General features: G+C 45.5%; 6 protein-coding genes and 1 pseudogene across 7 annotated transcripts; 2 read left to right on the plus strand and 5 right to left on the minus strand.

Moving 5' to 3' along the window:
* Positions 1–6,497: 6,497 nt before the first annotated feature.
* Positions 6,498–9,551, plus strand: LOC136470967 (uncharacterized). The gene is made up of 5 exons (XM_066468698.1): positions 6,498–6,864; positions 6,957–7,044; positions 7,780–7,981; positions 8,520–8,591; positions 9,134–9,551. Exons 1-5 carry the CDS (start codon positions 6,581–6,583, stop codon positions 9,331–9,333), a joined length of 846 nt encoding a protein of 281 aa, XP_066324795.1. The 5' UTR covers positions 6,498–6,580; the 3' UTR covers positions 9,334–9,551.
* A 613-nt stretch (positions 9,552–10,164) lies between these two features.
* Positions 10,165–11,500, minus strand: LOC136470968 (uncharacterized). The gene has a single exon (XM_066468699.1). The coding sequence runs from the start codon at positions 11,393–11,395 to the stop codon at positions 10,559–10,561; it is 837 nt and encodes a 278-aa protein (XP_066324796.1). The 5' UTR covers positions 11,396–11,500; the 3' UTR covers positions 10,165–10,558.
* Positions 11,501–17,458: 5,958 nt separating this feature from the next.
* LOC136470969 (calcium-binding protein KIC-like) lies at positions 17,459–18,511 on the minus strand. Its single transcript, XM_066468700.1, has one exon. It carries the CDS (start codon positions 18,199–18,201, stop codon positions 17,686–17,688), a length of 516 nt encoding a protein of 171 aa, XP_066324797.1. The 5' UTR covers positions 18,202–18,511; the 3' UTR covers positions 17,459–17,685.
* A 7,039-nt stretch (positions 18,512–25,550) lies between these two features.
* On the plus strand, positions 25,551–27,194 carry LOC136470971 (histone-lysine N-methyltransferase ATXR6-like). The gene is made up of 2 exons (XM_066468701.1): positions 25,551–25,920; positions 26,012–27,194. Exons 1-2 carry the CDS (start codon positions 25,611–25,613, stop codon positions 26,797–26,799), a joined length of 1,098 nt encoding a protein of 365 aa, XP_066324798.1. The 5' UTR covers positions 25,551–25,610; the 3' UTR covers positions 26,800–27,194.
* Positions 27,195–28,312: 1,118 nt separating this feature from the next.
* LOC136470972 (serine/arginine-rich splicing factor RS41-like) lies at positions 28,313–32,058 on the minus strand. Its single transcript, XM_066468702.1, has 6 exons — positions 31,902–32,058; positions 30,839–30,945; positions 29,631–29,743; positions 29,307–29,542; positions 28,767–29,168; positions 28,313–28,679 (listed from the first exon to the last, which is right to left on the minus strand). The coding sequence occupies exons 2-6, from the start codon at positions 30,942–30,944 to the stop codon at positions 28,649–28,651; spliced, it is 888 nt and encodes a 295-aa protein (XP_066324799.1). The 5' UTR covers position 30,945; positions 31,902–32,058; the 3' UTR covers positions 28,313–28,648.
* Positions 32,059–35,815: 3,757 nt separating this feature from the next.
* Positions 35,816–40,967, minus strand: LOC136470973 (ribosomal RNA small subunit methyltransferase, chloroplastic-like; annotated as a pseudogene).
* Positions 40,968–41,873: 906 nt separating this feature from the next.
* On the minus strand, positions 41,874–52,107 carry LOC136470974 (probable ubiquitin-like-specific protease 2A). Of its 2 annotated transcripts, none has more exons than XM_066468704.1 (14): positions 51,732–52,107; positions 51,446–51,503; positions 48,941–49,023; positions 48,650–48,843; positions 48,299–48,344; positions 47,607–47,683; positions 47,489–47,518; positions 47,308–47,403; positions 46,898–47,000; positions 44,394–44,476; positions 43,910–44,032; positions 43,655–43,745; positions 43,395–43,502; positions 41,874–43,283 (listed from the first exon to the last, which is right to left on the minus strand). In XM_066468704.1, the coding sequence occupies exons 1-14, from the start codon at positions 52,038–52,040 to the stop codon at positions 42,081–42,083; spliced, it is 2,604 nt and encodes an 867-aa protein (XP_066324801.1). In that variant the 5' UTR covers positions 52,041–52,107; the 3' UTR covers positions 41,874–42,080. The 2 variants fall into 2 exon arrangements, with proteins under 2 accessions (XP_066324801.1, XP_066324802.1); XM_066468705.1 differs by having other exon boundaries at positions 48,650–48,887; positions 48,975–49,023; positions 51,732–51,869.
* Positions 52,108–70,232: the final 18,125 nt, after the last annotated feature.

Consider the following 70,232-nt stretch of genomic DNA (forward strand, 5'->3'; position numbering starts at 1 on the left):
CATAATAGGTCTAATACATCACTATATATATCAAGCGGGCACAGTAGTGAACTTCTTAACGTATATCCTTTGGTTATGATCGCGCCGTAACCATAGAGTGTCCTCATCATTTAGCTGGATGCTTGGGTCTTTGTTCACTGTGAAGGGTGGAATTCGGTCATCCTTTTCATAATCTTCTGATATGTCTGACTTGTCTTCAATTCCGACGATGTTTCTTTTCCCTGAAAGAACTATGTGGCGCTTTGGCTCATTGATTGGGTCGTTGTTGTTTTTCCCTCTCTTCGGTTTTGTCGACATGTCCTTGATATAGAACACCTGATTCACATCCTTAGCAAGGACGAACGGTTCGTCTTTGTACCCAATATTGTCGAGGTCCACGGTTGTCATTCCATACTGGTTGTTGACTGCTACCCTGCCTCCAGTCACCTTTACCCATTGGCACTTGAACAAAGGTACCTTAAAAGTAGGTGCATAGTTTAGTTCTCATATCTCTTCTATGCGGCCATAATATGTTTGCTTATTTCCATTAGGGTCGGTGGCATCTATGCGGACACCACTGTTTTGGTTGGCTCTCCTTTTATCTTGGGCTACTGTGTAAAATGTATTCCCATTTATCTCGTACCCTTTGTATGTGAGGATATGCCATGATGGCTGCCTAGCCAACAAATACAGTTGCTCATCAATACTCTCATCACCCTGACATTCTTTTTGCAACCAGTCGCTGAAAGTTTCCATGTGCTGACGCGTAATCCAAGATTCAGACTTCCCTGGAAACTTGGATCGGAGCAACTCTTTATGTGTCTCGATATACGGATCCACCAAGGAGGAGTTTTGCAGAACTGTGTAGTATGCTTTATTAAAATAATTGTCCTGCGTACCAATATATGTTTTCTTCCCTAGTGTCCCCTTTCCACTTAGTCTCCCCTCGTGTCGCGATTCAGGAACACCAATCGGGTCAATGTCGGGAATAAAGTCAACACAAAACTCAATGACCTCCTCTGTTCCATAGCCCTTGGCGATGCTTCCTTCTGGTCGAGCACGGTTGTGAACATATTTCTTTAGGACTCCCATGAACCTCTCAAAGGGGAACATGTTGTGCAGGAACACAGGACCGAGAATGCTAATCTCCTTGACCAGGTGAACTAGGAGGTGTGTCATGATATTAAAGAAGGAAGGAGGGAACACCAACTCAAAGCTGACAAGACATTGAACCACATCATTCTGTAGTTTAGCTAGATCCATTGGATCGATTGCCTTCTGAGAAATTGCAGTGAGGAATGCACATAGCTTCACGGTGGCTAGACGTACATTTGGAGGTAGAATTCCTCTTAATGCAACTGGAAGTAATTGCGTCATGAGCACGTGGCAGTCATGGGACTTTAAGTTTAGGAATTTCTTCTCTGGCACATTTATTATACCCTTTATATTCAAGGAGAATCCAGATGGTACCTTGATGCTTGCTAGGCATTCAAACATGCTTTCCTTCTCTTCTTTGCTAAGAGTGTAGCTAGCAGGACTTAAGTAATGGCGTCCATCATCTGTCTTCTCTGGATGTAGGTTTTCTCGTTCTTTCAAACATCGCAGGTCCTGTCGTGCTTCAAGTGTGTCCTTAGGCTTCCCATACACACCTATGAAGCCTAGCAGGTTCACACAAAGATTCTTCATTAGGCGCATCACGTCGATCGCCCTACGGACCTCTAGGACTTGCCAATAGGGTAGCTCCCAAAATATGGACTTCTTCTTACACATGGGTGTGTGACCGTCGGCGTCGTTCGGAACAGGTTCGCTGCCATGTGTCTTTCCAAATACTACTTTCACATCCTTGACCATATTGAGTACATCCTCACCAGTTCGGTTGCCCGGCTTGGACTGGTGGTCTGCCTTATCTTTAAAATGCTTGCCTTTCTTTCTTAGAGGGTGATTCGTAGGAAGAAATCGACGATGGCCAAGGTACATGACCTTTCGACATTTTTCAAGAATATACCTTTAATGTCATCAAAATAGTGCGTGCATGCATTATATCCCTTGTTTGATTGTCCTGAAAGATTACTTAGAGCAGGTCAATCATTGATTGTTACGAACAACAATGCTCGCAGGTCAAAGTGCTCCTGTTTGTGCTCATTCCACACATGTACACCTGGTCTATTCCACAAAAGTAGAAGTTCTTCAACTAGTGGCCTCAGGTACACATCGATGTCATTGCCAGGTTGCCTTGGGCCTTGGATGAGCACTGGCATCATAATAAACTTACGTTTCATGCATAACCAAGGAGGTAGGTTGTAGATACATAGAGTAACAGGCCAAGTGCTATGACTACTGCTCTGCTCCCCGAAAGGATTCATACCATCCGTACTTAAAGCAAACCTTAAGTTTCTTGCGTCATTTGCAAACTCCGGGAATTCTCTATCGATTGCTCTCCACTGGGACCCATTAGTAGGGTGTCTCAACATATTGTCTACCTTACGGTCTTCTTTGTGCCATCACAATAACTTTGCATGGTCTTTGTTTCTAAACAGACGTTTCAAGCATGGTATTATAGGAGCATACCACATAATCTTGGCAGGGATTTTCTTCATGGGGCGTTCGCCCTCAACATCACGAGGGTCATCTCGCCTGATCTTATACCGTGATGCATGACATACTGATACCGGGCATGCATCTAACTTCTCATACTCCTCGCCACGGTAGAGGATGCAGTCATTAGGACATGCATGTATCTTCTGGATTTCTAATCCCAAAGGGTAGACTACATGTTTTGCTTCGTACGTAGTGACAGGCAATTCGTTATCCTTCGGAAGCATCTTCTTTTGGATTTTCAGTAACTCCCCAAATCCCTTGTCAGATACACCATTCTTTGCCTTTCATTGCAGCAATTCCAGTGTGGTACCCAACTTTTTCTGTCCTGCATCACAAGTTGGGTATAGCAATGTCTTGTGATCCTCTAGCATACGCTCGAACTTGATCTTCTCCTTTTCACTTTCGCATTCTCTTTGTGCGTCACGAATGGCTTGACCAAGATCATCAGCGGGCTCATCTTCTGCACTACCTCTTCTTCAGCTTCCCCCATTGCAATATCATTGAAGGCACCATATTCAGCAATAATGTCATCATCGTCCTATTGTTCTTCTTCACCTTCTTCCATTACAATCCCGGTTTCTCCGTGCTTTGTCTAACAAATATAGTTTGGCATGAAACCCGACTTCAACAAGTGTGAATGAAGACTCCTTGAGCTAGCATATTCCACAAAAGTCTTACATATGGCACATGAGCAGCACATGAAACCATCGCGTTTGTTTGCCTCGGCCACACGTAAGAAAGAATGTACGCTCTCAATGAACTCTTGGGAGCGGCGATCGGCATTGTATATTCAATGCCGGCTCATCTGCATTATATGACATACATACCATATTAAAACCTAGAACATAATTAGTTAATTATACGACAAGCATGCCACCACACAAGGTATTAATTTATGAAAGTCTCGCTACAATGTAGACAATCCCAACTACCACTAAAAAAACTAAAGCTAAAATGCACTTCAGCAGCATAAGGATTTCGCGACCAATCCCAACTAAAACAGACAGATTATGCGTTTGTTCAACATCTATGGGCTTCTTCCACAGGATCACTGTCTCATCAGCCGCCGTAGCCGCCTGTGCAAGAGAGTTTTGCACGTGTTCAATGTACTCTTCCTCCCAGTACCAGCCTGAACATCCAGTGCCATCCCACTGAAATTAAAAGTAAAAATTAGAACTTTAATCACAATCATCATGAAAATAAGTATAAATTAACCATAATCATCAAATGCGATAAAATAACTCACATTACGATCCGGACACTTGTAGAAGATACGGCCCTTGTTGGGACACTCCTTTCTCACCCGGTACTCCATCACAATCTTCTCCTCACACTTGCCGCATGCAATGAGAGGAAGGTCCGGCCTCAGTCGCTTTGTAACCCGATGAGAGGCCGAGGATCCAGAAGTAGTTGCCATCTACTCTCTATATTCATTTTTAATATAATATAAATTTCTCATTTTATAAACAAATAAAATTAAAAAAACTCTAAAATCCTCTATATCTCTAAAGCATTAAGTGTGCTATGCATGCTAGAAATGAAAGCTCAATACTAGTTTTGAATAACTACTTTAACCTTCCTTCATCCAAATACGCAAACTTTAAAGTGATTTTGAGCTTAAATGGCTTACAAGTAAACAAAATCTACCGTAAAAAAACCCACATATATCTAGTCCATAAAATGAAATAAGCTACTGATAAAACATAAGAGTATAAAGTTGGTAACCTTTGAACCGAAGAATCGATGGAGGAATGGAAGAAATCTTGTGATACACCGGTGATGAGGAAGAAGAGAGGCCGACGATGAAGCAAGAACACTGAGCTCGAAGTGGCTCGGGCTCGTGGAGGAACAAGTGGTATATAGGAGAAGACCTTTAGTCCCGGTTGTAGACAGAAATCGGGACTAAAGGTCCCTTCCTAGTCCCGGACGGAGCCTCCAGCCGGGAGTAGACTTTTACTCCCGGTTGGAGGGACCAACCGGGAGTAAAAGTTAACATTTAGTCCCGGTTGGTAGCTCCAACCGGGACTAAAGGTCCCCTGCAGCAAAAGCCTGCCGCAGTAGCCGTTGGGCAGGGACCTTTAGTCCCGGTTGGATCTACAAACCGGGACTAAAGGTCTCTCTAGTCCTGAGCGCGAAAAATACCGGGACTAAATTCAAATTTCGAGCTGGATCAAAGGTCGTTTCTCTACTAGTGATATGCATAAGTAGCAGCGTAGGGGGTTTAAATAACTTACCCCACCCCGCTGGAAGAACCTCAGCGAGCTGTTGCGAGGGAGGCGGCATGAACTCCTCCCAAGTTCGGGTATCGTAGCGCCTCCATTGACGCTGGGCCCCGTTCGTGTGCGCCTTTAAACCCCGCTTTATCCGTTTCTTTTTTCATCCGGAACAGTATTTTCCTCTCACAAATTCCTCCAAATTCATCCAGATTCCTCCAAAATTCCTCCAAGCGAACGAGGCTTGAGCCAGGAGCTCGTCCCAGTCAACATCCTCCATGCTTGTAGGCACTAGGCAAACATAAACAAAATTGACATAAATGCAAGTTGAGAAGGACAAGTCTTGGCCCATCCCCAAAAGAAAAAAAAAATACACATAACCTACCATAAAAGCATCTCCAACATATTACTTATATCTCATCACTAGCTAAATATACATACATATAGGTGATCTCCTGTTTTTGGTAGTGTGGTATTTTTGTGCTATCTTCAAACAGCTACATTTCAATTTCTTCCATCACTCTTCCCTCTTGTGCATATGCACTCTACGTTAACTACAATCTGAGCCCACATTAATTTAAACTTTTACAAATAGACCCCATACAATTCAATAAAACTTCAAATCCATAAATTTGAAATTCAAGCCCTCTTGTGCGTATGCACTCTATACGTTAACTACAATTTCAGACCACATTAATTTAAACTTTAACAAACAGACCCCACAGTTCAATAAAACTTCAAATCCATAAATTTGAAATGCAAATTGAAGCACATAGTTCATGGCAAAGTGAAGATCATCAGCTGTTCACATAGGAAGTTACTGGGTTCACAGCATGCCAAAGTGAAGATCAGCTGCAATCTGGACCAGAGGAATGTGGCAAAGAAAAAATCACATATGGTCGTCTAATTCACAGCATGCCAAAGTCAGAGTACGTACGTACTGATGGATTCACGGACAGCATGCCAAAGTGATCGAAGATCAGCACTGCAATCAAGTTCTGAACCAGAGGAATGTGGCAAGGAAAAATTCACATATGGTCTAATTCATAGCATGACAAATGAATGTGTTTCTTAAAAACACAGCATGAGGCCTCTGAAACTAACAAACAGCTGAAAATACGGTTGAGCAATTTGCTCCTACCCCCTCCCCCGCCGATTCTCCGCCACTGCGCGCTGGTCGCACTCGTACGTACCGTCGCCCACAACAAGTTTTTCCCGATGACATGCGCATGCATATCTCAGCGAGCCCGGGGAGGAGCACCGCCTCTTGTCGCAACGAGAGAGAGAGAGAGAGAGAGAGAGAGAGAGAGGGGTTTTGCCGCGGCGTATAATTATACCTCTGGATGGTACGCGGAGGCGATGGAGTCGTCGACCTTCCCGCCTTCTTCCTCCGCTCCGCACCTTCCCACCCTCTTCCTCCGCCCCGCTTCGCTGGGAATGGCGAGATCCCGCGCTTCCTGGGAGTAGAGAGGCACAGGAAGGTTCTAGAAAAGAGAGAAGGGAGGGTCAGGAAGGGGAAGAGGGTTTAGCGTCCGGGCCGACCGATCCGTCTTGTTCACCGACTTCCCCGTCGTCTTGGTCTGACCAGCATAGACTCCCGTCTATCTCCGGTGGGCTGTCTGGGCCGCGTGTCCCGTGTCCGGGCCGGTCGCCTTTCTTTTTTCGGTTCGGAGAATATATTATTATTTATTAATAAAAAGGGTCTTTTCCTCCCCCCCTGGGTCGCACCAGGCCAAGTTCCTTCTAACGCTAACCCTAGCAGCAACCGACCGGCTCGGATCGGAGCAGCCATGGTCGCGGAGACGGAGACTAGTCCCCTCGTCGGAGTCGTGCCAGCGCCGGATGCCAAGGCCCCCCGCGCCGCCGCATCCTTGGATGTGGAGGCCCGCATCCGCGCCATGCGCGCCGCCGCAGCCGAGGAGAGGGAGAAGATGTTGCTTCCCCGGCCACGGCCAGCACCCGGGCCGTTCTCTCGCCTCGCGCGGCTGTGGCGCCGGTTCTTCGTCCGATTTGATCCCGACTCCATCCCCGTCTGTCATCCGCTGGATGACGAACAGCTCGAAATGCTTGAACGGTAACTCCTCGCTCCATCCCCATCCATCCGATTCTGGTTTTCGCTTTCGCTTGAGTATGTTATAATTCAACCGTGTTCTATTTCTGTTGAAGACACAAAACGCCGGGGTACTTCAAGCGATTAGCTATGGATCGCCAGCTTGTCACGGAATGCCTGCAGCACTACAACTCTATGCATTCGGTTCGTGATCTATCCTACATTACGCTTTGCATAGACCCTATTTGCATTGCACGCACTGATTAAATGGATGAATGCATGGCAAACTGCCCTGTCACCGTTCTGAATTGGGTTAACCATAGGCAGCAATAGAATATGAATGAATCACCAATACATGTGAAATATTCTATTGTTTCTGTTTGACACATGAAAACCAGTTAGTAGATCTTTCTGTTTGACACAACTTTGGCAAAAAATTTTTTTAAAAAAGGCTCAAAGTTGGGTTGGGTACTGTCGATGGCCTAGTGGCTACCGACAAGAATAGAAGAACTGACTTAGTAAGGGAATGGACCAATATGCATACTGTGTCAGCCAATGTTTGGGTGGGGGGGGGGGGGGGGGGGGGGGGGGGGGGGGGGGGTGTGTGTCAGAAGTCGGAGTGCTGCTAAGTTTTAACAGTTGTAGCTGGTAGTATCCTTACGTGCTGTGGCTTGGGCTGCCTCTCTTCCTGGACCCTGGGTGCCTAGGAGAGATGGATTTAACACTACGTTTGCATGGTTTGTCATACGTTTCGCAAAACTCTGTAATTTCGTTGTGTTCAGTAATGAAATTTGGTTTCGACCGTGGTGGAAAAAAAGTAAGGGAATGGACCAATGAACTCAAATCATTCGTGCTTCTTTATTTATTTGTTTGTTTTTCTGTTTACCTTGCTGCACTTACCAATTTCCTTACCGTGTGAATGATGATTGGTTGAGTCAGGGCGATGAGTATGAGCCTGCTCCTGGCAAGGTGTCTCGGCATCCCCATTTTCACAATGGCATTTGCTGGACTCATGGAAACTTCGTGGCTCGTAAGAAGCGCTCTGGTTGCTTCTCATTCCTGCCTGCTCCACGGACTCTCTTCTTCTTCGAGCTTGCTTATAGAAATGGTTTCCATGGAGTCGTCACTTGCACCACCTTAGGTATCATCTACTTCTTTCCAGCTTGATGCATTCTCTCTCTTGTTTTTCTTACAGCACACCTATTTCATATGTATTCATTGGAAGATCATTCTCGTTTGCTAGTGTCAAATGTAGAAAAAAAGGGAAACACCATAAGATCCTCATTAGAAGGCATGCACGCCATATCCTTACCGCTGAATACCCAAGATTCACCTTTGTGCATATTTTAGGACCCATGTTATCGTAGATCATGAATGATGCATTTGATGACTATGATTTGGAAAGTAACAGTGGCGCAAAGGCATACTCTAAATTTTTAGCCACTTCCATGTGGCCACCACCTCACACATTGCTGCTGCCCACCTTTCCCTTCCTGCACTTGCGTAGTTTTATCGAGAACAAGAGGAAGTGATACAATTGGGGGCCGTCTTTATAGTTTGTATACGGTGTATTTGCAATTAGAATTGTTGAACAATTATGCTCTGTTTGCACCTTTTTATATAATAAACAAACCTGATTACTGCCTCTGCAGAAATTAATTTCTGTCTCCTGTTTTCAGATGAACCAGTTACTGAAGCCTACAGTGTCTTGGGCTTCCCTCTTTGGTGGTCTGCACGTCGGACTGGCATATGTATGAACACCCCCCCCCCCCCAACGCACCCACCCACCCACACACTTCACGATTGGATTTCTGGACTTATTTTTATGTAGGAAAATTATATGGCTCCTTTAGGTAAAATATTGTGTTGCAATGTTTCAGAAAAATCATGCATGTACCAAAACCGAAGTTAATTGTAGACGCAACAATTCAGGTTGAAATTCATCTTTGATGTTGAGATTCAAAAAACACAAGTGTCACTGTCATCACAAGATGAACAGTGCCAGCCTGACTGCTTGTCTGTTTATTTCCTGACACCTGATTTATTGCAACCATATTTAACTTTATGTGTAGTACATACATGATTTTTGTGATGATTTTTTTGAAACATTGTAACATGATGGTGCTCGGCTGCACTTCTGCAGCCGCAGCTGTGGCTGTGGCTGCTTGATTTGCACAGTGGTTACTGAGTGATGCTGCACTGCAGAATAATAACTACCGATCAGAGCAGATATTTTACCCAACAGTGGGTGCCAAATCTGCAATTTTTTAATATATTGCCTGGCTTTCTGCAGTTGATTCCATTTGCAAGACATGCTACTGTCGCTTTGATGTTCCACGTCCTGGCATGCAGAAGATGTTTGCGTGTGGACATAACAATGTGGGGAAAGTCTGTGAAATGTGCTATCGTCGCTCCCATGTGCTGCATCCATACCCAGGAGAATTTGCGTTTGGCTATCATGATCCTTACCACCCCTACTCTGCTGAGTGCTGAGCACTGATACTATCGATCGTTGTGGATGGGAAACTAACGTCGTAGCTTACTAAATACTCGTTTTATTTGGCTTGCTGGTTGGAATGACTATGTAAGAAACTTAACGTGATGATCTTTTTCCATGTATTGAGTAACTTGAAGCTACAAATTAACCAAGTTTCTATGTAACTTGGAAAACTGTTTGCATATATGCTTCTGCCGGAAACGTGTGAAAAATGTTAACCTTTTCCACTGCTGCATTTTTTTATTTTTTTATTAATCTAGAAGACTTTGTTGATGTGATTTCGGGTCATCTACTGATGATGTAGGCTGCTTGTAAAAGTTGACTTCTTGGAATGCTAAATAGTCTGTTTTGTAATGTCCTACATAATCGAGCAAAGAGTGGTCTAAGTGTGCCTTTAGCTTCTAAATCAGATATATAGCTTTTGGCTTTTGAAATCAAACTGTTTATTCCAACTTCTGACTGCACCAGCCAAAAGGGGATGAAACAAATGGATAATTATCACATCTTCACATGTTCTTGCCAGCGTTTATTCCAACTTCTGAATGGTTTTTGCCAAATTCAGAGCTCAATACCAGTTAGTTTGATAGAGTTGGTAGTATATAATTTTTGCCAAATTCAGAGTCCAGAGTTCTCTTTAGTTTTTTTTCTGTTTTGAGTACAAACCACAATGGCATTGCCATGAATTAGTTTCCTGCATAGCAGGTCAGCAGCAGTGTTGTATTCCCTGATCCAAATTAAAATTCTGTCTGTAGCTTTTGTTACACACTTTAATATACATTGTAGCCAGATATATAGTAAAAATTCATAATTCGAAATGCTAAAACGACTTACAATTCGAAACAGAGCCCTTCAATTCATAACATGGAACTCAATATATTACTGCATAGATTTTGATGATTCAACTAAACTAAAGAACTGTGTGCTGCAAAACGAGCTCTTAGTACTCGTGTAGTGTATAAAGAACGAACATGGATCGACTTCGACAGGCCAAGGAAACAACCTAATACATGGAGACTGAACTGATTTGAAGAACTCAACACACGGCGCGGCTATCAAAAAGTCATCAAGAACCTATACGAGTAGTAATTAGCAATGGGACGGAAGAGATGAGAAGAGACGTGCAGAGCGAGGGGTGAGCACGAAGGATGCGCATGGCAAGCAAGCATATGGTGGTCGCTGGAGACACGCACGCACGCACGGCGAGGCACGGTGACGATTCACTCATGGCCAGGTGGTGAACTCGAAGACCTTGCCGACGATCTCGAGTCCGGTGGGGATCTGCCAGACGAAGAGCAGCACGTTGACGGCGTTGAGCGCGATGTGGAGGCTGCGTGCGGTCTCGTCCCCCTTCTGCATCGCCGGGACGAGCGCGGCCGCGGCCGCCCACAGGACGGTGATGGCAGCGCCCGCGAAGAGGTGCGGGCCCGGGAACAGCTTGCCGGTGCGGAACCAGGTGTTGAGCGCGCCGCCGACGGACTCGAGCACGCCGAGGCCGAGCAGGATGGACCCCGCGTTGAAATGCCGGTCCCGGAACGACCCCTTGATCAGCGCCTTCCGCTCCTCGGTGAGCTCCTCGATCTTGATCTCCACCGGCGATTTGGGAGCGGGAGGCGGGGAGGAGTCCGCGCCGGCTCCGACCGCGGCGGGAGTGGCGGCGGGCTTGAGCTGCTTCTTGAGCTCGTTGACCTCGTCCTGGATGGTTCGCACCCGGCGCCACTGCCAGCCGAGGTACCCCGCCCAGAGCGTGTATGCGAAGAGCCCGCCCATGACGAGCGGGTGCAGCAGCGCGAAGCTCCGGCCCTCCAGGATCCCGAACTCGCCGCCCACCGCCAGCGCCTCGTCCGGCGGCAGCGCCAGCAGCGCCGTGACCGCCGCGGCGACGGACGCCGGCGCCACCGCCTCCAGGCGCAGCAGGGGAGGAGCGGTGACGGTGGTTGGTGCTGGTAGTAGATGCGGCCTGTTGCTGTTCTTGGACGTTGGTGGGGGCCCGCCGGTACCGGAGGAGGTGCAGGTCACCGGGAGGAGCCGGGCCCGGACGGCCGTGAGCGGCGCGGCCATGGCGCTGCTGCTGCTTCTTCAATTCGCGTAGCGGCCTAGCGGGCAATGGTCAAGGCCGAGGCGTGGCTGGCCGGTGAGGCGGTGACTGGTTGGTGGGGGGGGGGATGGAGGGCGGGGGAGGAGATAAGGCGATCGACCGAGTGGACGAGACGACAAGTGTGCTCTGTGCTGTGCAGTGCGCCAGTGCAGGCACAGGAGGCAGCGTGTGCTCTGCTCGCTCTCGTTCTCTCTGGAGGACCGGAGAAGAGCGTGGCGTGGGGCACGCGAGGCGACGTGGCGTTCGCTTTTTGGTTGCCGCCGTTTTCCTCGTGCGGTGCGGAGGAAGCCGACGACGTGGCCGATCCATCTCCATCTCCCGCGCGTGGCGGCGCCAGGCGTGAGAGGGAAACGAGACCCGGCCCGGCCCAACTGTAGGTCCACCAGCCGGGCCAGCCGGCAGTCAGAAAAAGCTGCTGCTTGGTGGACCCATCTGTAGCAGCGCCACGATTTACGTGATCAACGGCCCATTCCTCGATTCTGCCCATGTTCAATTACAACCCAAAATCCCAAAAAGTGCCACAGTAGCCATCACATTGAATGTTTGCGGCCCGTACATGAAGCATTAAATGTAGATAAAAAAAAACTAATTGCATAGTTTGGTGGGAAATTGCGAGACGAAGTTTTGAGCCTAATTAGTCCATGTTTGAACACTAATTGCCAAATAAAAACGAACGTGCTACAGTAACCCAAAATTTCAACTTCGTGAAACTAAACGAGGCCCTTTCTTTCGATTTGCTACGTCCATGTGTCTTTCCTGCTTTTTATAATATAATATAATATAATATAATATAATATAACATAATATAACATAATATAACATAATATAATATAATATAATATAATATAATATAATAATATTGATATATATATATAACCCCTAGAATACCGTGGAGCTTTCGTCCAGAACAACCGTCATCTCAATTTTTCTCCTCTTTCTCCTCCGTCAGATCTTCTATCCAATGGCCCAGATCACTTGGAGCGGATTTTGCCGGGAGCAGCTTCTCGCACTTCTCCTTGACTTCTTCTGCTTCTCCTCTGTTTTCCCCGCTTCTCTTTTGAATCCAAAACCAAATATACAGAGGCTTTTTCCTGTGTGTCATTAAAAAAGTTAATAATTACGTATAAGTTATTAAAAAAGTTAAGTTTCCATGAGTGCCACCGTTCTGAATTTTTTTTCTTTCCAAATTATTCTGTCCATTTTCCTTTTTAATGGTGTCAAACAAACAGATGAAATGATGATTTTATCCTGTAATACAGCCCGTCGAACTAGTCCACGGTGGGCGGCTCCTTGTTGCTAAGCGACCGGGCGTCCTTCTCCAGCTTGTCGTCGTTCGACAGCTCTAACTCCTCGTTCTGGACGCTCCAGCCATGGCAGTACTCGGGCCTGTTGGACAGCTATGACGGCGGTGGCAGTATCGCGTCGCCATCGACGTCGACCGGCGGGGAAGCGAAAGACCGTAACCGCGACGGATCAGCCAGGGCGAACGCTGGAAAGGATGGAGGCCACGCGCGCAACCGCCGGTACGGCCGTGCACCGCATTTGCCGCGGCGCAGGCAGGGAAGAGGAGAAGGGGAGGAGGCAGAAGTGAAAGCGGAGGCGGCAAGGTGCGTTGTTCCGGCACAGAGGCGGCGAGGTGAGTTTTTTTTGTTTTTGTTTTTCAGAAAGGCTAATGATCTGTGCGATGTGGAAGCGTCGGCCTCCCCCGCGCTGCGATCATGCTGGCGCGTGCGTGCGATGTATCCCTGTGCGTGCGTTCGCTCGGCGTCAAGCAAGCAATCATACAGGTGCTTATGTCCCTGCCTGACACACGAACACGAGTACAAAACACCCTGCGATAGTCTCTCCTCCTCACCACCTTACGTGGATTTTGTTTTTTTTATTTCTGAAGAATTTGTGGATAATTTGATATATATTTCTCTGATATCTAGAATTCATAGAAATAATTTATAAATCTTTTTGAAAAATTTAATATATATTTGTGTTATTCCCAAATTACATCATTTTTTCAATAAATTATATTAAAAATATTATATATATAGTAATAAGACACTATAAATATAACTACAAGACAATATAAGTGTATAAGAAAAATTTAGTTGACCGGTGAGGCTAAAACAACCGGTTGTTGAGTAGACGTTTCCTTTTTTTTGCCGGTGAAGATTACATGTGGCCTGCGTCAACGCGGAGGGAGCAGGAGGGCACTCGGTGGCGTCGACGATTCCTAGAGCGCGACGCGTCCGGTTTAGTTGCAGGTCGTAAAGTTTTGAGGTGTCATATCAGGTGTCACGTAGATGTGTCGTATATAGTGTTTGATACTAATAAAAAACAAATTATAGAATCCGTCAGTAAACCGCGAGACGAATTTATTAAGCTTAATTAATTCATCATTAGCACATGTGTTACTGTAGCACCACATTGTCAAATTATAGACTAATTAGACTTAAAAGATTTGTCTCGCAAAGTAGTCGCAATCTATGTAATTAGTTATTCTTCTAGTCTATATTTAATACTCCATGTGTCCAAATATTCGATGGGATAAGGTGTAAACTTTTAGGGGAGGAACTAAACAAGATCTTAATTCGTGTTTGAGAGTCAGGAACAGTCGTTGATGGCCTGATAGGCCTGTTTGGGGCAGCGTTTGCTCAGCTCCTGTGCCCAATAAGCAAATAATCCCGCACAAACGCCCTGCGATCTGGGCCTGATTGCGAACGCGCTTCCGCGATATTCGGTCGCCCGCCACGTTACTGAAATCGCGACCGTGTTTCTCTTCATGCCCCTCCTCCCTCCCGACCCCGAGCGGTCCGGTCATCCTGTGCCCGTGCCCGATGCCAATCCTCCTGAGCTCTCTCTCTCTCTCTCTCCCTCTCTCTCTCGACGCTCGCAATACTCCACCGCCGCCGCCTCCCTTCATCCCCGCCGCCGCCTCTCTCCAGCTCAGTCGCGGCCTCCCCTAGGGTAGATCCACCGCCGGCGGTGTCGGATCTGGCGTCCCCGGCGGCGGCGACGGCCTCCCCAGCGCCAGGCGGATCTGAGGCCAGCGGCGGTTTCCTTCCCAGCGCCGGGCGGGTCCGAGGCCAGCGCCGGCTTCCTCTCCAGCGCCGGGCGAATTCGAGGCCAGCAGCTTCCTCGCCAACGCCTCCCTCTGAGCTTCAACCGGTGCCAGAGGTCGACACTACCGACCCACGATGCCCGCCAGCAGCTCTGCCGGTGGATCCGCCCGTCCACAGCTCCGTCGACGGATCCGCCAGCTCGCTTCTCCGCCTACCACCCGCAACTCCGCCGCCCCACCCGCCCACAACTTCGCTAGCCGCCGGAGCTCCTCCCCCTCTCGGAGCCCACAGCCGTAGCTTCTCCCCCACGAAGAAGGACCTAGACGTAAATATAAACTTTTATTTGGGTCTAGTTGTAAGGCTATAGACTCATAAAAACAATAGTAAACAGTGCTACATAGTTTAAGAAAAGTCAGGGTTCCTAGTGCAAAATGTTCATCCCAAAATAATCGAGTTAGCCAAACGCTCAGCTTAGATTTTACGTATCGCGACTTATCAGATAATCGTACTCAGCTTATAAGCAAAACTCAGATGAGCTATACCAAACAGGGCCTAACACCCGTTGCGCTCGCCCCACCTTCTGCTGAGCCTGCCCCGCCTGATCGCATACGGCTGCAACTGCTGTGCTTGCCAGTCTGCCTCTGCATGCTGTTGCGTGCTCGTGCCTCTGCTGCGCATGTAGGATTGTAGGTGAGGACCACCCCACGCCGGCTTTGCTTTTCGCGCGCAAAAGGGGACCGCAGGTCTCGCTTCCTGCGCTGGTTAATGTTGCAATGTAAAGCACTCTGTGAAACATCTGCAAAGTTGCAATATAAGTATATAGCCACTACAACTTATGCAATATTCAGATAAAATATTTATAACATATGTCTGAAACGGATAAAATATTTTGAATAGACGCATGCAACATATATTTTCTAAAACATATGCAACACCAGATAATATGCAACATTCAGATAAAACACTTACAACATACGTCTGAAATAGATGAAATATTTTAAACAGAGGCCTGCAACCAGGGCTGTGCCGGCGGGCGTGCAAGCCGTGCCTTCGTACAGGCCCCAAATTCCAAGAGGCCCCAAAAATTATGGCGCATTAAGCCCTGCTGACTTTCAGATTATTCCTGACGCTGCGTCTCTTCCTATATCGCGCTACCTGAATCAATCTACGTCGATCTGTCTCCCTATCTCTCCCGTAGTCCCATCCTGACTTCCCCCGTCTCCCGTCTTCATGATCAAGCAAGCCGGCGCATGGCGTCCATCTACAGCAATCCGTCTCCCCAGCTCTCCCGTCCTGACTTCACTGTCTCTCCATCGCCGTGATCAAGCAAGCTACAAGCCGGATGGATAGTGGAGGTCTGGAGGCCAGCGTCCAGGTGTAGGTCACAAGGGGTAAATTCCTTATTCCTAAAGACCTGAACTCGTGGAAGGTAATTATCTAATTGACTAATTATCTTATATTTATCAATTTTTTTTATGTTAATGAATAATTACTTGTTGCTATAAGTAGATGCAGAATTATTGTATTGCGCAAAACGGTCGATGGTGCATACACTCACATCCAATAAAAAACACAAATTACTACTCTTTTTTTTGTGAGGGTCACAAATTACTACTCAACAAGTGAAAACAAGTCTTTTTATTTCAATTCTGTTAAATAATTTAAAGAACACTAAGAGAATGATATTGTGTTCAAATAAAAATTATGCAATCACAAAATAAATAGGTATGATTTTTTATTTATCGCATTGCTATGTGTGCATATATTTTTATTTTTTAAGGCCAGTAGGGCCTCTTTTAAAGTTTGGAACAAGGCCTTAAATTTTGACGGCACGACCATGCTCGCAACGTACACCTGAAACACTTGAAACATACAACGGAAATGGGCTTCTGTCCCCGTGTGGGCATGCTTCCAAAGAGCGCGGTAGATTGGCACAAGGAAAGTCGCCGTATGTTTTCTCGGCCTGGGAAAGTCGCGGGGAAACCTTTGGGATTCCTTGCTGCCAAAGTAGTCATTAGAGTTTGGATAACACTGTCACCTGAGCCACATGTGAGCGAGGAGCGCCTCAAAGTATGCAAGTAGCCCCCCACCCTCCGAGCCGTCAAAAAAAAATCTCAGTCATCCTTACTTGGGTCTATGACTTTGCTTATCAACGTTTGTTTCAAAAAAAAAAACTTTGCTTATCAACGTTATCTATAAATTGATTATCACCATCCTCCGTTTCTTATTCGCTGTCAACAAAGCCATTGTCATCCTCACTTGATAAGTTACCTTCCCCCTCTGCTCCTAAATCAATGACAACGGCTCTGTTCGCTAGTTGTTTTCTGGCTTGATAAGCCCGGCTGGTGCTGATTTGTTGTGAGAGGAAAACACTATTAGCTGGCTGAAAGCAACAAGCGAGTAGGCTGAACAATTCCTTAATCCTCTACGGTACTCTTCAAGTTAGAGTTAAGAGTAAGAACAAGTATAATAAGGGGCTACAAGCAAGCTAAATGATGAGGTGAAGGGGAGAGAGAAGGAGAGAGAGGAGAAGCAAATTGTAAGCTTCTAGCCGGCTTGACGCAAGAACCAAGAAACCTGAGAGATAGGATGCAATGATTCATACAGCCAGCAGCCGGCTGTATTATTAGCCTTGCTCTAATACGCTAATTCTAGGGATGTGTGTTATGCTGATAAAATTCCAAGTTGATTCCAATTTTTTAATTTGAACGCATTACAAAGCATGCTCAAAATTTTCCAACCTATGACGATGATATTTGGCTATATCTGCTATGCTTACAAGTTTCCCCCTGCCGGAGTCCTTTTTAGTACCAAAAAAAAAAAATCGCTTTCTCTTTTCATTCCGGGACAAATTGTCAACAGAAAGTGTAAATGCTCTGATGCTTCCACGCTCACACTGTCACTGTTTTGACAGGAAATTAGTTACTCCAGGTTTAGAGGCTTGACTCTTGAGAGCACCAACATTTGCAGGAATACACATAATTCGCATAGTTATTATTAATTACCTTATTATTACCACAGGAAGTACCAATACGCAGTACATCGAAGAAGAGCCACCGCCGTATTTCATCATACAGTAATAACCAACGAACATGACGAGTGGTAATTTTAATTACAAAACAAGGTAATTAAGCACGAAAAGGTCACAGTAATCACGGCACAGACTAATACACGTGCGTGGACCAAGACCAATGCATCGATCAAACCGACGACCGGCGGGCGGCGGCGGTAGCAGGAGCACCAGCAGGGCGGGCGGTGGCGTGGTCTTGGCCACCGGCGCCACCATCACCGTCATCCGCAGCAGCATCAGCATCATCTTCCATGGGCGCCATGCCATCGCCATCCATCATCCGCAGCTCGTCGGCGATGGCGTCAGCGAGCCACGCCTCAGCGTCGGCCATGATGCCAGGGCTGAGCCGAATCATGAGGACGCAGAACTCGGCCTCGCTGAGCGCGCCGTCGCCGTCCGCGTCGCCCTCCCGCACCATGGCGGCCGCCTCGGCGGGCGCCATCCCGGCCACGCCCAGCGCGGCGGCGGCCCCGCGCCGCAGGCTGTCGGGCGTGATGGCGCCCCGCGCTGGGTCCGCCAGTAGACGGAACCCCGCGCGCAGCTCCGCTAGCAGGCCCGCCGTGCCCAGCCGCTCCCCCATCACCGGCAGCAGGTCCTCGTACTCCTCGCTGGCGCCGGCGTGGGGGCGGCTCGCGGACGCCGCCATGTGCGCGCGCGCGGTTCTGGTCCGGCCTTTGGGTAGCTAGCTAGCTGCTGGCTGCTGCCGTGCGTGCGACGGGCGCTGCGGGCGGGGAGGAGGAAGCTTCGGTTGTCTTGGATGCGTGCGCGCGTGGGTTGACATGGGCTGCTGGGCGGCCGTGTGTTTTTAACGATGGAAATGGAAAGGTTTGGACGCGCGCGGACGGCACGAGCGAGGACGGCCGCGCGCGGGCGGCTCTCTAGCTCGGCGAGGCAGCTCGTGGTTGATCCAGTCACTCACATCGTCACCTCCGGCAGACCGCCCCGCGTTAGAATTCTCTCTGCTGGACCTACCCGTGCAATGCAAGGATTATATATATATATATATATATATATATATATATATGAAGTTTTCAATTTTATCTTAAGCTAAACTAGTATCATAGATCTGACCAAGTTTGTGTGCGTGTGTGTATCTATATAAGAACTTTAAATTTGAGGACTGTCACATCGTCGCACACTGTTCATCCGGCGTTCCCACAGACTCAGAACGACGTAGATCAATAGTACCGGGCACGTTACTGTTCATCCGGCGTCTGATAAGTTTTTTCCCCGAAAAGGAACGGTGCCAGCCCGATAAAAAAAATTCCCGTTTTTGTTTTCCCCACCTCCTTCCCACGCGAAGCGTGGGCACCCACGCTAGTATATATATAAATGAATGAATATGAATATTGCCAAAATCCATGATATTAAATAGGTATACTATTAAATTGTTCATGAAATATATATACTTACCCACTACTATTGTCATAAATTGTCAATTGCCATGTTTGTTTGGGCTGGTTTGGCTTATAAGTCATGACTGAAAGTATCGTTGACTGATTTGGTGTGAGAGAAAAATATTGTTCGTTGGCTGATAAGTCATGACTTATAAGCCACATACAACTAAGCGAACAAGCGAAATAATGCCACATATACTATGTGAACAGTGGCCACGGGTACAAGAGAATGATACGATGCTGGTGCTGGACCTGGAGCAGGACAAGGATGGCGTAAGCGACGTTAGGACCAACACCATCAGATTCAGACATGAAGGCGAGCGGGCGAGCTTCCTGGAAGCTTCCACGAGCTTAGCTATAGGGGGGATCTTTTGTGCATACTGTACACACTTAGCCGCGAGGTCATATTTCGATCCTCAGCTAATTTGATTTGTGTGTGTAGTGTCTATAGTCATAGTTTTAGCATGGAGACGACTAACGTGACTTGAAATTAGCCGTCTAGAAAAGAATGCAATTCGAGCACAGTGTCATGATTTTGTATCTTATAAGTTCGATCAATTATAGATAAAAAAATATTAATATTTATTAAATAAATATAAATAGACTAATTACGAAATGTATTTTTGTAATAAATTATTTTGAAACTGTAAATGTAAATAATATTTGCTAGAAATTTAATCAAGCGTGAACTATTTTTACTGGCACGCAACATATAGCGATATTTTTTTGGTGGATGGAGGGAGTTATTTTTTTTTTGTGGTGGGAGTCTGGGACTGTACTATCATGAGCATTGCTGCTGCTGCAGCTAGCTACGGATTGAATGCAGTCATGGAGAGGACAGAGGAGAATATATGGATCATCATGGTGATGTGACGACAATCAGACAATGGATGCACGGTGGATGTGCGTCGCTGTCCAAGGAAGCTTCCCAGAAGGCAGCAGGACCGCCTGCCTCTGCCTTATCGCCGCCGCCGCGCCAAAGTTTCCGTAGAGAAACAACAACGACCAGTGAACAGTGACTGCACTAGGCGGCTCTAGATGCAAAGGTGTTTAGATGAGATCTAGGAGAAGAACGACTTTCAGCTTTTTCGCTTGGTCATAAACGGTCATAAATTTCTAGTCAGAATAGTATTTTTCTTCTACACTAAACCATCCAGCAGTAATAATCCACAATCATATATAATCGTTTCAGCTCCAGCCGAACATGATGTTTATTCCTTTTAGGGCCTATTTAGATCTTTGAACTGAAATCTATTCTAATAATCATAATTTAGACGATCATAGACCAATTAAGATAATATAATTGTACGTGAAGAATATACTTGTATTGGTCATATGTGGGAGATGCTTATGTGTTGCATTTCTACCGTTAGAGAGCAAGTTGTAGAGCATGCTATAAGAGTTACAGATCGAGTAGAAACATAGTATGATAATCTATATAATCAATTTCATATTTCATCCTATGAATTTGAGATAGCTAGACTTATATGTGAACTTTAGAAAACTGTTGAGGAGTGAGTCGAAGAGCATGCTATGTTTGATCTTAAAAGGTCATATTATATTTGTGACGCAAGCCCAGCCATATCTGGACTGGGCTACCGAAACTGTTTGTTTGGAGACCGGCCCCGTTCGCGTGTCCTTAAATCCGGCTTGATCCGCTTATTTTTTTATCCGGAACAGTGTTTTTCTCTCACAAATTCATCCGGCATTCCTTCAAACCATCCAGATTCCTTCATAATTCAAACAAGCGAACGGTGCCTAAAAAGTTCTTGGGTCAGGCAAACCACTCATTAGCCTAGGGTGGAGATGTCTGCCTGACTGTTTTTATGTCTAGAAGGCAACAACTAAACAACCTCTTATTACTTTGGCGCGCTGACCTCCGTTTTCTTACGCCCTGTTCGTTTGGGTTTGTTTGGCTTATAAGCCATGACTGAAAGTACTGTTGGCTGGTTTGGTGTGAGAGAAAAATATCGTTCGTTGGCTGATAAGTCATGGCTTATAAGCCAAATACGACCAAGCGAACAAGCTGTTATACCCAAAAAAAAAAAAAAGAAAGAAATGAGAACGGATCTATCTATCCTTTTAAACCAGATACTCTATATGAATCTAATGATAATCTTATCCAGAAAATATAGGGACGAGCCCCACCCTATACCACCCGGCCCTCAAACCAAACAAACACGTACGTCTGCCAACGGCACACCACACCACCACCGCGGGGGTGCGCGGTGGTACTAGTTCCAAACCATTTTCTAATGAGTGTTGATTTGCGTAATTGACATCTACTCCCTCGGTTAAAAAACAATTCTAATTTCTCAACAAATTAAAAAACTTTAAATTTAAATTTGACCATATCTAAAACAAAATATATACTAATATTTATAACACCAAATAAGTATCACTTTATAGAAACCATATTTAAATACATAAATGCTGATACTATGTTAAACTGCAAATTGTATATTAACCGAGATACTACTTTTCATTCCAAAGTATAGGTAGTTTTGCCTTTTCTACATTCATAACTTTTATCATGTATTTAGACATATCGTATATCTAGGTGCGCAGCCAAAGTTATGTATCTAAAAAGCCAAAACAACCTATAATTTTGGACAAAGGGTGGTAAATGTTAACAATACTACTAATTTCATTGCTTTAAAAGAATATTTGCCAGAATGCTGAAAAAACGAAATGTATTTTCTTGGGATAATAAAAGTCATAAAACTATGTGTGGAATTGAATCGAAGGACAAAAAAAAAAAAAAACTGGACCACACTCCTGACCGCACAATATCGTACCACGCGACACACCAGAATTGTGAAAAATCAGCAAATGTCCCCTGATCCCCTTTTTTCACAGAAACCTCATTTCCATCTACTGTGTTTTTTTTTTTCAAAAAATTTGCACACACGCCTCCTTGAGTCCTTGCTCACGCAGCGAAGCACGTGCACTATCCTAGTACTACTATTACTCTATACATGCATAACCTAGTTTTGAAGCTACGTGTAAGTTGCTCCCGCGTCCCTAAATGTCTGTCGTTTTTATTTTCTGATAAACAACTTTGACTAAATATATATTAAAAAATATTAATATTTATGATATATAATTAGTATCATTGGATAGATATTTGAATCTAGTTTTTAATAAATTTATTTAGAGATAGAAATATTACACGTATTTTCTATAAATCGAGACAAAATTATCGACACGCAAATCGTGACGACTAACGTTTATATTAGGGACGAAGGGAGTACGTGTTAGCATCCTGCAGTTAGTCCACGCGGGCAGTATTTGTATAGTTCATGCGGGACTAATTCAAAACTGCACTGCCACGAACTCACGAATCACGAATTTAGGTTATTATACGTGTTGCTCTTTTTGCCTTAATTAACCTTTTCCTTCGTTGATGCAATGACGCTCCTGCCGGCCCAATGTAGTCTACTGATTCTAGCTAGCAGTCAACCTGCCACAATATTCGAATAGCAAGCTATTGCTTCAGATATATATTTTTCAGAAAAAAAAACAAATCTTGCTTCGTATAGAAATTGTGTAGCAATTACCTTAAAATTGCACTAGCTAATGATAAGAGAAACTTTTTTATACTACTATATTATCATTTTGTTATTATTTCTTGCTTACATTTGAACGTGTTGTCTTTTTCATCAGGTAGGTATAATTATAGCTTAAATATAATTTAGGCTTGTCCTTGATAACAGAAATTACGAAAGACAAATCAATTTTGAAAAACATATCCAGAAAAGACCACCTGTCTACACTCTGCAGTACCTGCAGGTGCAGACATGTTTACGGGCTTGTATGGCTGCACACAAATCCACCCCAATTCACATAGTTTGGGAGAGATTGAGGTGGAAGTTAAACTAAATTTCACCTCAATCTCTTCCAAACCACATGAATTAGGATTGATTTATGTGCAGCCCATCAAAGCCTACATGTATATATGATGCAGGGAAACGACGAAGCACATGCACGTTGTTACTAGGTATTTTGGTTCACGCGGTCCGTACTCAGTACTCTGCTCTACTATTTCGTGCAAGTAAAGCAATTTGATCAGACTTATATATATAGAGAGAGAGAGGAGAGAGATATATAGAGAGAGAGGATAACATGATGGGATTACTAGGCGCCCCGACCCACGAATTACTAGGCCTTCTACGCGATGGAGTCGCTGGCCATCGTGCGCACCATCATGGGGATCGCGCAGGACATCTTGGCAGCTGTGGAGACGGCGAGCCAGAACAAGAGCCGTTGCAAGAAGGTCGCCGAGCGTGTCCGTTGGCTCAAGGACATCTTAGAGGCGGCGCAGGACGGGACGACGGCGGCGGCGGACGCCGCGGCGACGCGGAGGCTGCTGCTGGACAGGCTGGAGGAGGCGCTCGGCCGCGCGCTGCAGGTGGGTGCGCCGGTGCCAACGCAGCAGCAGCCGCTTCCTTCGCAGCGTCATCGTCGTCGTCGTCGCCGGCGGGCAGACCCGCTCGACGGGGTGGAAGCCGAGATCGACCGGTGCATTCTCGACCTCGCCGTCGCCAACTCTCTTCGCATTGCTCGCCTCGAGGCACTCCTCGTTCGTCAGCAGCACACCGTGACCGTTGCAGCCAGCACGGGAGACAGCAGCGAAAAGGATGATGAGAACAAGAGGAAGAAGAAGCAGGGCTCTGCCGACGTGAGCGTCCCTGACAAGATGATGGACCATGACAACACCACAGCGACTGCGATTGGCGTTCCAGTCTGCACGGTGACCGCAGCCGTGCACGAGCACAAGCACGAGATGGTGCCGCCGCCGTCGTATGAGTACGGGTACGGGTACGGTTACAGGAGCTATCATAGCTACTGCCGAAATCATGGCTGTGGCTGTGACTGCTGCTGCTGGGATGACAATGCTGCGTTCTACCACACCCAGTACTCATCGTACCCGTCGATGTTCAGCGACGACAACCCCAACTCCTGCTCCATCTCGTGAGCTCTTAGTAGAACATCAGAACAGCAAAGTACAGGACCAGATCATACGTAAATGTTGTATTAGGCCTAAAGCATGATTTTATGGAAGTGTAAATTCACAATAAGATGATAGTGGGGTTTCGAACGAAATTGTTACATTAACAAAGAGCACGCTTATATATTCTTAGTTCTTAAAATTGACATGTTATAGTTAGGTCGGCTACAGACATGTTTGCTGTCGGTAAGACCCAAATTAAACGTCTCCCCTCCCCCCTCAACATTATTACTGTATACTATGTAGATAGTGTCATATTAACTGACAACAGAACCTTTGTACATCTTAATTATTCTGAATGAAATACTCAAACAGGCCTTATACGCGGTGCCGAGCACGCTGATGGATATATGCCCAAGAGGCAATCATCCATATTCATACCACGCTAATCGGCTTTTAGGGTAAAAGCCCATTTTGCGGTGGTCTATATATAGAAGGGGCAAGAGACTAGAGTTGGGTGACACTCCACACCATACAACCAAGCCGCCGCTACCGCCTCTCTCTCCCCCTAGGGCTGTGGGCGCTCAAGCCGCCGCCGTCGTTCTTCCACTCGTTGCACACGCGGTGCTAGCACACTGGTGTCGCGGCGTTCCATCCTCGCACGTGTGGACATCGTGGAGACGCTACTGCTGCAGTGTTAATCGTCAACGAACATGAGGTGCACGGCGAATGTGTACGGCTACTTCCACTACATCGATGTGCTCCTTTTCCGCTGCACTGCGCGTCTAGTGGTAATGATCTATGATCCTTCTACTCGCATGTTATCTTAGGTGAACGTGGTAGATGTGCTAGCGCGTAGCCAACCTGTTTTCCAACACATGCCGCTTCCGAGCCTTCTCGAGCTCCTCCGCCAGCAACGCTTCTGCCACCCCCGCAACAAACACCATGGGCGGAGGCAGCTGTATGGCAAGGTTTGGCATCCTTCCCGACCACTACCGTGGATGTCGCCACGTCGCTGGTGTCCCGCGGTTGTAGCGGCCACCGGACCGCGGCGCCGGCAGCTACGGCTAGGCCACCGCATTTCGCCTCCATTCCTAATCAGCCTTAGGCTTCGAATCTCAATTGGGAATGATTTGGTTGATTGGCAAGGAAGGAGGCGTCGTTGATGACGAGTTTATTTGTTGCGATTTGGTGGATTGCGGGGTTCGAATTTTGAACTAGTGAGGCAGGAGAGCCATGGCTTGAAATAAACTGTCTAACGGCTGGTTTCCATTTTTTTTTTATAGAGAAGGCTAGTTTCCATCTACTGGGAAGGAAAGAACGTGTCACGTGCGACTACCAAAATGTCCACGAAATCTCTTGTCCCGGCCCATTTGGCGCCGGAATGAATGGCCCAGCACTGGAGTCGCACCACAAAGGCCCATCCACCCCTCCCACGACCCACCCTTGTGACGCAGGCTGGGTCCGGGTCGGGGTTCGGGTTCGGGTTCGGGCCGGGCTACCGAAACTTATTACTTGGCGCGCGCTGACCTCCGTTCCCGCGAAGCCGAAACCCCGTGCGCGCCAAAATCCTCGCCCACTCCCGCCACTATTCCTATTTACCCACCCCACCTGCCCCGCCGACGGCCGACGCGCACACCTCTCCACTCCACCAGCCTCCTCGTTCCCCCCGCCGCCCGCCATCTCGGATCTCGCGTGCGTAGACAGATGGGCGCCGCGGGCCAGCTCCGTCGCCGGACCCGCGCGCGGACGCCGCCAGGGCCCAGACCCGAGGCCGCCGCCGCCGCCGGCGACGAAGACGACGTGAAGTGCGAGGCGTGCGGGTCCGGGGAGGCGGCCCCGGAGCTGATGCTGTGCGACGGCTGCAACCGCGGGTTCCACATCTTCTGCCTCCGCCCCATCCTCCCCCGCGTCCCCGCCGGCGACTGGTTCTGCCCGTCCTGCTGCGCCCCGGCCTCCTCCAAATCCGAATCCGCCGCCGCCGCTGCTCACACCGTCGTCGGCAAGAAGCCTAAACGTGAGTTCCCGTATTTTCTTTGCGATTTCAGTTGCAAGTAGCCATTTGCGCTTCTCCGCTCAATCATCGGCGATTTGTTTATGTCCCGCAGAGTTCCCGCTGGTCCAGACGAAGATCGTGGATTTCTTCAAGATCCAACGCAGCCCGACGCCGGCCGATGCGTTGGCGGAGCTGAAGAAGCGGAAGCGGAAGTCCGGGGGCACGCTGGTGGCGTCCAAGAAGAAGAGTCGGAGGCTGCTGCCTTTCATCCCCAGCTCCGACCAGGCGCAGCGGCTGCGGCAGATGGCGTCGCTGGCGACGGCGCTGACGGCGACGGGCGCCGCGTTCAGCAACGAGCTCACCTACCAGCCCGGCATGGCGCCGCGGTCCGCGAACCGCGCGGCGCTGGAGGCCGGCGGGATGCAGGTGCTGAACCGGGAGGACGCGGAGACGCTGGCGCGGTGCCAGCGGATGATGGCACGCGGGGAGTGGCCGCCGCTGTTGGTGGCGTACGACCCCGTGGAAGGGTTCACGGTGGAGGCGGACCGCCCCATCCGCGACCTCACCATCATCACCGAGTACGTCGGCGACGTCGACTTCCTCCGCAACCGGGAGCACGACGACGGCGACAGCATGATGACGCTGCTGTCGGCGGCGTCCCCGGCGCGGAGCCTCGTCATCTGTCCCGACCGCCGCAGCAACATCGCGCGGTTCATCAACGGCATCAACAACCACACGCCCGAGGGGAGGAAGAAGCAGAACGTCAAGTGCGTGCGGTTCGACGTCGGCGGCGAGTGCCGGGTGCTGCTGGTGGCCAACAGGGACATCTCCAAGGGGGAGAGGCTCTACTACGACTACAATGGATCGGAGCACGAGTACCCCACGCACCATTTCGTGTGATGAATGTGACCACAACACCAAGAGCGGCGGGGCAGATCGGAGTCTGCCATTGCAGCTCCAGCTCTGATCTGACTGCCAAAATTGGACATTCGAACTGGCCACTGGGGAAAGGAATTGTAATGTCAGAGGTTCCTGTTGTACAACATTAGGATGGCTTTTGGATGAACCAGCATCATCAGTGTTTTGGGCCAGTTTGAATTAGCTAGCGCTAGTTAATAGTTGAAGCTATAAATTAGTCTAAATTAGTTGAGGTTAGCTACCTAGTTGGCTAACAACTAGTTGAAGACAGCTAAAAAAATTAGCTCATCTATTATTCCCTTGTTTGGATGGATCAGAGCTAAATTAGCTCTATGCATCAATCAGGTCTTATAAAAGCAATGGCAAAGGTCAACAAGTTCATCTCATACCTTGTTTCATCTGTTTCCAGTGTTCTTTTATACTTCCAAATCCACAGTAAAGGTAAAGAAGCGAAAAACTGGCTGACATATTGGCCCTGCAGACTGCAGTCACATATAGGTGATGTGTTTTGGGTATCAATGTCTCTGAAACATGTTTTTGCTGTGCTATGTTTACAAGACAGTAAAAATGAACTTTGTAAAACTACTTTTCAAGGCAAATGTACTCATATCACTTTCAAACATAAAAAGGGGCTATAAGCTGGAAGTTGTTGACTGCACTTTATGCATCAATAGTCTTGTTGCGTCAGCTTGGAAGTTGAAACTGTAAAGTCAAATTTATTAGTTGAGCTAAAATTTAGCATAAATTTATTAGTTTAGCTAATAAATTAGCCTAAATTAGCTGGAGTTAGCTAGCTAGTTAGCTAACAGCTAATTGAAGACTTGCTAAAAGAACTAGCACATCAATTAATCCCTTGTTTGGCTGGGTTAGAGCTAAAATTAGCTAGCTAATTGCCCTGTAACTTTTCCATTTTCCTTTTTGTACTAGTCTTGTAAATACCATTCTTTCAATTAATTGAAAATGAAAAAAAATAGGTAGGGGATTCCCCTGCTGAATCGGTCAAAAAAAAAAAAGCTAGCTAACAATTAGCTATGTGCATATATTCAGGCCTTATGAAAGCCAAAGGCCAGCAAGTTTGCCCAGCTTATTCCTTGTTTCATCTGTTTATACTTCCAAATCGAAATGGACAGTAAAGGTAAAGAGGAACGAAATACTGCCCCTGCAGTCCATGAAATACTGCCCCTGCAGATGGGCTTTGGACACCAATCAACGTCTCCAAAACATGTTTTTGATGTATATATATTATGTTTACAGACATGATAAAAATGCACTTTTGTAAAACTACTTTTCGCAATCTCACATGACATTTTCAAACATAAAAAATGACAGTGTAATTTGTAATAAAAGTCTGAAGCTATTGATTGCACTTTATGCGTCAATAGTCTTGTCGCGTCAGCTTGGAACTAGTCTCAACTGAAGCTCGACAAGTTGATACGTACTGTACATCAACAAAGGAACATAACTTCGACCATTGTATTGTGCTCAACACTTGACAGATGAAGCAATCTAGAGATTCATCAGCATAACGGCACAATAAGGTAGCTGGAAAATAACGCCAACAAATATTCAAACGAGTACTGAAGGCTACCATTCAATACTACAACGCCAACAAAGGTTCAAACGAGTAGCATTCGATCCAACATGAGTTACATTCTGGAGTCGCTTCATACTGAAATGGGAAATGATAAGCTAACTTGGAAAGTCAACACGAGCTAACGCACATAGTACACGGGGTTTCCTGCTGGCTAACATTACCAACTGTAACATAACATCACTTGCACATTCATCTGATGCGGGAGGCTTGATGCTTGAACACAGGCACGGAATGCTTCTAGTGTCTCTCGTCCCTCCCAGGTGAGCGGCTACACAATGCAAACAAGTCATTACTCACTGTGATGCATTATCACAACATGCAAAGATATGAGATGACACCGAAGGGTATTACTAACCTGGGGGACCTGTCATAGCCGGGGCTGGCTTCCCGGCGCTCGCGACGAGGGCTAGCTTCCCGGCGCTCACGATCATAGTCGGGGCTGCGTCCTCCCCTGACATGATCGCCTCTGCCACCATTGATTGGGCTTACTCCACGGCCATTATCGGGGCTGTGTCCTCCCCTGCCATTATCAGGGCTGCGTCCTCCCCTGCCATAGTCTGGGCTCCCCTTCTCCTTGCTTCTTCCGTAGTCTGGGCTACCTCTCTCCCTTCCTCTGCCGTAAGGACTAGGAGAACGCCTTCTACCTGGGGATCTTTCACGACCTCTCCTGTCTGGGCTGTATCCGTTCCCTCTTTCACCTTTTTCATCGTCATCACGAAGTGCATACTCAACTGAGATGACCCTGTCCATGAAATGGCTGCCACAAGAATGCCAGGTTCAATCAAGGTGTAACATGCAGACACACAAATTCAACTAAAGATGGTGCAGCAAACTATGAATAAAATACCATGGCTAAAATATTCTGAATAAGTAAAAGGCAAGCATGAGCTAGTACCTTCCATTAGTACCCTCCAATGCTCTAGTAGCATCCTCCTGTACCTCAAACTGGACAAAGGCAAAGTTCTTTTTGATTCTTACATTTGCGACCCTGCCATATTTATCAAAGTGCCTCTCCAGATCTCGGATTCTTGTGTTGATCGGGTCAAAGTTGATCACAAACAAGGTTTTGGTCGGTCTTGCATTGGTTGGAGATCTCCTTGAGCTACCTCTTCGACCAGCAGTGCGATCCTCCTGAAAAATAATGGACATTATAATTCAGTAAAACAAGACTAAGTTATCAAGTGCCAATGGGTCAATACTCTTTTCCACATCTGCTCACCTTTGTCCACTCAACTTTGATTCTCCTTCCTTTTCTGCCAAAATCAACTCCATCAAGTCTATGGATAGCATCTTCAGCATCGCGTTCATCTTCCATGTAGACAAATGCAAACCCTTCATGTTGAACACAAGGTAAAAGGAGAAGTGACTGGTTGTTCAAAGAAACAGTATGGTCCAAGACATAAACAAAAAAGGCAACAAGATGAATCATGATTTGCAGCCTCTGCTGGAAACTTTTCTAAGATCACCTCGCAAATCTACAGTCTGATACACTAGAATAAACAGGAACAGACCTTGTATATGTTGAACTAAATGATGTCAGAGTAGTAGAGTACAACAATCCAAACATTCGTGGTACATCAAAGAATTGGTGGTGCAACCTCCACTTCTCTCCACTCTCCAGCCGGCCATGAGATTGGCATGGTTGGATTGGCGAGGAAATGGTGATCAGGCGGGGGAGGAGGATGCAATGTTGATCGTAAAAGTAAGACATCGGTCATGAGGTGGTCGTTTCCATGTGAACAGATGCGACTGTGAACTCCTGGAGATGGACAAGGCATGAGGTGGGGGCTCAGGCAGAGGCAGTAAAGGTAGAGCCAGTCCATCAACCAGGAAGAGCACATGTGCTCCATGATATTCCTGCGGCAAAGAAACAATTGAGTACCGGACCTAAATTTTAAGAAAGAAACTTCTTTTTTTCTAAATTTATCCTGATGCACACTTGCCCAATGACTTATAACAACAAAACATAAACATAATCTGATTTTGCTGAAACTCCTCTGGTTTTCGCGTCGGATGAAGTAACAACTTGGTCTGTTTGCAGCTTCGTACACCAGGCATGGCTGAAGGAAGATCGAAAATTTCTGCCACGTCATGGTGATAGCAGTTTCCACGTGAAGATCACATTCTTAGAGGAGTTATGTGAAGATCATGTATTTGTGATGATTAAACCAATATTGCAAATCAAATGGTAAAAATCAAATTTAAACAAAGGCATTGTTATGTTTTTGGATGGCATTGCCTTATGAATACATTCAGTATCTAAATTGAAGAAACAAAATGGTTCAAAGCTGCAGCTCCTGACACTGGATGTAATTCACTTGCTAAAATAAAGCACTGCCTTCGACCAAAAACAACATATAGTTGCAGCAGCAATTGTTGTTTTGCTAACATAGATCATAAATTGGAGAACAGATTTAACAGACTAACCTGTCTTCAGATCCACTCGTTCCACCCTTCCATACTTCCCGAAAAGGCGCTCGACCTCGGAGATGCGAACATCATAGTCAAGGTTCCCACAAAATACTGGCTTCATTCTACAGGTCAAAATTGTATTCCATCAGTACAACATTATTAAAAAAACATTAGTTCAGGAATACAATACAGTATCCAACATTCAGCAAGCCAGACAGCATTAACATTCAGCAAGCCGAACAGCATTAACAGCAGATGCTTGCAGTCAATCAGCCAACTTCGTCCTTTAAGATCAGGACTCATACCATCTTATTACAAAAATCACACGACAACGACCCAAACGAGTTTACTACACGACTCTTAACTCAGAAGAAAATTGAGAAATAAACACATCACTTTCAACTTTACGAAAAGATCAGCACATTTGTGCCACCTTCATAGGATACAAGATATGCTGCCTGCCTAACACTAATAAGGTGTGTCCAACAGGACAGGTCATTCGACCCGCAGACGGTCAACTCTAGTACACAGTATACCTGTCTAAACAAACAAACATTGACACTTGCAATCTGTTTTGAGAATATGAACCACTTACAACTCAAATTTTTCACATATTCTGCATTGGGTTACAGATTATTTCAAATGGGAGCGAAGGAAACTGAGCGAAACTTCCAATATACACAGTACCAAAACAAGTGGGCAGAATTGCAGAAACCAATGCATACTGAGAGATAGGTGGGAGGGCCCATGGTGTACACAACTTCACCCAATAATTTTGGCCAAAAAAATCCGAAGATATTAGGCACAATACACGTATACACTCGTAACTAAATCAGATCCAAAAACAAACATCCAAATAGCTTAGGTTAGGGTTCGGACAGGAGTGGACCAAGCAAAGGACATGGGCATGCACGTGTAAACCCAATATTTTTTGCAAAATAATGGAAGATAGCAGGCATAATACATGCATGCTCTTGTAACTGGATCAGATCCGAATACAAATACCCAGATAGCTCAAAGCTAGGGTTCGGGCGCTCGGTTTCGCGCAGCAGGAAGGGGAGAGAAGGGGTGCGCATACCTGACTGGCGCTCGTTGCCGGCGAAGACCTGGCGAAGGGGCCGGGGAAGACCTGGGCACCTTGAGAAGGGCGGCGGCGGCGGGTCGCCCTGTTGTCGCCGAGAGCGAGAGAAAGAGGGAGAGGGGGAGAGCAGGCGGGGTGAACGAATGAAGAAAAGCCAGGGGTGAACGGACCCTAGAAATTTGGCTGGGCCTGGAGCGGGCCGGATTTTGCCTTGTTTTGATCCCAACAAGTCTAGGCCCAGAAGCCCAGTTGTTTTAAAACAGTTTGTCTTTATACTTTTTATAATAAATGAAAAAACAGATTGTCTTGATAAACCTTATATTAGTTAATTGTAATAACTAGCATAATATAATAAGCATACATGTGCCGGTGGAATAATAATTGTGATTTCATTTTAAAATAAAAATCACAGTTTTTTTTATTTTAATAGTAATAGCTTGCATAATAAAAGCAATTGTATCTAGAAAAGCCAAAACATCTTATAATTTAGAACGAATGGAATACTATTTTATCATTGTTCTGTCAAATAATTGTGTAATTGGAAAAGCAATGAGATGAAAGGGATAAGGTGATATGATAATACTCCCTCCATTCCAAATTATAAGTCGTGTTGACTTTTTTGGTACATCGAATTTGCTATTTATCTGGACACAAGTTCAAATAAATAGCAAATTCGATGTAAAAAAAAGTCAAAGCAACTTATATTTGAAAAAGACGGAGTACTAAAGAATAGTTGCCTCCCATTGTTTATCTACTGTATAAGCGTTGAAACATTCAGGCCGCATGCGCAACGGAGTAGAAGCGCAACGGAGTAGAATGAGATTGCCTGGAGGAATATAACCGGCTAGTTTTTTACAGGAGGCTAAGACTGCGTCTTGCATTGATGCTTGCACGAAGAAAAGGAAGGCAGAGAAGCAGAAGGAAAATTTCCTCTATTTTTTTTTTGAAACGAACAGTAGGAGCTCTGTCTTTCGATTAATGAAGGAAAGAAAAAAATTCCTCTATTTTTCATACATTTCAATGGGGCCTAAATTTCAAGATGTCACGTACTCAGAGAGACCAAAGGTGCTATGTGCCTATATGCACCGGCAAACCATCGTTGCTATACGCAAAAGCGCGCCTGGTCGCGCTCCGGCATGAGCGCGGGCCTGGCCTGCTTGCATGCGCCACCCGCAGATGTGCTCGGCCTACCTACGCCACCCATCCATGCGGCCTGGTCCGCCAGTACATGTGAGGCCCGCCTGTTCGTTTGTCTGAATTCTGGAGGAATCTGGATGGTTTGGAGGAATGCTGGATGAATTTGTGAGAGAAAAACACTGTTCCAAATAAAAAATAAGCGGATCAAGATGGGTCTAGTAATGTCTATGTTTTAAAATATATTTTATATAGTGGTAACTTATGCTGTATGTTTAGTAGCTACTTATGTATTTTATATAGTGGTAATGAAAATAACTTGCCACTTGCTCAAAATATAACTTGCTACAGACTTTAAACTTGCCACATACATGGTCATGCAGCTTGTAGTGTTATTTTAGTTTCAGTTTAATGAGTTATGAATTTCATTTATCGAGTTTTTCCTTTTAGTTTAATGAGTTATGAGTTTCATTTTCTCAGGTTCTTGTGCTTCTTTTGGTCTTAGTTTTTTTAATTTCAGTTTAATTTTCTAGTTGTCATTTTCAGTTTCAGTAATATGTTTTTTATTTTGTTTTTTAGTTTTCATTTATTATCAGTCAATTTCAGTTCAATTTTCTAGTTGCCAATTTCAGTTTCAGTCTTATTTTTCAGTTTTGTGTTTCTTATTTTGTCTACTTTAGTTTTCAGTTTTTATTTTTCATTTTCAGTTCATTTTTCTAGTTGTCAATTTTAGTTCCAGTTTCTAGTAATTTCATTTTCAGTTATTTGTTTTTCATTTTGTCAACTTTAGTTTTCATTTTCTTTTTTTCAATTTCAGTTTTTGTTTGTGGTTGCCGATTTCAATTTTATTTTCTTGTAATTTCAGTTTGGAGTTGTCAATTTCAATCAGTTTCTAGTTATTTTAGTTTCAGTTTTATGTTTCAGAGTTTTTTTTTTTCATTTTTTTCTACTTTTATTTTCAGTTTCTATTTGTCAATTTTAGTTTAAGGTAATTTCAATTTCATTTTTTTGTTGTTTTTTCATTTTATCTACTTTAATTTTTAGTTTCTATTTGTCAATTTCAATTAATTTTCTTGGTTGTCAATTTCAGTATTATCTACTTTCATGTGTTTTAGTGCGGAGAGGGGCAATCAATCTGCGAAGAGGAGGAGCAAATCGACGAAGAGAAGCAACCAATCTGCGAGGAGGAGCAAATCGGCGGAGAGGAGCAGATTTGGATCAATAGAGTGGGGTGGCTGCCGACAGATTCAAGCGGAAAGGAGCAGATTTGAGCAAGTTGTATAATAACTTGCTCCCTCAGTTCAAAGCTTATGCAATGCTTATTTTAATAATTTGCTCCAAGTTGTACAACTATAGTATTATGTGGTAGTAATTACTTTGATATTTTTTGTCCCCCAGCTTGTGCATACTGTAACAACTTCAGTATATTTTTGGAGTAGCAACTTTACTATTACATGATAGTATTACAAATAAATTGCTGCTAAAATAAAATTTTCGAAATATATGCAAGTGGGATCTAGTTTTGTTCGTCAAATCACGCAGAACACACCGGTATAGACGGAATTAAAAACGGATACACCATTTAAAAGTTATAGCAATTTAAAGAAAATATTTTTGACCTTTATTCGCTTACATCAGCGCTTGCATGCATTGGGTCAGGCACGGCCGCACGGGACGCATGCAGCAGGGAGCGGGCAGACGGGAGTGGGATCAGCGCTGTCGTACGGACATAGGGGTCGCGCACTAGGCGTACGCGCGACCTGTCGCGCTATAACGGCGTCCCTTCGCATTGCTGCAGCATATTTGGCTTTCTTTACTTTGCGAAGGGATGAACTAGTAGATGCCGTTATGTACATCATAGATCGTGAACAGTAAGTACGTAGATGTAGCACCCTTCTTTTCACGACGATTCTACCCTGTTTGGCTGGGCTTATACGTATACGATCGTGGATTATAAGCTGAAATAGTATTTTTCTCTCACACCAAATCAGTCAAACCAGCCAACAGTAAATAATTCACGATCGTTTACGACGTAGCTGTTAGGAATTTAGACAATTTCATTATCAGTTTATCTAGAAAAATAACATCAACAGGTTTGTGACGAAATATGTGTGCATGTGTATATTTCTTATGAACACTACAGCATGCAGAGATGACATACAGGTGAATACAGTAAAAACACAAAGTACAGAAATCACAGAGATTAAACTGTACCCAGCGGATGGTCTCATGCCGAGGGCATCGGAGGCTCCATTCGCACTAGTCGACATAGTGCGTTGCTCGAAGTCGCAGACCACAGTCGATGTAGGAAGATGTTCGCAGTGCAGTACTACGAACGGATCACCAGGAAGAAGACGCCTTGACGTTCCGCAGGCAATCACCGAGAAGAAGATGTACGTGGATGAGCAGTCACGGATCGCTCCCCAAAAACCTAATCGGATTAAGTGGCAAAAGACTGGCGACGCTCGCTCGCCCGGCCCGGCCGGCGGCAGCGTGCGCGCACGCGTGTGGCACGTCTTTATCCTTTTCCCAGCTTCTCAATTTAGATGAATAATTTCCAACCATATAAGCTGAGTCAGCGTTCAGTCAAAATCCCGTATGGTATTAAACCGTACAACACTTAATATTACGTACCATAGAGTTTTATTTGATTATTAAATATTATATGGGCCAAGCCCATATTATATCCAACAGTAGCTTGTTCGTTTCGTCGTAAACGATCATGAATTATTTACTGCTGGCTGATTTGGTGTGAGAGAAAAATATTGTTCTGCATTTTCCATGGCATGGAAATCTATTGGTTTGAAGTTGGAACATACCAACTATATGCAGGAACATAACCAACTATGCAGGGGAACTGCAGCCTGCATGCCAGAATACCAAACCTGTGCTGCGGCAGCTGAGCTGAAGGTACCTGTAATCCAAGAAGAAGAAAATAGCTGGTTACTGGCGGTTAGCAGAAGCTCAAATTTCAGGATCAAAAAACCAAAATCTGAACTCAAGCAGGTTGTGAGATCCTGTCTTTTTACCTGCAGAGCAACTCTCAGGCGGTCAGGCCTAAGTTACTTAAACTGTTCAAAACCATGCCAACAAGCAATTCCTTAGGCATTTTGGAGGCACTTTATAGTCATACTTTCGCCAGATGATTGTGCAATCTCACGAAATCATTCAAAATCAGATCAGAAGGTCTAGCCTGCCACCAGCAGTTGACAAGTGAGCACAATAGCACATGCTCACAGAGAGTGGGAGGAGGGGATACAGAAGAGAGTGGGAGGAGGGGATACAGAAGAAGGAGCGAGAGCTTACTGTAACTGGAAGGCCAATGTTGTCAAGAGCAGCCTCGATCTCAGAAGAAGAGCATAGGTGCTGAAGAAATTTCCTAAGCATCTTGCGCTTCCCCATGAAAGCGGATACTCCTCCACATTCTTTAGTTTGAAGCTGATAACAGCACCATCAACCTGCAAATGGAATTGGCCAACAGTATAGACTTGAAATAAGGTTCATGAAACTCAAACCACTGGGAAACAACAAAATGTTATTCCCCAAACTCACACATGTACCCAGTGCAGAGAGCCCCCGCTCTGTGCGGGGTCTGGAGAAGGGTGTCAGTGGTAAGCCTTACCCTCGCCTGTGCAATGCGAGGAGACCGCGACTCGAACCTGCGACCTTCCGGCCACAGGCGGTAAGACTCTACCGCTTGCACTAGGCCCGCCCTTCCCCAAACCCACACATGTAAGAAATAAATTACCTTTGGCCAAGGGAAAAAATTCTCTCTGTCAACCCTGAACTTGTATTCAGGTTCTGAAAAGAAGAAACAAAATACATTCCTGTCAACAAATGCAAGCTAATGACTGTGAATAGCTAGACAAACATTGTTAGGGCTATGTTGCTCACATTTCAAAATATTTTGATTGATCTCTTTAAGCAGAATCCTAAGATAATGCGCTCTCACAATTTAACTAAGCAACATTAATGTGTACTTTATCTACACGAGGAACCCCTAACAAACAAAACTAGATGTTTAACTCAATGTTTTTGAGGCGTCGCCTAGGCGTCGCCTAGTCGTCGCCTAGGCGACAAGGCGTGGAAGAGGTGCTGGGCGTCGGGGGCGCCACAACCTGCAGTGGTATGGCGTCCGCCTAATCGTATTAAGCGTCGCCTAGGCATAGAAAAGCGTCGGGCGGACGCCTACAGCCGCGCCGCGGACGCCGTATGCCTACTCGTGGGGGAAGGGCGCCAAAAGACCGCGGCCCTATCCGCGCGCCCGCGCGAAAAGCAACAGACGCGGGAAATCGACCGCGCGGCCGCCCAGATAGGACCTACGCGCGGGAAATCGACCGCGCGCCGCGAGTGCGGGCGAGGGGAGAGGAAGAGAGAAGGCGGCGGGCTTACCTCGAGCTCCGCTTGGCTGCTCCTCTGCTCCAGTCCACCGGCCGTCCGCCCCTGCCGCGGAGCCAGCCCTGCATCGCACGTCGCTGCTTGCCTCTGCCTCTGCCTCTGCCTCCGTCCGCACCTCCGTCGACTCCGCCTCCGTCCGCCCCGTCCGCAGTCTCCAGTCCGCCGGCCGTCCGCAGTTTCCAGTCCACCGGCCGTCCGCTCCTGCCGCGGAGCCAGCCCTGCATCGCACGTCGCTTCTTGCCACTGCCTCTGCCTCTGCCTTTGCCTCCGTCCGCACCTCCATCGACTCTGCCTCCGTCCGCCTGGTATGCCCCCTGCCTCCTCTCTGCTTTCCCAAATATCTGTGATAATTGCTCTGCTGTCTGCTCTGAATATGGCGTGTGCTCTGCTTTCCCAAACATAAGGCTCTTGCTTTCTTTTATGTAGCATCCAGCAACATGGCAAGCTCAAGTGAAGCACCTGATTATGATCCCAAGACTGATCCAGCAAGTTTGCTTTCCCAAATATCTGTGATAATTGCTCTGCCGTCTGCTCTGCTGTCTGCTCTGAATTGGCAACAAACGAGGTATGTATGTGCTGCACTAGTATATAAAATTCTAGCTTACAACGCCTTACAATGTGTGTATGGCGTCGCCTAGGCGTCCGCCACAAACGCCTAGGCGTTGTGAAGGGGGTCGGGCGCCGCGCCTCGCCGCGGCGCCTCAAAAACATTGGTTTAACTATCTGTAACGTTCCTGATCAAATGTATACAATATAACTAAAAGACTGATAAAAGTGCACTATAACTATTCAAGGCAGACAGAGTGATACAGCATAAGATTGTTGTCATCAGCTGCCGGGAAGGATCTAGAATCAGAGTAGCTAGCAGATATTTATGATGAATCTATTAAATGTAGGGCGTGAACTAGCAGTTATGGAATATGTATCTCGACTGTTTTCTTTAAGTGACCTCCATTATTCTATGGGCAACATAGAAGCGAACTTTACAGCACAATTTAATTAAACACTTTAAAATCTGAGTTTGTACTTTTTTCCCCCATTTTTTCTATTTTTGCTCCCCTCGGTCCCTCATACTTTTCACTGAGAGCTTCCTTTATCCTCCTCGGTAAAAAGGGATACTCAGAAGCCTGGCTATTATATGAAACAAATAGATAAGATGTAAATATACTCTCAACACTAATCGAAGTCCCTCAACATGTTCCATACAAAAACTTGAGCAGAAATTCACAAACACGTTGATAGGTCGGTACTCCGGAATTTGTATTGAAGCATCTGCAAGGCGTACTGCTGTTTCATCCTGGAAATGAGGATACGAGAATGAAGTATAATGAGTCAATAACAATATTAAAAAATAATTCATTCAAACAGAGAGCGGAGGTAAAATAATATAGATTGAAATGGCCCCTTAACAAAAAAGGGTAGTGTTTCTAAAATCGAAATCACACAGAAATACATGATAGTCAAAAGTTCTATATCTTATGAAATCTGGACCACCACTGGCTTGTTATTAACAGTCTGCAACATTAGCCATTGCAAAAGTGAATGTAAGAGCTGTCTCAAACCTGAAGCATAAGCACCACGACAGAGAAAACATCCCCCATTGGGAGAAGTAGTTTGACAACTTCGGTGCTGACATTGAATGGTAAGTTTGATACAACCTGCAAAGTAGAAACTGGAACATGATCACAAAAACAAGCTCCATATAGATTTCTGCGGATGAGCATCAAGCTCACCTTTGCAAGTTTTTTGGTGGCATAGTATTTCTCCTTCATCAAAGTAAGAAAATGGGAACGGATGTGAAATTTTGTGATGTCTTCTTCAATGACCTGCAACAGATTTGTACTATCAACACAGATCAAGTGTAAGGTAACTGTAAGCTTTACTAAAAGCAATATTGTTGATACATTTTGAGCTTCTGATTTCCAAATTATTTGACAGAATTATTCATCTGTAATGACTAATGAATGACAACAGATAGAAATTTTAGGTTGTTTAGAGGACATCAGTGTACATCTTGATGTCCTGGAGAGCAACAAGAGAATATTGCACGCGGCCTGTTCGCTGATTGGTTTCTGGGCTGGTTTGGGCTGGCTGGTGCTGGTTTATTGTGAGAGAAAAACACTGTTGGCTGGCTGGTTTGGGCTGGCTGAAACCAACAAGCGAACAGGCTGATATGTGTTAAGGAAGCATGACATGTCAAACGAAGAGCTAGATGCTACCTTCAACTGTTCTGTAGATCCAAACCTATCTTTAACGAGGGTAGCCATATGCTTGTCCTGTTACCAAAAAAAGAAAAGAACATGATGATGCAGGTTATCGATCCTTAATAGAAAGCTTCTAGACTTCAACTGTTAAAGCTCCCAAAATGAGAAGAAAATTACAACTACTTTCTCTAGCCCAAAAGGCAAACGCAGCTGGAATATCAGGGGAGGCACTTCTATTTGGACGGATACACCTCAAGTTCAGCTTCAACTTATAATGTCATGCTCACGTTTGAATCTATAATAAGTGTTTAAAGGAACCAAAAGAAACTTATATTAGACAGATAACTTCTTCCAATCTATCGCAAGTAAGTGAAAGGCCACACTATCGGCACATCATTCACAACTCAGTCTCAGGTCAGTCTATATAAAAGTCTCAAAGACAAGCATGATCTCAGTTAGAACTTACAGGTCCCAAATCCCAATTAATGAAAAGAAAAACTACTCATACTTGTTTCCTTTCGAGGCATCAACAATTGAGACACCGATGATAGTATCACATCACCCACTAGAAATGAACCAACACCTTCCTTCACCCAAACACGCTGAACCATTTCACACAATTCCAATTTCGTTTCAGGAGCTCATTCTCACTTTCAGCAGTCAGCACAGAGCCCAGCTACAGAATACCAAGCAAAGCAACGTTTTACGGACCTTCTCGACGGCGAAGACGGTAGCGCCCGCCTGGAGCAGTGCGGCGGTGAGTGAGCCGGTGCCCGGGCCGATCTCGAGCACGACGTCCCCTTCCTCCACCCCCGCCGCCGCCACCAGCTCCTCGTTCACCCTGGAGTTGAGCATGTAGTTCTGCAGGGAGACGAGAGCCGCGTCGGTACGCGGTGAATGACTGAATGGTGAGCCTGTCTGTGGGTGGCGGTTCTAGGGGCCGAATCTCAGGGGTGAGCGGGAGGACCTGCCCGAGGGATTTTCGGGGGACGTGGCGGCCGCGGGAGTTGACGGAGCGGATGGTGGAGTGGTAGTCGTCGGCGCCGGGCGTGGCGGCCGCGGCGGTCGCGGCGCGTAGGATCCTCCCGCGACGACGTGACGAGGTATGGACATGAGGTGTCGGCGGCGGGGGCCGGCGGCGAGGAGTCGCCGGAGACGGAGAAGGGCGCGGTGGCCCTGGGGATAAGGAGCTGAGCGCCACCATTTTCGAAAGTTTTCAGTTTTCCTCGCCCTTTTTTATTTTCCATCCCTTTCGTTTGTTCTCGTATACGTTTTTTCTTTTTTAAAAAAGGGCGCTATTATGGTGTGCCGGGCCGGGCCGGCTTCGTAGTATCAATTGATGGGCTTTTGCAAATTTTTGTAACTTTTTTTCTTCAAAAAAGAAATGTTTAGAGCTTGATGAAGCTTCCACTCAAAGTTTGGGTGGTATTGGTAAATCAGGCTCTAACAGGCTGTTTGATTTGCCGGATTAGCCCTGGAGGTTAGATGATGTGGGTTATATAATTCTCAAAAAAAAAAATGATGTGGGTTATATAGTAGGGCTTATATATTTTAAAGTTTGGCACAAACTCCGGTTTATGCAGGGTGTCAAGAAGCTCCAGTTTCTTCTTTGCAAAGAAAAAAAAAGAAAGAAACAAAGAAACTTCAGTTTCAGAGACAGCCAGACAGGAATGCTCACGGGAACCGTCATCTGTTGTTGCTTCAACATCCAATCCAACCGCTCCCATATCACAAATAATGTTAATCGCCCCCATAATCTGCGATCCGAAATGATCTTGCACTGTTCCCACATACGCTGCCGTGGAGCCGTGGAGGTGGAGCATCCATCCAGTCTGCGCGATGAGGATGACGATTATCATCGGGAAAGCAAAACAAAACAAAAAGGATGACGATGTACGCAAGCAGCTGCGCAGAATTAAACTGATTACAGAGGTTATATTTAGTTATATATATTCCTATTCCCGCTACGTGACATCATGCTGCTGCTGCCGCCTCCCAATGCTATCCATAATTCCATATCCGTATCACCTCCACGGGCAACTAGAGCCTAGACATGTATAATAATGCCGATGCACATTTGCACTGTAATAGCTTCATTCACACCATAAATCTACTCCCAAGTCAAGAGAAATGCCATCATATCAAAGCTGGAGAAGAATAAAGGTGCATGTTTTGGCAACTTGAGCATATGTTGGCTTCTCAAAAGAACAAAAGGAATACGCACGACCTTACATGCATAACCTTTCAATAGCTTATCTCAAATTGAAGGAATATATATGCACCATTGGCAGGTGTTCACCCTGGTTACTCTCTACATTGTTAGCCATTTAACCTGTACACTTTACAAGTCTCGCGCCCATGCCCATGGACTGCCTACCCAAAAACTGCTTTCCAGGAGTCAAGTGCCCGAGATCAGGGAAGCAGGCCATGCATCGACCCACTACCTATTCGGTGGATTACTGCAACCATACGATGGAAAAAAAATTCGTTTGCGAACTCCTACAATCCTCACCGTGGCATGTGTGTCACTGTCGCAGCTGTCACAAACTACATCTGGAATTCGCGAGCTACCAATGATCTCATCATTCCCCTCCAATCTTTCCGGCGATGCAATTACAATCAAATCACCTTCTTTCTCAGCTTTTGAGCTGCCAGAATCTGCTTTCACCGTACCTTCTTCGTCTTTGACGCTATCTGAAAATGAAGCTGCTTCTGATAGAACATGGGCTGTGGCCTTCTTTTCGCGTTTGTAGCTGCTAGTTGGAGCTTTGTCTAATACTGCAACCTCAGAGTCAGAGATGTCTTCCATAATCTTATCAACAAATCCAGACTCCGCACTTGCTCCTGACACTGCAACCTTGGTGCCTTTGTTAGTCTTACCAGCTTCTCCAAACTCCCCACTTGCTTCATCTGATTCTTCAACATTGATGCCTCCTATACTCTTACCAGCATCTCTAGACTCTTCACTTGCTTCTTCTGGTTCTGCAACATTGATGCCTTCAATACTCTTACCAGCATCCACACACTCTCCGCTTGTGGTCTTCCTTTTGCGTTTGCAGCTGCTAGTTGGAACTTTGTCTAATACTGCAACCTCGGAGTCAGAGATGTCTTCCATACTCTTATCAGTGTATCCAGACACACTTGCTCCTTCTGACACTGCAACCTTGGTGCCTTTGTTGGTCTTACCGGTCTCTCCAAACTCCCTACTTGCTTCATCAGATTCTGCAACGTTGATGCCTCCTATACTCTTACAAGCATCTATAGACTCTTCACTTGCTTCTTCGGGTTCTGCAACATTGATGCCTTCAATACTCTTTTTTTCTGATGCTGCAACAATGCCTTCAGTACTCTTACCAGCATCTCCTGACTCTCCACTTGCCTCTTCTGATGCTACAACCTTGATGCCTTCATTGCTCTTGACAGTGCTTCCCAACCCTCCTACCACCTCTACGACCATTTCTGAACTGTCAGAAGGTGCATCTGCTTTCAGTTCTCCATCCTTTATGCTGTCATCGGGATCAGATGCATCTGCTCCTGATAAAGCATCATCCAGCTTGGCACTTTCAAATTCTTCCAGCAGTAGCTCTCTTATTCTCCGCCTTAGATCAGATGCTTCTTCAGGTTTGAACCAACTCCGATCAAACTGTGTAACAAACACAAGTTCATTATTGAAATCTCTCAAACAATCTTAAAAGTTGAACATAAACAGCAAACAAGAACTGAACAAGTACAGAAAAGAGCTGGCAGCACTAACCATATCAAGTTTATCAATTGTGAATCTTTCTGGTGCCTCTTCTATAAACCGTTCAATATAATAAAGCATGAAGATGCCACAGTCGTACTCATTATTCTGCCGCGGAACCTAACAGTTTTTGAAAACATGTTATATTGATTTCTGAGTAAACTCAAGTAGTCGCAGTCTCAACAAATATTTAACGCAAACATCTGGAAACCTATGTGCCAAGGAGAACTGGAAGGACAGTGTAACTTTGCACATTGTTAAACTGTATGTACCTCAACGCTTTCCTTGTGTATATTACTTTTAAGATCCTCCCATGTTGTCCCTAAAATTGATGATAGTTGGCGCCATTCTTTTTCAAGGTATCTGCAACATGTTGTTGGCATTGTCAGTGTTGCGCAGAGGGTAGGTCACTTGCACTAAAACTCAGCAGCAGGCAAGTCTGCCACATTCTAGAATTTCTTGTTTTTTAATAGCAAAAATGAAAATAGCTAGACAACTATAGCTGAAGTAGTGAGGTCGTTACTTGCCTCTCAACTGTGTTCAAGATCTTAGTACTGGGATGCATCGCTAGGGAGTCCAGATGAAGTATGATTGGTCCTGAAATACTCTCTTTTGCAGGAATGCAAATGATTACCAAGCTCCAGTGCGCCCTGGTTTACAAATGTAAAGAGACATTTTTTTCATAAATATATTATACACAAAGGTACAGAGTGAAAGACATGATTGTAGGTTTCAAAAGCATTCAGCATATGCTAAAGGGCAACAGTTCAGACGATAAAAAAGGTTTAACAACAGTACAGATATAAGCACAATATTAGGAATCTCAGGAGCCACATTCAAGATCTAAGATAATTCAAAGGGGGTCCAGATGAACCATGAAACTTGCTAACAAGCTGATAATGTCTTAATAAGCATATAAAAGTGTGGCTTTGAGAACAAATTATATTGCATGGATCTGAATAATAGTATTTCAGCTTCATATTGTAAACGTCTTATTCAGTATCGACTTACGTCCCATGGATCGGCAAGATGATGTATGCTTTATTTAATATATTGACACCTTTCCACCATCTTCTCAACTTTGAGAACTCATCCTAGAACAAAATCCAACAAAAACATAATTTTGCCATCTAAGATATCATGTTAAGATAATAAAAATGAAAAAACAAGTAGAACAAAAGATAATGTCAACACATGAACACAAGAGAAATGAGACAAAAAAGAACAGGAGAGAATACTTTAATTCAATTTGAATTTGGAAAAAGAAGAGGATCAAATTTTGTGAAGGACTAGTGGGAAAATAGTGGAAAATGACTGGATTGAAATGTAGTTGAATAAACTCAAATGTGCGTCTAACCCTTGAGCATTGTAGGTCATAAGGGGTACAAGAACAAAATGATAATTCCCAAAGTTCAGCTAGGCGCTAGGCGGAATCTAGGCGCTGACCCATTGCCTAGCGCCTAGTCGGGAGTACTCGGTCCTAGACGCTCCTAGGCGTTTTCCTAGGCGTTTTGGCAATATAGCCATAAATTATATATATATTATGCATATAACTATATATATATGTATATAACTACTAGGCGTTTTCCTAGGGAACGGAGCTCACCTTGGGGACTTGGGGTGGCGGGGAGGGGTTCCAGTCAAGGACGAGCAGGACGGCGGCGGCGAGTCGACGAAGAGCAGGACCGGCGGCGCGCGAGTCGGGGACGAGCTTGGACGAGCAGGGGAGGAGCAGAGGAGGAGCAGGACCGGCGGGAGGAGCAGGACCAGCGGGGAGGAGGTCGTCCGGCGGGATGGACCTCGCCCGGCGAGGAGGACCGGCGGCGGGGACGACCAAATCTTACGCGGGGACGAGCGAATGGCGCTGCACTCCCTTCTAATCCTCTCGCGCCTGGGTCTCGTGGCCGCGCGCGGGCCTGGCCGCGCGCGGGCCTGGCCGCGCGGGAATTCCTCCCGCGCTCCGATTTGGCGCGCCAAAATTGGCCGCCCTCAAGCTCGCGCTCATCTCGCGTGCCTACGCGCCGCGTCCGCGCCGCGTCCGCGCCGCGATGCGCGACTATGCCCCTAGTCGCGGCGACGGGCTTCACCCAGCGACTAGGCGCGCGTAGTCGCCGAGTAGTCGCCGCCTAGCCGAACTTTGATAATTCCTCACTCAAGAAGAAAATAATAATTGGTTAGTTGTAATTCCTCCCTCAAGAAGGCGGGCCTGGAGCACTGGTACAATCTCTACTTGTGCCTTGGACATCCTGGGTTGAAACCAGACTCCTTTTGCACAAAAAGAAAGGGTAAGGCTCTCTAGAAATTCCCTTCCCCAGACTCCGTCTTGTATGGGGGCTTTCAGGTCTGGGTATGTCATTTTTTAATTGTAATTCCACCCAAGAAATGAAGGACCTATCTCATAGCAACTGGCAAGGAAGAACAAAAACTGTCTATTGGCATGGCCTTTATCCTATCTCCTTCCAAGAATGGTGGTGTGCTCCGGCACAATCAACGAATGAACCCCCAACCCCGGCTGAAAGGTTTTAACTTGCTGGCCATTTTGGTTGTCCGGCTTCTTTCAAAACACCACAAGTGTGTGTTCAGGAGTCAACGAGTACCTCAGCTGAGGTCAAGGGTGAAAGCTAGAGAAAAAATAGATGGGGTGCAGACTGCCTGTGAGTGGATGAGTTAATTGGGGATGCAATTGTGCAAATAAGGTGAAAAATCTATAGCAATAACTAATTTCTTGTTTATAGGCCTGGGTATGGACACACCCAAATCGGCCTATATGAATCAGCCGCTGGCTGTGGTCCATGGGATCCTTGAAGGTTCACTCTCAGCAGAAGCTTCCGGTTTGAGCTCCATGATGCCACAAATCTGTTGATTGGGTAGTGTTTCTCTCAAACATGTTACATGTCACATATGCATGTTTAACAGTTTGAGTTTGTGCGCGTTCGTTTTTCACTTTTTCCTTCTTTGCATTAGTACTGTACTAGTGTCCATACCTTCTTAGGCCCTGTTTGGATCCATAAAGGTAATACTTAGCTGCTAATAATTAACTCCTTTGGATCCAAACGGGTCCAGCTAATAGTCTATCTATTTGTTAGCCGAATACCCAACAAACAACTATCTCACTAGTTGAGCCAAACCAGCTAATAGTTAGCTACTAATATTAGCTAGCTAACTATTACTCCATTCCAGATTATAAGACATTTTGGTTTTTCTAGATGCATTGCTTTTACTATATATCTAGATAGTGTATATCTAATTGCATAGCAAAATCAATGTATCTAGAAAGCACAAAACGTCTTATAATTTGGAATGGAGGGAGTAATAGCTAATGGATCCAAACAAGGCCTTAATAGGGGGACTGACATCTCTCCTACCGGTTTGAGGAAAAAATGAACAAAAACTTCTATTACAAGGCACTCATGTATTATGCACCCAGAAGAGTATATTATCCCAATTTTGAACAAAGATATAGTGCAAAGCCATTTAGTAAGAGAAGTATGACTTCATGGCACAAAAGATCGTACCGGACAATACAATGCTTCTTCAAGCTTTCCATAAAAATAAGTGTTAAATATGTAGAATTTGTCTCTGAAATCTTCAGTACACAATCTGTTCCTTTTGATGTACCTGCACAGCAACATCAAGGAAAGAATACAGAGTATCTTTTAATACCTCCCTGGAAATAGCATAGCTCAGAGTTCACATAATACTTACTTTACAAATTCTTCAGCTAAATAGCCCACAGTAAATAGTTTGATGGCATTCAAGACTTTACAATTTACAATGTGAGTAGCAGTAGAAGAGCAAACATTAACACCTAAATATTCCCATACCAAACCTTTCGCTGGTTGCTTCCTATTTGTTTGAAAAATAAGTGATACACTGGAGCAGTTTAAGTAAAAAATCATAATCATAATACAAAGTCGCGACTTACTGGATGTAGAAGTTTATCACCGGTGACGACAGATATACTCCAGGATCAAGACATTTAATATCAGATCTGGTGAGCTCCACAGATTCTCTATTATCTCTGTTCATAATAAAGTCAAAAGAAGGTAAAATGAACACCGACCATGAATTCATGATCTTCAGAAAAAAAAAAGCACAATATTCACCTCGATGGGTAGTAGATCTTCGGTTCATTCCTGAAAATACAATTGGTTCAGTTGAAACACAAACCAAAAGCTCAGCTAACAGTTTACATGATGAATACAACAACAGAGAGAAGCTTACCGTCTGTCAGACATCTCACAGTTTACTTCTTCCTCAGGTTTCATATCTTCATCATCCAATAGAACCACATCTTGAACCTTATAGGCAACTCAGGTTAATAAATGTGTAAGGTCAAAATTACATGTAAAAGTGGTGCCATGATCAAACTACTATGAGAAAGTATGGCATAGTGCCCGATAAACTGTCTGTCTCTTGCCGATGCAACATATGACAGCCAAACTTATTATGAACAAATAATACCATGGCAAAATTAGCAGTGTCTATTAAAGAAGGTAATAACTACCTGACCTTTCTGAAAACAAGATTTAGTGCGAAAACACAAAGCTTTGTGAACTCATGTTAACAAAGAGAGTTTATTTTTCTCAACCTTGCTCAGCCTTGCTAGTGAGCAATCGCTAATGCAATGAACCCATCAAAAATCCAAAGAAATGTCCTTGATAGTAAACACCAACACTCACTATGTTCTCTACAGTTCTTATGACCACTGAAGTCAAACATGATATGCTCATTATGCATTGCATGCAGTAGGATTACATTGAAATGCAACATAATATAGTTTGAGCATTTAGCAGCTAATCCGAAATGAGGATCGTGTGATTTTAACATTCAAGCAACAGGAAAGTATGGATGATTAGTTATGGAATAGGATACTAAAGGAGAATTTGCAGAGTACTCAGTATCAGCATACCAACCTTTCGAGAATAAACGGAAGATGAATTCTGAAGCTGTTCCTTCCTCCTGCATAGAAGAATTGAAAATGAGCTGCTGATTCGTACTTCTAGATGGATCAAAGTAATAAGCTATATATATAATAATGGTACATCATAGATGCCAATGTATATGACCATATATGTGTAATATGTAAATGCTTTGTGCAACATAAGCGAGGCAGAGAATATCTTTAATAATCTACAAATTTCCATAAATCGTCACATTTTCATTAACAAATATTGGACGGTTGTACAAAATGGAAAGATAAAATTACTAGTTAGAAACGTGACATAAATAGCTTGTCTGTAAACAGAAGGAAAATGGAAGCCTACCTCTTAGAGAATCTTCTGGAGAGGGAACTCTCAACATTCTGACATTTTTCATGATCAGACACCTCTGGATCAATGGCATGAGTCCTCTTTGCAGATAAAGATGTGGAACTTGGTTGGCTTGAGTACATCTTGTCCACCGATATAGGATCCCTTTTCCCCGCACGCCCTTGGCTTTTGAGTGTATTCAAAGGTAACTGCATCCACAATTCCCTCATAATAGTTTCCAAGAGAGAGATGCCTACAGATGAACAAGGCATAAAAAAAAGGGAGAAAGAAAAAATTGTACTGTACCGGGCCATATTTATTTTTCTGAATGGGAGGTAACCTCGAACGGAATCTGTTGCCCTCACGTTCCGCCTGCTCATCTTCCAGGCCTACAAACAAATGACACATAACAAATCAATGACAGTTTGTATCAGTGAACAGCTGTAACAGATTCAACCAAAGTTCAAAAAGGCGACGCCTTAGGCGCGCCTAGGCGCGACTAATCGGGAGGCGACGGGCTTCGCCTGGCCTACGGGGGTAGGCGGACCCCTAGGCAGGCGCAGCACCTCGGCGGCGATTTGGCGGCGCGCAGGCGCTCTAGACGGCGTGGAGGCGGACGCCTCGGGCGAGCGCGCGAAATTTTCCGCCCCTGCGGAAGCGCGCGCACGCAGCTGGCTTCGGGCACGGGAAAAGAAGCCTCGCGCGGGAAGGATAAGAGGGAGGAGGGGGGAAAAGGACGCACGCCTGCCTGCTTCGTGCTTCTCCCGCTCTCAGACGGCCGCTGCCGCTCACCCGCCTCCGCCTGCGACCCCTCCGGGAAGCTGCTCCCAACGGCCACGCTCCTCCCTGCCGGCGCCGAGCAGGTGGATCCGCAGGCCGCGCTCTTCCCCGTCTGGAAGCTCGTCCCCATGGCCCGTCCCTAAGCTCCTCCCCGCCTGGAAGCGCCTCCCCGCCGGTCGCACTGCTCCCCGCCTGGAAGCTCCTCCCCACCGGTCTCGTCTTCCCGTCGGCGCACCCCTCCCGCAGGCGCATCCCTACCCGACGGTGTCCTCCGGTCCTCCCTAAGCGGCAACCCCAAGGTCAGTCCCCTCCCCTCCTCGCTGCTCCCCCCCTGCTCCTCTCCCCTGCTCTGAAGCTGAATACTCTGGATGCCTGAATGCTCTGAATGACTACTCTGAATGCCTGAATGTTAGAGAGCCTGATCTGTGCTCTGAATCTGAATGTATGCCTAGCGAACACTGAGGGAGCGAATCTCCTGAGAAGAAATTCGGATGATGTGGGATGGGAATATGGGGTTCTTGTTGATGCTAACAACAAGGACAAGGTGAAGTGCAAACTCTGTGACAAGGTGATGCAAGGAGGGATTTACAATAAATTTGATTACAACATGGTTGTTTGCTGTTTTCATCTAACAATAAATGGCTACTAACTAATAGAGGTGTTTTTCATTTATTTCAGCATCATGGTGGTGGCTGTATGGAACTGAAACACCAGCTTTACAGAAGATGGCTACAAGGATCCTATCTTTGACATCAAGCTCTTCTGGTTGTGAAAGAAATTGGAGCGGGTTTGAAGGGGTTAGTACCTGTCTACCTGAAAATTGCAGCAGCATTACAATTAAATTGCAGACCTGAAAATGCTCTTATTTTAAATTTATAGGTACACACTAAGAAGAGAAATAGGCTTACTACAGCCCGCCTGAATAAATTGGTCTATATTCAATTCAACTCCAAGCTGATTAATAAGAAAGAAAAGATCAAGTCAAAGAAGATCAGTGATGTTCTCTTGTCTAATGATACAACTGAAGCTCAAGGTTTTCTGCATGAGAATGGAGATGATTGTGCATTAGTTGTCTATAGAGATGAGGAAGATGAGATGGAAGGTACAGGGATACCTTGGTCTATTATTGGAGATGCAATGGGAGCAGAAGAACAACTTGAGCTTCAGTGAGACAGCTTTATGAGAAGAATTTGACTCCGAAGAAGAACAATTTGATGAAGATGAGGATGATTATGTGGAACCCTATTGAAGAAGAAAGATGATATGGTAGTGGGGCCTTTTTATCATGTCATGGTTTATCTTTTATGATGCATTCATGTATGTCTGAAACTTATGAACTGCTGCTGTGTGACTGTGTTTTTCTTCTTTTGTGAGAACTATGTGGTCTCTGAACAAGACATTTATTTATGAATTGTGTTGTGCACTTATACTGCTGTCCTGTCCACTTGTTTGTGCTTTAAAATTTGTAATTACTAGCTGCTGATATGGTCTGTTCATGGATGGGAGATGGCTGAAATCATTCATATAAGTGTCAACTTGCTATTTTCTATTTTTTTTATGAACTGCTTGCTGTCTATTGAGTATTTACAAGCTGTCAACCCTTACTGTAGGAACTAGGAACAAGCTGTCTATTGATTATTGAGCCTAAACCAGTAAGCCACTAAGGTATGTCTACTGCCCTCTCTTTTATATACTGTATTCAGCTACTCTATGCTTCTATTTAACTAATTTATTCAGCATTTTCTGCTATATATATATATTGGCAAAACGCCTAGAAAAACACCTTGAAACGCCTAGGCTGGCCTAGGCTAGCCTAGACGCTAGGCTATGGGTCAGCGCCTAGCGCCTTCTTGAACTTTGGATTCAACCGACGCTTTATTCTGATGATTGATATTCCACACTGATAGAATGCATTTCCCGTGATAAATCCACTAACCCATGACATGTTCATAAAGTCTCCCAATCCACCTTTTGCGGCTAGCAGATGTGCAAGGTTAGAAATGATAACGACAGCAAGAGTGGAAATCTTACCGAAAGCAAACACATCCTTAGAAGCGGCATGAGCATCCTGTCCCCGACCATCAGCAGCCTGCAAACAAAGCCAGGAATGGTACTCGGAATCACAACCAAGCGAGCAATGGTACTCGGAATCGCTTCGCTGATGCAATGTAGTAGCTCAGAAAGGGGGGCAAAGACCTAAGCGCACACTACACCTGAGGAACAGTATGCGAAACTACCGCGAGGTTCAACTTCAACCATCCGTAATCAAACACCCCCAGTTCGACACAACCACAGGAGAGCGGGCGTACGCGCGTACCTTAGCGGCCGCGCGGGTCACTGGCCGGTGCGCCCCGTCACCCCCGTACGCGGCGGTGCGGCGCTCGGCCACGCACCAGTCGACATCGTCGCGCAGCGCCCGGAACCTCCTCCGGTGGTGGCTGTCTGGGGACCCCCGCCGCTCGTCGCCCGATAACACCTTCGCGACGCCGAACGCCCGCGCCCGCGCCGCCTTCGCCGCGGAGGCGCGCGGCGCCGACGAGGGGGAGGCGAAGCAGACGTCGACCTCGCGGTCGTGGGACGGTGAGTTGACAAACACCTCCTCCCAATCGATCTCGATCCGCCCCATCGCCGCCGCCGCCGCCGCCGATCGGGCTGCGATCGGGGAGGAGAGAGATTGACTTGGGGGTTTTGCCTTTTGGGGGCCTGTGCGAGGGAAACCGAGAAGAGGGATATTTAACATTTTACCGTTATAGCGGCCTCTCAGATAACATTTTTAGAATTGACATTACGGTTTTAGGACCTGTTTGTTCCTTTAGTCGGACTAAAGTTTAGTTCCTGAACTAAAGTAAGTTTAGTCCCTGAACTAAAGTTTAGTCCGGATCTTGTTTGGTTCCAGGGACTAAAGTCCATTAATGCAGTTGTATAAAGACAATATTACCCCTGTTGAGATGAAGAGATGTGGAGTAATGAGGGGCAGGATTGTCTACAGAACACTTTAGTCCAGTTTAGTCATCCCCTCATGGACTAGAGGACTAAACTCTTTAGTACAAATTTTAGTCCGTGTGTTTGGCATTTTAGGGACTAAACGTGAGCATTTTAGTTCACATTTTAAGTTTAGTCCATGGAACCAAACAAGCCCTTATCAGCATAGAGAGAAATTTGATATGAAATTATCACTTTTACTTATGAGGCACGCCAACACATCACTGCATCCTAGTCAGCAGCCTCATACGAAATGGCGCCCATGCTCCAGGCATGTTTATACTCAGAGACATTCGAACCCTACCTGTCAGACATCTCTCCCCACCTCTCCTCTCGCTGACGGGGTGGACCCCACCTGGCAGGGTCATCTCCTACCTCCAGCCACTGATCCCCTTCACTGGCCATGGCCAGGCGACCATGCGACCGCGCCCCGTCTGCACCCTCCCTCGTCCTCAGCATCCCGCATGAACCCGGCCCCTCCGCCGCATCCACCACACCACCGCAGTCGCGATCCCTCCACCGTGCGCGCCGAGTCAAGTCGCCATGGGCGGCATACGACCGAGCTTCCCACTGCTCGTTCCTCCCCCTCTTCATCGCCCCTCGGGCCCCTCTCCACGCCGTAGACGTCCCGCCCCTCCCTCTGTCCTCTCTTCTTCTCCAGCGCCGCCAATCACCGTAGCCACCGCCATTGCCGAGCTTCGGTTTGAGCTCCGGATCTCCACACAGACACCACCATTCGCCTCCCTGCTTCCACCGTTGGCCTAGCAAGGATACACCGCCCCTGCTGCACCACTTCTCGGCGTCAAACTGTGCCCGCAGCGCCATCCCGCCGACGAGAAGCTCGTCGTCATGGTCCTCACTGCCCGCAGCAATGGCACCGGCGACGGCGAGCTGGCTCCGAGCATTTCGCCGCCGTCGGCGTCACCGGCGTCGGCCCCTCCCGCCAGCTCCACCCATTCCCGTCATTGTCGCCCGCTCTGTCTAAGGGGTCGGTGGCTGGAGGTAGGGGATGACCCTGACGGCCGGGTCCACCCGTCAGTGGGAGGAGAGGCTGGGAGAGATGGTTGACAAGTGGGGTCCGACTGTCTGTGAGTATAAACACTCCAGGGGCAGGGGCATCATTTCGCATGGGGTTGCTGACTCGGATCCGAGCTGGAGTTATGTGTTGGCGTGCCACGTGAGCAAAAGTGGTAATTTCGTATCAAATTTCTCTCTCTGCTGGTAAAATAGTAGTGTCAATTCTAAAAATGCTATCTCAGGAGGTGTCATCCGTTATAATGGTAAAAAGTTAAATATCCCCAAAAGAGTGGGGGAGGTACCGAGGGAGGAGTGGAGGTTGCCGCTAATTGCTTGGCGAAACCATCATTCGTTCGCCAGCTTACGCCGGAAGGAAGACGGGTTTGCGGCGTGGGAGGGGGACGGGTCCTGTATAGTAGTGGGCCTGATGGGCCAGCGTCATTCATCAGATACTGTTATTAGTTAGGCCCATGTCTGCTAAGTTTGTATGGAGGAAAAATATTGGGCTATGGGTTGTATAGTGATGGGCTGAGCTGATCTGGGCTGGCCAGGCGTCTGAATGAAATGGTGGACCATACCCCCTATGCCTTAGTTTTGGTTTAATTTGAACTCAAATTACAAACATTCATGCAAACAATATTGGCATGCTGTGATGAAGTATTAAGAGCAGTAATGGAGACTTTGTAAACGATGCATCCATATTATTGAATCAATAAAGTTTTGCCGGAAGGCTTTCAAGGAAAAAAGAGCATTAATGGAGGATTATACAATATATAAAATACGAGTTGGCAACATGTCCCACAAGCAACAATAAAACCAGTGCATGACCTATATTTTCTATTTTTTAAAATAATAGTGAAATGTATCTGACTTCACCTCCATCGAAGAGGATTCAAAGCAGCTCACTAGTATGTATTTCCTCCGTCCCAATTTATAAAACGTTTTTTATATTTTTTTAGATACATATAGTTTACTATACACTTAGATGCACACTATGTCTAAATACGTATATAAAAACAATATATCTAAAGAAGTCCGCGTTTTATAATTTGGAACGGATGGGGTACCATTTAACATTTGGTAAACTAAGATTATAGTTTAAAACAAATTCAACTTAAGGGACTCAGCTCAAAAACGTTTTAGTGAGATACATAGTAAAAACAATATATCTAAAGAAATCAAAACGTTTTATAATTTGGAATAGGGGTACCATTTAACATATGGTAAACTAAACTCATAGTTTAAAACAAATTTAACATAAGGGACTCATAGCTCAAATTTTTTTTATTAAATATGTAGATTTTATTAAACACATAAATACACACTATATCGAGATACATGATAAAAATAATATCTCTATCTCTATCTATATCTATATCTATATCTATATCTATATCTACAACTCCTACAACTAAAAAGAACAAAAGTAAGATAATTTTTTTTGTGCGACTTTTTTTTGGGTCGCCCTTCCCTCCCCACGCTTGCGATACCGACCCGCAGCGACGCCGAAGGAAGGCACGTACGTCGCGGCTGCGGGGTCGCCCTCCCCTCCCCTCCCTTGCGATATGACAAGGAGCGACGCCAAGGAATCGCGGCCCGCAGCGACGTTGAAGGAAACTGAATCTCCTCTCCAATCAAAGTTGTCGCCCCCCGCAAGCCCTCACTCCTCTCGCGAAGGATTCCTCCACACCCGCCCTCGCTCCTCGTGATTTGGATTTGGCCTCCTCCGTCGTCGTCGTCGCCGGCCGGCATCGTTCCTCACCTCGATCAATTCCATGCCCCAAGCTGCACGTTTCCTCCCAGCAACCGACGCACGAATCTTGGCTCCACGACCTCGCCCCGTGACGCTGACCCCGACACAAGACCTCCTCCTCCCCGCTGCCCCAGCCACCGCCCCCGCCGACCTCGGCACCTAGCCTCTCAAAGGTCCTAATTGCTAGAGGGGGTGAATAGCCTAATAAAAATTTCTACAACAACACTTAACAAAACGGCTAGACAATTATGAGGCGAAGCAAATGTTGCGCTAGCCTACTCAAAATGCAAGCCACCTACCACAATTCTAGTTTAGATAGTATCTATTCACACAATGGCTATGACACTACCCTATGTTAGTGTGCTCTCAAAGGCTAACTAAAGAGCCACACCAACCAAGCAAGCAAGCTCTCACAACTAGTTACACTAAAGAGCTTGACAACTAGTTTGTGGTAATGTAAAGATAGTGATCAAGAAGGTTATACCGCCATGTAGATGAAGGAACCAATCAATCACAAGGATGAATAACAATGAAGACCAATCACCTCGGAATCAATGATGAACACAATGATTTTTATCGAGGTTCACTTGCTTGCCGGCAAGCTAGTCCTCGTTGTGGCGATTCACTCACTTGGAGGTTCACGTGCTAATTGGCTTCACACGCCAAACCCTCAATAGGGTGCCGCACAACCAACACAAGATGAGGATCACACAAGCCATGAGCAATCCACTAGAGTACCTTTTGGCTCTCTGTCGAGAAAAGGTCAAGAACCCCTCACAATCACCATGATCGGAGCCAGAGACAATCACCACCCTCCGCTCAATGATCCTCGCTGCTCCAAGCCATCTAGGTGGCGGCAACCACCAAGAGTAACAAGTGAAATCCGCAGCGAAACACGAACACCAAGTGCCTCTAGATGCAAACACTCAAGCAATGCACTTGGATTCTCTCCCAATCTCACAAAGATGATGAATCAATGATGGAGATGAGTGGGAGGGCTTTGGCTAAGCTCATAAGGTTGCTATGTCAATGAAAATGGCCAAGAGAGTGAGCTTGAGCCAGCCATGGAGCTTTAAATAGAAGCCCCCATGAAATAGAGCCGTTGGCTCAAAAAACAGGCTGACTGCGCGTCGACCGGACGCTCCGGTCCAATCGACCGGACGCTCTGGTCCAATCGACCGGACGCAGCACCAGACGCTCCAGTCAAGAATACCGGACATGTCTGATAGGTCGACCGGACGCGTCCGGTCTCTCCCAGACCGCCACGTGTCTAGTTCAAGACAAGGTAGCCATTGCAGCCCACACTTTCATGCGATCGGACACTCAGACCGGACGCAGAACTATGAATGACCGGACGCTGAGCCACCGAGTCCGGTCGAGTCCAGTAAGCCACCAAGCCGACCGGACGCGTCTGTTAGAAACTGACCGGACGCTGAGCCTCAGCGTCCGATGGAGTACAGTAAGCATCCACGCTCGACTGAACACATTCGGTCGCACCAGACCGGACGCTGCCAGCGTCCGATCGACTGCTCTATCGAACATAGGGTTTTCTGATTCACACCGGACACGTCCGGTGTGGCGACCGAACACGTCCGGTCTTAGAGTTTGTCGCCAAATATCGGACGTGTCCGGTCACCATACCGGACGTGTCCGGTCACTCTGTAACCAGCGTGACTAACTCCTCTTCGACTCTATCTTCTTCACCCTTGCTCAAATGTGCCAACCACCAAGTGTATCACCTTGTGCACATGTGTTAGCATAGTTTCACAAATATTTTTCAAGGGTGTTAGCACTCCACTAGATCCTAAATGCATATGCAATGAGTTAGAGCATCTAGTGGCACTTTGATAACCGCATTCCGATACGAGTTTCACCCCTCTTAATAGTACGGCTATCAATCCTAAATGTGATCACACTCTCTAAGTGTCTTAATCACCAAAACAAAATAGCTCCTATGGTTTGTACCTTTGCCTTGAGCTTTTTTGTTTTTCTCTTTCTTCTTTCCAAGTCCAAGCACTTGATCATCATCATGCTATGATCTTCATTTGCTTCATTACTCGGAGTGTGCTACATATCTCATGATCACTTGATAAACTAGGTTAGCACTTAGGGTTTCATCAATTCACCAAAACCAAACTAGGGCTTTCAATCTCCCCCTTTTTGGTAATTGATGACAACCCTTTCACAAAGACATAAATTGAAATTCAATTAAATCCATGTTGCTTGCCTAAGCATATTTACCATGTGTAAAAGGATATGGACAAGTTTCATGAACCCCAAATGGTAGCAATTGCTCCCCCTACATATGTGCTAAGAGTTTGGATTGTAGCTTGTACATATGCTTAGATAGGAAATATAGGAGTCAATATCTACCACATGATGCTAAGGTATAAAAGATGGACCTTTGAAGCGTGATACCAATCGGAGTGCACCAATATACCATCCTTAGTACCATGGTTAGCTCAATACCACTTAGAAATATTTGGAAGTGAAATCACTAGATATTCTATACATGCTAGTTTTCATTTTATCATTCAAACCGACAACTAGCATACACCACACAAGCATGGATATTGAATTTTAAAACTTGTGCCATGCAAGCAAATATATGAAATGCACATTCAAATGCACCATACAAGTTCATGAGCTTGCTCCTCCTACTTGTGTGCTCAAAATTTTAGTTGATCCCTTTCCTTTGTCATATCTCTCCCTTTATGATATTTCTCCCCCTTTTTCACTATCTTTACTACCTATCTTTGTTTCTCTCCCCCTTTGTCATCAATGACCACAAAGGTTCAAAATATAGATAGTATTACTTGTAGGGTCGAGATTATCAATGTCAATCAATGGGATGAGGATCAAAGTTCCGAATTTGGTTCGAACTAGAATATATGCCAAAGATATTTAACTCGGTTTGATCCAAGGACAAGCTTCTTCACACCTCCAAATGAGGGTTATCTTGTACCATGTTGAGTTAAACACTTAGAGCTCATTTTCTAGATTAAACACTAGGTTTACAAGCCCACAAACATGTCATATGCTATCACTAGATCAAGTCAAATATAGAAGCAATAGTGATACCATATAAACATCAAATTCATTTGATTTTCATGAATGGGCCTAATAAAATGGAGAAATGACTAGATGCACTAAACATGTCCTTAGCAAGGATGTATGCCATACTAATCAACTTTTACCTTGGATTGCTCGAAGGAGAGGTATGTCATATAAGTGGGGGGTGCATCAACACATATTTGAGAAATCCAATATGTTCAACTCATTCCTTAGCTTGCAAAACCTTTTCTCATCCAATGGCTTGGTGAATATATCGGCAAGTTGATCTTCGGTGTCTACACTCTCAATGCAAATATCCCCTTTTTGTTGGTGATCTCTTATGAAATGGTGGTGGACATCAATGTGCTTTGTTCTTGCATGTTGAACCGGATTGTTGGTCAACTTGATTGCACTCTCATTGTCACATAGCAATGGCACTTTCTTGAACTTGATTTCAAAGTCACTCAAAGTGGCCTTCATCCAAAGTACTTGTGCACAACAACTACCGATGGATATGTATTCGACTTCGGCAGTTGATAATGCAACACTATTTTGCTTCTTTGATGACCATGAAACAAGTGATCTTCCCAACAATTGACATGTGCCCGAAGTGCTTTTCCTTTCAACTTTGCATCCCGCATAGTCCGAGTTGGAGTAACCAACTAGCTCAAACTTTGCTCCTTTGGGATACCACAAACCAACATTTGGTGTATGCTTCAAGTACCTCAATATTCTCTTTGTAGCCTTCAAATGACTCTCTCTTGGTGAGGCTTGAAATCTTGCACATATGCATACACTAAACAAGACATCCAGCCTTGATACGGTCATATAGAGTAGGCTTCCAATCATAGACCGATACAACTTTTGATCTACCATATTTCCACTTGCATCACTATCCAAGTTGCCATTGGTTCCCATTGGTGTGCTAATGACTTTGCTATCACTCATGCCAAACTTCTTGATCATGTCCTTGATGTACTTGCCTTGACTCACAAATGTACCATTCTTCAATTGCTTGATTTGAAGACCAAGGAAGTAACTCAACTCTCTAATCATGGACATCTCAAACTCATTAGCCATCATCTTTCCAAACTCATTACAAAATTCTTGATTGGTTGATCCAAATATGATATCATCAACATATATTTGCAACACGAATAGATCTTTTCCAATCTTCTTGATGAAAAGAGTGGTGTTAACCTTGCTCATTGTGAACCCTTTAGAGAGTAGGAAATCCCTCAATCTCTCATACTATGCTCTAGGTGCTTGCTTCAACCCATACAATGATTTCTTCAACTTGTATACATGGTTGAGTTTCTTATCATCTTTAATACCAGGAGGTTGCTCAACATATACTTCTTCATTGATGTAACCATTGAGAAATACACTCTTGACATCCATTTGATAGAGCTTGATGTTGTGGGCACAAGCATAGGCTAGCAAGATTCTAATTGCTTCCAATCTAGCAACCGGGGCATATGTTTCTCCAAAGTCAAGACCTTCAACTTGTGTATATTCTTGTGCTACCAATCTTGCTTTGTTCCTTACTACTATCCCATCTTGATCTTGCTTGTTTCTAAAGACCCATTTGGTTCCAATCACACTGTGTCCCTTTGGTCTCTCTACTAATTCCCATACTTGATTTCTTGTGAAGTTATTCAATTCTTCATGCATAGCATTCACCCAATCAACATCCTTCAATGCTTCATCTATCTTATTTGGTTCAATGGATGACACAAATGAGAAGTGTTCACAAAATGATGCCAATCTTGATTTTGTTTGTACACCTCTTGAAATATCACCAATGATAGTGTCCAAAGAATGATCTCCTGCAACATTGGTTGGTTGGAGGATTGAAACTTGATTGCTTGCACTTGCTTGATCATTTGGTTGAGATGATGTACTAGTCACTTGATCTTGTTTATTGTCATGAGAGCCACTTGTACTAACTTGATTTGTATCATCTTGCACATTTGAGTTAGAGAGCACTTGCACTTGATCATCTTCATCATCATTCACTTGCCTAGGCCTCAATTCACCAATATCTATGTTCTTCATGGCATTTGAAAGTTGAATGCCTCTAACATCTTCCAAGTTCTCATTCTCTACTTGTGAACCCTTGGTTTCATCAAATTCAACATCATAAACTTCCTCAAGAGTACCACTATCCAAATTCCAAACTCTATATGCTTTGCTTGTACTGGAATAACCAAGTAGGAATCCTTCATCATATTTCTTGTCAAACTTGCCCAATATTGTGCCTTTCTTCAAGATATAGCATTTGCAACCAAAAACCCCAAAATATACAATGTTGGGCTTTCTACCATTTAAGAGCTCATATGGTGTCTTCTCTTTCAATGGATGGTAATAGAGGCGGTTGCTACAATAGCAAGCCGTGTTGATAGCTTCAGCCCAAAAAGATTGACTTACATTGTACTCACTAAGCATAGACCTTGCCATATCAATAAGTGTTCTATTCTTCCTCTCAACAAGGCCATTTGATTGAGGTGTGTATTTGGCCGAGAATTGATGTCTAATTCCAAATCCATCACACAATTCATCAATTTTAGTGTTCTTAAACTCACTACCATTGTCACTTCTAACTCTCTTGATAGTTGTTTCAAACTTATTATGAATGCCCTTGACAAATGATTTGAATATTGCAAATACATCACTTTTGTCCACTAGAAAGAATACCTATGTGTATCTAGTGTAGTCATCCACTATTACAAAGCCATATTTGTTTCCATCAATACTAGTGTATTGTGTTGGCCCAAACAAATCCATGTGCAATAACTCAAATGCTTTACTAGTGCTCATCATGCTTTTCTTAGGATGGATGTTTCCAACTTGTTTGCTGGCTTGACAAGAGCTACAAAGCTTATTCTTTTCAAACACAACATCTTTCAAACCTCTAACCAAGTCATGCTTAACCAATCTATTCAATTGTTTATTCCAACATGACCAAGCCTTCTATGCTATAACCAACCCATGCTAGACTTAGTGAATAAGCATGTAGATAATCTAGCCTCACTAGCATTGAAATCAACCAAGTATAGATTCTCATATCTAAAGCCTTTGAAGATCAAGTTAGAGCCATCTACACTTATGATCTCTACATCATCTACCCCAAATATGCATTTGAATCCAAGATCACACAATTATGCCATGGATAGCAAATTGAAGTTCAAGCTCTCTACTAGCAACACATTGGATATGCTCATGTCATTGGATATTGCAATCTTACCAAGCCCTTTGACCTTGCCTTTGTCATTGTCACCAAATATGATACTATTATAACCATCATTGTCATTGGTGTTGATTGAGTTGAATATTCTTGCATCGCCGGTCATGTGTTGAGTGCATCCACTATCAAGAACCCAATGCCTTCCTCCAGCTTTATAATTGACCTACAAAAGAAGATCAATTCTTTTTAGGTACCCAAACTTGCTTGGGTCCTTGAAGGTTAGTCACTAGGCTCTTTGGTACCCAAATGGCTTTCTTCTTTGAGCCCATCCATGGTTTACCAATGAACTTAGCCTTCACACCATTTGTACTCTTAGTAAGCATATAGCATGAATCAAGCTTAATGGAGGATACATTAGCATTTTTGCTCTTGTTTTTGCATTCTTGCACTTTGTGACCCGCTTGATTGCAACTAGTGCAAAACCGACCATTATTCTTCACAAAACTAGTCTTGTGAGAAGCAAAGGCCGCCTTGCCTTTCTTGGGGGTATAGCCCAATCCCTCTTTATAGAGAGAAGCTCTTTGGCTACCTAAGCACATAAGCAAGCGGTCCTCACCACCATAAGCCTTAGCCAAGGTGTGAGTGAGCTTATTGACCTCCTTCTTGAGGTTCTCATTCTCAACCACTAGTGAAGCATCACAAGTGAGACCATCACTACTAGATGAGGTAGAAGTAGAAGTACTACAAAAAAGGTTAGTGGGAGGAACAATGATAGGCATAGATAATGATTCATCAATTATATCACAAGTTAAACCTACATTACAAGTTTCAACATGCTTCTTTTTATTTTGCTCATTAAGCAAAGATGAATGAGCCTTTTCAAGCTTTTTGTGAGCTTTGCCAAGCTTCTCATTGGCTTCCTCTAGCCTCTCATGAGATGCACTGAGCTCATCAAAGGCTTGTTTAAGGTCTTTTAGTTCCTTTCGCAAGCTTTTGCATTCCCTTCTTTTGATGTCAAAGTGTTCTCTAGCATCTTCTAGCATGTCAAATAATTCATCTTTAGTGGGTTCATCATTATCACTATCACTATCATTTTCATTTTCATGTTCTTCATCACTTTCATCATCACAAGATTGTATCTTAGTGGCCTTAGCCATGAAGCATGATGAAGATTCAAAGAGAGAAGGCTTCTCATTGATGGCAATGCTTGCAAGAACCTTCTTCTTGATGGTCTTGTGATCATCACTATCATCATCATCATCACTTAAGGAAGCATCACTATCCCAAGTGACTACATATGAACCACCCTTCTTCTTCTTGAAGGCCATCTTATCCTTCTTCTCTTTCTTTTCCTTCTTGTCCTTCTTCTTATTCTTCTTATTGTCATCATCATTGTCGCTATTGTATGGACATTGGGCAATAAGATGATCTTTGCTTCCACACTTGAAGCACCTTCTTGACTCTTCTTTGTCCTTGGATGAAGACTTCTTTCTTCTAGCATGGTAGCCCTTCTTCACCATGAACTTGCCAAATCTCTTGACAAAGAGAGCCATCTTCTCATCATCATCATCATCCCAAGATTCATCTTCTTCACTTGATGCCTCTTGCTTAGCTTTGCCCTTTGATGATGTGGCTTTGAATGCCATGCTCTTCTTCTTGTCATCCTTCTTGTCATCTTTCTTCTCCTTCTTTTCTTCTTTCTCATCATCATCTCTATAAGTATCATCGGTCATTATATCTCCCAATACTTGGTTTAGTGTCATGGTGTCCAAACCGCTTCTCACTAGAATGGTGACCAATGTACCAAATCTTGAAGGTAAGCATCTCAAGAACTTGTGGGAGAAGTCCTTGTCCTTCACTTCTTCTCCAAGTGCTTTGAGATCATTGATAAGCACTTGAATCCTATGGAACATCTTCGGCACACTCTCATCATTCGTCATCTTGAAGCTTGCAAACTTCTCTTTAAGGATATATGCCTTAGCACCCTTTATGGCTTGAGTGCCCTCAAATAATTCTTCCAACTTCTTTCATGCCTCATGAGCCATCTCAATATTTTTGACTTGCTCAAATGTTCTTTCATCAATTGCATCATGAATAGCACTTAGAGCAATGTCATTATTTTGGAGAACTACTTCTTCGGCCGCGGTGGGATTCTCTGAATCTTCAATCTTAATTTTTGTTTCTACCACCTTCCAAACCTTCCTATTGATTGACTTGATATAAGTTGTCATCTTGGCCTTCCAATAGGGATAGTTGGAGCCATCAAATTGGGGTGGCTTCTTTGTGTTGTTGATTTGAGCCATTTTTACACCGAAGGTTGTTAAGCCTCAAATTACGGTGACCTCGGCTCTGATACCACTTGAAAGGTCCTAATGGCTAGAGGGGGTGAATAGCCTAATAAAAATTTCTACAACAACACTTAACAAAATGGTTAGACAATTATGAGGTGAAGCAAATGTTGCGCTAGCCTACTCAAAATGCAAGCCACCTACCACAATTCTAGTTTAGATAGTATCTATTCACACAATGGCTATGACACTACCCTATGTTAGTGTGCTCTCAAAGGCTAACTAAAGAGCCACACCAACCAAGCAAGCAAGCTCTCACAACTAGTTACACTAAAGAGCTTGACAACTAGTTTGTGGTAATGTAAAGAGAGTGATCAAGAAGGTTATACCGCCGTGTAGATGAAGGAACCAATCAATCACAAGGATGAATAACAATGAAGACCAATCACCTCGGAATCAATGATGAACACAATGATTTTTACCGAGGTTCACTTGCTTGCCGGTAAGCTAGTCCTCGTTGTGGCGATTCACTCACTTGGAGGTTCACACGCTAATTGGCTTCACACGCCAAACCCTCAATAGGGTGCCGCACAACCAATACAAGATGAGGATCACATAAGCCACGAGCAATCCACTAGAGTACCTTTTGGCTCTCCGTCGGGGAAAGGTCAAGAACCCCTCACAATCACCACGATCGGAGCTGAAGACAATCACCACCCTCCGCTCAATGATCCTCGCTGCTCCAAGCCGTCTAGGTGGCAGCAACCACCAAGAGTAACAAGTGAAATCCGCAGCGAAACATGAACACCAAGTGTCTCTAGATGCAAACACTCAAGCAATGCACTTGGATTCTCTCCCAATCTCACAAAGATGATGAATCAATAATAGAGATAAGTGGGAGGGCTTTGGCTAAGCTCATAAGGTTGCTATGTCAATGAAACTGGCCAAGAGAGTGAGCTTGAGCCAGCCATAGGGCTTTAAATAGAAGCCCCCATGAAATAGAGCCGTTGGCTCAAAAAACAGGCTGACTGCGCATCGACCGGACGCTTCGGTCCAATCGACCGGACGCAGCACCGGACGCTCCGGTCGAGAATACCGGACGTGTCCGGTAGGTCGACCGGACGTGTCCGGTCTCTCCTAGACCGCCATGTGTCCAGTTCAAGACATGGTAGCCATTGCAGCCCACACTTTCATGTGATCGGACGCTCAGACCGGACGTAGAACTACGAATAACCGGACGCTGAGCCACCGAGTCCGGTCGAGTCCAGTAAGCCACCTAGCCGACTGGACACGTCTATTAGAAACTGACTGGACGTTGAGCCTCAGCGTCTGATGGAGTACAGTAAGCATCCACGCTCGATCGGACACGTTCGGTCGCACCGGACCGGATGCTGCCAGCGTCCGATCGACTGCTCTGCCGAACACAGCGTTTTTTGATTCACACCGGACGCGTCCGGTGTGGCGACCGGACGCGTCCGGTCTCGGAGTTCGTTGCCAAATACTGGACGCGTCCGGTCACTCTATAACCAGCGCGGCTAACTCCTCTTCGACTCTATCTTCTTCACCCTTACTCAAATGTGCCAACCACCAAGTGTATCACCTTGTGCACATGTGTTAGCATATTTTCACAAACATTTTTCAAGGGTGTTAGCACTCCACTAGATCCTAAATGCATATGCAATGAGTTAGAGCATCTAGTGGCACTTTAATAACCATATTCCAATACGAGTTTCACCCCTCTTAATAGTACGGCTATCAATCCTAAATGTGATCACACTCTCTAAGTGTCTTGATCACCAAAACAAAATAGCTCCTATGGTTTATACCTTTGCCTTGAGCTTTTTTGTTTTTCTCTTTCTTCTTTCCAAGTCCAAGCACTTGATCATCATCATGGTATCATCATCATCATGCTATGATCTTCATTTGCTTCATCACTCGGAGTGTGCTACCTATCTCATAATCACTTGATAAACTAGGTTAGCACTTAGGGTTTCATCAATTCACCAAAACCAAACTAGGGCTTTCAGCCTCCTCCAGTCCTCCTCCCCGCTGCGAAGCAGCCCCCAACGCCGACGACATCGGTCATGAGGCTGACAACCCCGACACCCGGACTCCTCGTCGTCGTCCCAGCTGCCCCCGCCGATCCAGCACCCAGCCTCCTCCTCCCTGCTACGATCGTGCCCTAGCCATGGATGGTGAAGACATCGGCCGTGATGCTGACCCCGGCACCCGCCCTAGCCCATCACACAGCGGTAAGTCCTCTGCATTGTTTGAGCACCTATTTCTAAAATTGCTACTCTAGTTCATCTATCCTCCACTTAGATATAGTTTTGCTTGTGAGCTTAGCTTTGCCATCACATTCAGGGGTTCTCCAAAGCAAAGCACGATGAAAAAGCGGACATCAATGACCTGAACTTTGACATGATATGCTACTGATACTGAAGGTTTATATTCGGAATTCCCTTCCTCATTTGTGTAGTAGTAGGCAATAAGATCTGTGGTACCACAATGTGATTTGTCTCCTTTCCTGCCTCAATTGTGAACTCATCCTCAATTGTGTAGTAGTAGGCACTAAGATCTGACGTTAACCATTATTTTTTTTAGTTTTGATTTGTGGCTTGATCTGAGGTCACAAGGAACGTTGTCGACTCCTAACAGTCAATGAAAGATCCAAGAAACCGTGTTAAAAATCAGAAACATCAGTATTGATCTACTATGTATTTTTCAGGTGCTACCCATATGCAACAAAGCTACTGAGCCAAGGTGACATCATTTGATCTTTGCCTTGTTTTCTGCACTGCAAAATTTTAGTCATGCAGGAGTCTTTTGTAGTTGTCTATGCAGAGTTCTTGCTCCACAGGGTGGTGTTCTTTGTCCTATCCTAGGGTTGGTGCTCATGGTGGTGGCACACACATTGAGTCTGTAGTGTTCTACTATGGTGGAGCAATGACGATCGACATTTTCCTTGTGATACTGATTATACTCTTCTAGGTAATTTATAATCCTCTTCAATCTGCTCTATATAGTAGTAGTTGAGCACTTTAGCTGATGGTTGGTATTGGTAATGGTGGTTGGTGTCAGTCTTGTAATGGTTCAATCGAGCTCACTTACTGTCTTATTTGAAACTGCCATTTGGATTATGGAATATTTGAAGATTATATGTGAATTTGCATTGGAAAAATCCTCAATCAGCATTATACTTAAACTATTACAATTACAATATATACCTTTGGCAAAAGGCTTCCTCAGTGTCAATAGGGATTTGTACCTCCTCTTTTTCTTTTTTTAGATGATAGTATTATTGTAGTTGATTGGCAATGCTGTGTGCCACTAGCTACAGTCATGAAGTCTAATCTTTCCTTAGCTTGATGCTATGTAATTCAAGTTATTTTATACCAGTTGTATGCAGCCTTTCCACATGAATCTTAACTTTTGGCCTGTTCAATAGGAAACTTAAGTTGCTGCTTACCTGAACTTTTTTCCCTATCTACTTTCAGGGAATGAAGCTTTTTCCAACTGGTAGAAAGAGTTCTCTTGCTATTTTTGCATGCTCCTCAGTTGTAAGTATTGTTTAAAATATTGACAGAATCCACTTTGGTTTCTACCTTACACCTCTAGATCACTCATGTGGTAATTTTTCAACAACAGGTTGGCATGACGACACGGGTATGCTGCGCTTAGTTCCTGTAGAAATTCTATTTTGAGAATAAACTTGAGAACGCCACCAAAGATGCTATAGCAATATAAAATTCGGGGAACCCATGTATGCCTATGCATGATTCACTTGCAATTCTATTTGTTGTAAGTCTCTTCTCATGATTCTAAATTGCATTGTAGAGTAGCAACAACATCCATCAAGCTGAAGTGATGTTTAGTTTTCTAGGTTTTTGAAAGTTCATTTTTCACTCTTTCAGGATTGTTGAAAACAGACTGTGTTCGGCTCTGTTGCTGCTACTGCTGCTTCCAATCAGATCAGAAGGGTGAAAAGGAGGCAGTGGACCTCGTAGGTCTAGGGGCTGTTGTAAGGTCCTAATATGGCAAGAGCTTCGTTGTCGCTTGACTGTGTGTAGGTGTGTGTTCTTGTTCGGTCCAAAGTCCCTCCCTTTGATGGGAGAAGCGCATCCCCTTTTATAGATGAAGGGGCTGGCTTTACAAGGATGAGGGCTTTACCTAATCTTGTGGCTCACGTCTACCCGGCCTCATTTTTCATCCTGATGAGTGCGAAGGAAGATAAGTGCCTACAATACTGTCGATGTCTCTGTAGAATGTCAGGTTGATTACAGAACGCTACCCTGCGCAGGGTATGGGCTATAGTACAGTGGTTTTGACTTATTAGCCTCTCCCAGCCTTGCTCCGCACGCCTTCTGGTTCCTATGAGTCTTCGTCGGAGGGACGAGGGGTCAGGGTCCGGTGTAACGCCGTGGTCAAGGCCTTCTGACTTGGTGGACCTGAGGGGTCAGAAAGCGGGCACCGCTCCCTCGGGTCCATAGCGTGGTGACGGAATATCCGTCGTTCGTGGAGATAGCAAATCCTTCTCTGGAGCATAGCGATTGTCGTATATCTTCGTCGGGTTCCGTGTCCTAGGGCTGAAGGCGGCGCCTACAACTCTACAGGGCGAGGAGCATGCACCTATACAACCTTTCGGGCTCTGTGGTGCCCGGAAGGGTCTAAAGCACCTGTCCCATCATCCCCTGGCAGTACTTTTCCTGCCAGGGCGCAGGGTATGGTCCTTGGAGCCATGGTTGACCCGAACATCTTGTCTTGCCCTGTACCTATCATCTTGAGGGAATAGGGAGAAGTTGTCAGGTAAGATGAATCCAGTCTTTAGATATGGAGCAGGGTGAGGCTCGTTCCTTGCCGTCGGGCAAAACGGGGACCAATCCCTATCTCTTGGGCGAGACCGACCCTGCCCCTCCGGGGTCGGGTGAGGCGGAATCTATCCCTCAGCCCTCGGGCGAGACCGAGCCTGCCCTAAAGGCGTCGGGTGAGACGGAGATTAGCCCTGAGCCCTTGGGCGAGGCAGAGCCACCTCAAAGGCGTCGGGTGAGATGGAGTCTATCTCTCGGCCCTCGGGAGAGGTAGAGCTATCTCAAAAGGCATCAGGCGAGGTGGAACCAAACTCCTGTTATTCGAATAAGGGATGAAATGGCGCTCTTATGCGTCCAGAAGTTTTTAACATTCGGTGGTTATTGGTTCCACCTTCTAGGGTACCCCGGTATTAGGTCCCCGACAGTAGCCCCCGAGCCTCTAGGTGATTCGAGTAGAACCGTCTGGAGGGTGTTTTTTGATTTCGTTGAAGTTACTTTGTCGAAGGGTGCACGCGAGTGCACCCGATGGGTGTAGCCCCGGAGCCCCCGGGTGATTCGAGTAGAGTCGCCCGGGGGGTTGTATTGGTCCCTTCGCGGGTAAGGCTGAAGGACTTAGTTTTTTGTCAACTGGATGTTTTCCCGAGGGGATCGTGGCATCCCGTTCGTGAGGAACTTATTCAGGGCTGACCTAACTGGTGCTTGCGCCCTTGATTTCGGATCGTTTGTGAACCCTTCCTCAGTTGGGCCGGCCGCTGAGCTTCTGGGCCCTAGGTGGGCCAAAGAGAAAAAAGGTCTTCGTGGCTTGCGTTTCCCAGGTGGGTAGAGAGTCTGGATTTGCCTGGGGAAGGCGAACCGGCCACCGTGATTTTTGGGGTGAGAGGATAGGGACTGCACGCGCGTGTCCTGTGACGTGACGCGGCGGGGCGCGTGGTAGGCCCAGAGATCGAGGCGGACAGTTGCCCTTCTTGCATCCATCGCCCCTATAAAACCACAGGGTTCGCCCCCATGGTTCCGTATTTCGCTCCCTTGTCTCTGCATCTCAAAACACCCGCTGCCAATCACCCCAGCCTCCTGCGCCCGCGCCGCCACCATCAGCCGACTTTCATCCGTGTCGCAGCCGCCGTCAAGCTTGCGCCTGCCTTGTAGTCGCCGTTGAGCTCGCGCCCACCTTTCTCCCCAATTGCTTTGATGGTGTTGTGGGGCAGATCTAGCATCACCCCATGGCGTTTGGAGGGCCTCATCCACCGCGGCCTTCTCCGCCCACTGTCCGCCGTCCAGGAGTGGCTGCTACCCTGGCGACGAGGGTGAGCCGGTGCCGCCCGAAGGGTATGTCGTTTCTTTCGCCATCTTCCATGAGCGGGGATTCGCGGTACCCGCGCATAGATTTCTTCGGGGGCTGCTAGATTATTATGAGGTGGAGCTGCAGCATCTAACTCCCAACGGGGTTCAACACATGGCGGCATTTGTTGCCCTATGCGAGGGTTTCCTAGGGATCAATCCCCATTTTGATTTGTGGCGGTATTTCTTTAACATTAGTTTGTCGAAGAGGAAGATTGGGGGGAAAGATGTGAATGCGCCAATGGGATGTGCCAGCATTCATCTGCGCCATACCCGGTCGAGGGGTTACCCATACATGCGTCTGGCAACATCCAACAAGGGATGGCACTCGCAGTGGTTTTATGTTAGGGATGATGCGAGTGCCACCCTTCCGAGGTACACTGGATGCCTT

Source organism: Miscanthus floridulus, chromosome 8, assembly GCF_019320115.1.
Source record: "Miscanthus floridulus cultivar M001 chromosome 8, ASM1932011v1, whole genome shotgun sequence".
Classification (NCBI taxonomy): domain Eukaryota; kingdom Viridiplantae; phylum Streptophyta; class Magnoliopsida; order Poales; family Poaceae; genus Miscanthus; species Miscanthus floridulus.

What these genes read in the sequence shown, in the direction of transcription:
- LOC136470967 (XM_066468698.1), top strand. Translation starts at nt 6,581, where the DNA reads ATGGTCGCGGAGACGGAGACTAGTCCCCTCGTCGGAGTCGTGCCAGCG. An exon ending in CAGCTCGAAATGCTTGAACG is followed by an intron (nt 6,865 to 6,956) that starts GTAACTCCTCGC and finishes TTTCTGTTGAAG; the next exon opens with ACACAAAACGCCGGGGTACT. An exon ending in TGCACGTCGGACTGGCATAT is followed by an intron (nt 8,592 to 9,133) that starts GTATGAACACCC and finishes GGCTTTCTGCAG; the next exon opens with TTGATTCCATTTGCAAGACA.
- LOC136470968 (XM_066468699.1), bottom strand. Translation starts at nt 11,395, where the DNA reads ATGGCCGCGCCGCTCACGGCCGTCCGGGCCCGGCTCCTCCCGGTGACC.
- LOC136470969 (XM_066468700.1), bottom strand. Translation starts at nt 18,201, where the DNA reads ATGGCGGCGTCCGCGAGCCGCCCCCACGCCGGCGCCAGCGAGGAGTAC.
- LOC136470971 (XM_066468701.1), top strand. Translation starts at nt 25,611, where the DNA reads ATGGGCGCCGCGGGCCAGCTCCGTCGCCGGACCCGCGCGCGGACGCCG. An exon ending in CGTCGGCAAGAAGCCTAAAC is followed by an intron (nt 25,921 to 26,011) that starts GTGAGTTCCCGT and finishes TATGTCCCGCAG; the next exon opens with AGTTCCCGCTGGTCCAGACG.
- LOC136470972 (XM_066468702.1), bottom strand. Translation starts at nt 30,944, where the DNA reads ATGAAGCCAGTATTTTGTGGGAACCTTGACTATGATGTTCGCATCTCC. An exon ending in TCAAAGTTGAGTGGACAAAG is followed by an intron (nt 29,543 to 29,630) that starts GTGAGCAGATGT and finishes ATTATTTTTCAG; the next exon opens with GAGGATCGCACTGCTGGTCG. An exon ending in TTGGAGGGTACTAATGGAAG is followed by an intron (nt 29,169 to 29,306) that starts GTACTAGCTCAT and finishes TTCTTGTGGCAG; the next exon opens with CCATTTCATGGACAGGGTCA.
- LOC136470974 (XM_066468704.1), bottom strand. Translation starts at nt 52,040, where the DNA reads ATGGGGCGGATCGAGATCGATTGGGAGGAGGTGTTTGTCAACTCACCG. An exon ending in AAGATCTACTACCCATCGAG is followed by an intron (nt 47,404 to 47,488) that starts GTGAATATTGTG and finishes TATTATGAACAG; the next exon opens with AGATAATAGAGAATCTGTGG. An exon ending in ATCTTGAACACAGTTGAGAG is followed by an intron (nt 43,746 to 43,909) that starts GCAAGTAACGAC and finishes AACATGTTGCAG; the next exon opens with ATACCTTGAAAAAGAATGGC.